At 43.1% G+C, this 71,918-nt stretch overlaps 1 protein-coding gene and 2 long non-coding RNA genes across 4 annotated transcripts; 2 read left to right on the top strand and 1 right to left on the bottom strand.

Annotated features, from left to right (window-relative positions):
• Positions 1 to 11,654: 11,654 nt before the first annotated feature.
• LOC111268692 (uncharacterized) lies at positions 11,655 to 35,667 on the bottom strand. The gene is made up of 4 exons (XR_002685349.1): positions 35,582 to 35,667; positions 19,675 to 19,835; positions 12,243 to 12,331; positions 11,655 to 11,741 (listed from the first exon to the last, which is right to left on the bottom strand). It is a non-coding gene; the product is annotated as an uncharacterized LOC111268692 (long non-coding RNA).
• LOC111268691 (uncharacterized) lies at positions 34,320 to 50,140 on the top strand. 2 transcript variants are annotated; one of them, XR_015314337.1, is made up of 3 exons: positions 34,320 to 36,831; positions 49,014 to 49,350; positions 49,921 to 50,140. It is a non-coding gene; the product is annotated as an uncharacterized LOC111268691 (long non-coding RNA). The 2 variants fall into 2 exon arrangements; XR_002685348.2 differs by having other exon boundaries at positions 36,575 to 36,831; positions 49,270 to 49,350.
• Positions 50,141 to 67,785: 17,645 nt separating this feature from the next.
• Positions 67,786 to 71,797, top strand: LOC111268694 (uncharacterized). The gene has a single exon (XM_022847836.2). It carries the CDS (start codon positions 68,965 to 68,967, stop codon positions 70,462 to 70,464), a length of 1,500 nt encoding a protein of 499 aa, XP_022703571.1. The 5' UTR covers positions 67,786 to 68,964; the 3' UTR covers positions 70,465 to 71,797.
• The last annotated feature ends 121 nt before the right edge of the window (positions 71,798 to 71,918 follow it).

Here is a 71,918-nt window from a genome sequence, read left to right as displayed (position 1 = left end):
TTAACGCGAATAATGCAGTTAATACAATATACATTTATAGTACATTAACTGGAAGCTGTGGAAATCTATGTTGGCGCGCTAAGCTTACACCGAGCTCTAATATGAAACCTTGTTTAGTGGATCGCCAGAGTAACTATACCAAAAACAGTAAAAGGGCCACGGAATTTTTCATGTTCGAATCCTACTCCACTCGGCGTTACTATTACCTTGGATCATTAGTGCCCTATTGATCGGACGCACGTATACAAAGCTCATAACAGAGCCACCTTTCTTACTGTTCACTAGGAGAATTTTGTCCTTGCTGTACATCTAATATGTTCTAGGCAAATTTAATATATCCTCCTTCTTCGCATATACGTGTATTATATTGTCGTTATGCCAGTATAGACAAAGGTAGGCATTGTGCACGTCCTAGAAACCGAATATAATCACCGTTATACCACTAACAGCCTAGAAATAGGGAAAGAATAAGTAAAAAAACAAAAAAGAAAGAAAAAAAAAACTAGATCTCAGTTCTAAGAACCTGCCGAGGACTGCATCCAACGTCACACCGATAGCCGAGGCAACAGTTTGTAAGACGTGAGCGGATTAACAATTATTCCCAATCCTTTACCTACTTCCATGTGCAGCCCCTTTTTCTCACGAATCCAATAGCCTGAACAGCTTTTACAGCAACAAATTCAAGCCACAACAAATCTAACGCCATCAGAATCGGAGACATCACCGTCTCCGTTGAAATCGGGAGAAACTTCGGAATGGAGCAATTTTATTGACATCTTGGCAACGCTTTGATGCAGCCGACTGAAAGCCACGACTTCTTCACTGCAGTTACCGACGAGTTCCCAAAGGGTAACAATGGCCCTCTGAGCGATCATCCGCGGGCGTGATAGGCTCCGAGGATTCCCGCCTATGCGCCCTTCACTCCATCCATTGTTACGGCATTAACTATGGCTGGCGCCTTTTCAACTCCCTGTCTCTCTTGCAATTCTAATTCTTTCCTCCCAGAACTCTGCTGCTGTGAATCTGCGGCGGTATTAGTAATAAATCGGAGAAAGGTAACATTAGCAAGCTGCTCAGCATCGCTATCCAATGTGTGCATAAACGCAAAAGGTTTGTCGTTTTTGCCATAGGGCCCTGCTCTGCCTAGGGGCCTTGGAATCTCCCTAAGCGCTCTATTACTTGATCTGAGCGATGGCAGTCGTCACATCCGTAGCACTCATAGCATCAGCACTAGCAGTAAGAGAGGCAGAATTAGTAGGAAATTTAATTTAGGCCACTGCCGACGACGGAAGAAAAGCTATTCTTTTCCATTTCCTGCGTTCTCAGTCTGACCGCAGGAGACGTTGATCATGGTCAGGCCGGCAGAAGGCTGAACAGCAGAATATCTTTTTGCTTTGAGATGCTGAAAAATGCGCGATTCGGTTAGCGCCGCTGGCGGATAGACTCGGAAAGGGACAAATGTTGGAGATCGCGACAGCAGCGTCTGACACAGGTGCGGTAGATACGATGGGATTTCATGGTACTATAGGATAAAGGAATGATTTGCATTATGCAGCTAATCGTGCCCAGTGGCCTCAGAAAGTTGCTTAGCGGGTTTCCGCCAACGAGGAAGTCCAGTTAAAAGGTGGGACGAAAGTAGATAATCATACGCGACAGCAGTGAAGCCGCATTCAGAGCCGTTAGCAGCGGCAGTAGCGACACTGAGACGACTAAGAAGCGGCAGTATCAGCAGTAATAGTACATGAGATCACCACAGCAGTGTGGTGGAACCTATGTGTCTACATTACCATATATCTACGTTCACCTATTATACAATGCACAGCGGTGTGAGAATAGATAGGGAAACGCGTCATATGATAGAATAGCTTATCTTAACGGTTAGGTTTCTGAATGATAGTCAGCTTACTTACAGAGTTGTCGACACGGAACATAAATTGGGTACTAAGCTATGTATATAATATTCTACTAACCTGTAGTCATTGAGCTGGGAATCGATTTTTCGTACTGCTTACCAAGGAGGACTAGAAACATGATTAGGTACCTGATAGTTAGCCTGTGACAACACGTACATAATGAGGGATGGGGAAATGCCGCACAAAAAAACTTAAAGAACACAGAACACACTGTAAATCTCAAAAATAGAGATAAAATTTACAAAAAAAATAAACATAGATGAATCTACGAAGGACGCCACAGGGTTACCGTGATGCCAGCAAAAATGTTTAACGGTGCCTGTATTATATTCGGGTGAAAAATACATTATTAAACATAACTTCAATCATTAAACATATAACTTCTAGCAAAGAAAGCATACAACGATGCGGTGTACGTGAAAAAATGAATAATGCTGTTACGCTCTTATCAGAAAATAGAGGACCCACAGTGGAAAGCCAGTTGTAGACGCCTGGCAGCTTCGTGTATGGCGGACAAATTTATCAGGGAACTGTTCCGGAGAGGCTTGGTTAGTCCCTTTAATCCCATCATGTAGATTACTATGCAGAATCGAATTATCATTGACCATATTGTTTTATTTAAGCTGGTCTTTACTCTTCATATTGAATTCGATGTTGCGAGTCAATCAATCTGGCGGAAAATGGCATGGCAAACACAAAGGTGCATATTGAATAATGAAGGGCGTCAAAGCTATCCTATACGTTCTACGGCGCTACGGATAGTTTTTTCTACCCAACTCGAAAGATCATCCTCATGGAATCACTCGATTCGCATCCTATAGATGCACTATAGAAACAGGTAAGTAAGCCTCCATGTTTCAAGTTTTTACACCTGGTATCGCCGTAGCACATCGTTCCATCAGACGGCTGGCTCGCAGCGTAAAACGAATGTGTCCCTACGATTGTAAGTAAGCCTGGTAAGCTTAAGAATAACGTTAAAGCTATATGGATCTGGATTTATGTTAGGCCTAGTATCTGCCTCAGGCTGTATTAAACAGGACATATATTAAAACAAATGCTCAAAAATTATTATTCTATATAAAAGCGATCAAGTATACATAGTGAGGCGAGTTCTTATGACAGTTTAAAGAAAGTCACTTAAGTTCTAACATCACTTAACTTTTTCCTTTCGCTTAACTTTATTCGATATTATTCTCCTGTTGCTTCAACGTATGCAAAATAAAAATTGAAAAAATAAATAAACAAATAAAACGTTATTATATCTATATATTAGCACTTGGTGCACGCTATTCAAGTGAATTTTATGGAAATTATTAATTTTAATAGGCAAAAAATTGAAATCAATTATCGTATGTACACATTATACTTTTTCTAGTTCGATTATCTTATATGAGATATACTTTTCGTACATTGATCAAGCATACCGTTTTTGTACTAGCCAATTTTTCCCGTAAGCGAACCCAAACTATCCAATGATTTCAGTTTTTTAATGATTCTAAACGGCGACTCACTTCTCACTCTCTTATGGATTGGAGTTAAGGGAAACGGAAAATATTAGGGATCATAATAGATCTACCAAACGGTGAAGTGGTAGGTGCAGACCGGCTCCGAAGTTACTTTGGCGAAAAATTTATAAAGCCGTACATTTGTACATTGATAAATTATTTTCAAATTAACCAGCGAATTAAGGGCAATCACAACGCTGCGTAAGATAGCAGAAGGGTTTAGCCCTGCAACTTTCCGCTACCCCGGTTAGACAAATCGCGCCGCCAGATACAAACAAAATGGCTCATGCCAACGAAGACACCTTCTTATTATCGTCAATGCCATCTGCACGTTGTAGGTAGAAGGCAACGCCATCCGTTGCACGCCTAGCGCATATCAGCCAAGACCAAAACTACACATGTCGCTATGAAGGTATATATATATATATACGAACTGTTGCAAGTACTGCCGCCACGTCGTCCCTCTCCCCACCTGTTTTAAAAAAATGCGAAGCAGAAGTAAAAAAACGAGAGAACCAGCGAGAGAAACAGCCGACACTGACGACTGCTATTGTGCGGGAAGAAATTGAAATTCTTCTGTAGTTGTTACTATATCCGGCACGCTATTGTATGGCCTCGGTAATGCCCCCTCCTGGTCTCGTTCTTTTCAAAAAGATACCGCCTGCCCCTACAGGAATACCGTTAGGGCAAGCGGAAACTCTGCGGAAGCCACGGCTACCGTTTCCGTCGCTGCCACTAAAACACAGATATGCATTATATATATATTTTTTTGTTTTTTTACACGTATGCACACACACTATACATTCGCATAGCGACACGCGTATCGTACTAGCTTAGCAAACCATTAAAGCCTCCGTAGCGAAACTGACTCGCCTCACGCCGTCGTGCTTACTTCTTTTTGTCACCAAGCGGGTACATAGTTCCATTGCTCTTCCTCCATTTGGTATCTACTGAAGACTGGGCTCCAGTGTGGGTCGAATTAGTTTGTGCCGCTCTGTGACTTTGTTGCTTTGTAAACTTCTGGAAGCAACCACCATCAGCAGGAGGACGATTAAAACTAACAATTGAACCGTTCTTCTTGTCTGTTTGGCCAATGTCTGATGCTAAAAATCACTTCAGTCGACTGTACAATGATATGTTTCTGAATATGCCGTACAGATGTATATCAGTCTGCTTCCCTGGGTGTGTGTTTGTTTGCGACGCTAACGACGACAAGGTATCGCCAGTGAAATAAGCCACCAGAAATCGTTGACTAGAAATACAAGCCCAGGTAGTAACTGCAGGCCCAATAGCGCTAATATCAGTGATTACTTTGCCGTTCTAGGTAGAAAAGTAGTTTCGCAGATACGTGCAAATGAGGTTGTAGCCTCGACTCGAAATGTCGTCGTAAAAGCAAAATGTTATTGACAGGAGGGGTCCATAGCGAAACCCAAGCGGTGCTGAAAAACATATTGATGATGATCAAGATGATTAATATTATTTATTATCGTTTGATAATAAACTGATTCAATGTTGGTCCCTTGTTAACCGATCTGTTGTTAGAAATGTCAATATTCACGATCACAGGAAAATTTGCCTTTACTTATGTGGTTTCTATACTACCGCTGCTATTACAGCCGCAAAGGCATCCTGCGTAACTAACTGGTCATCATTCTTACGCTTAATACATACGTGTATATTGCTGTTTTTTATAGCGTGTAAATATGTACCGTATATTATGTTGCAACTGTGTGTATTTTAAATAATCATTCATGTCAGAGGTAAATATACACATAAATAAAACGAACGACGTTCCACGGTGAAGAAGATAATCAGAACTTTCTATACAGTATCAGAGTTATTTGTATTCATGGCAGCCTAAGATGTGGCTGAACATTCATACAAGCCCAACTGATTTACCATATTTCAGTATATTGTCTGTTAAGTAGACATGTCGAAATTGAGAAGTGAGAGATGTCGAAATGATCATTGAGAGTTCCGTATGAAAAACATCATCGTTTAGCGAACTTACTTTTTTACGGTCTGAGAAATGAAAAAAAAACACAGATTAATAGTTTTTTTTTTTTAAAAACTTTGCTTGATACTGTGTTAAGGTACCAAAAATTGTATACGCTTGAATACAACTCCGATAATTGAGTTGACATCAAAAAACATCATGGAAAGCCCCATGGGGGGCCACAGTTTTAGGGAACAACAATGTCCTGCCGATACTGTGTCACTAGAGTTTGAATCTTCAGTGGAATTCTCAGCCCAAATGCCATATAATTATGGTTTAATTGAGAACGTCTATAAACCTACTACCCGATTTAGGCTAATAATTTAAGCTGATTAGTATAATTGTTTCCGTATGATAACTAATGTCAGGTTATAATATAGATAACAATGTAAAGGTTAGAATTTACCCGGCTCCACCCTTCCATCAAGCGCTTAACCGAATCGGTAAAAGCGACGTTTTTCATATAGCTAACTTACGTTCTTTGAGACCGTTTATCGATCGAACAACCAGCGAATCTTTGAAGCATTAGCATAAAAGGACCTTGGGTCATCTTTTATAGCCCTAGGAAACCTTATGTACATACTGCAGAAAAGCAAAGATTGCATAACGTACTGTTTCTATTATTTATATTGATTTCATGAGCTCATAGTTTGACGTCTCTAAGGAGAACCTTAAGACCCAATAGAAATTATTCTCCTCGCCGGTAGCTCAAGAGACATAAAAATCATATAGCATAGGATTAAGCGCACGCTCCCATGTGATTAACTGCGGTCACATCAAATACTGATTGTTCACTGTTAAAGAGCCTTCAAGGGCCTTGGGCCACATAGGAAGGTAAACATTAATTCTACCAATATATTCGCCTATACAAGCCCCTCTCTGATGGATAGGCCCCGACCAGAACCAGTTCAGGCCTGTTATTTAATTAGCCGACAACGAATCTCGACAAAGTTTTCGAAACGTCTTTTTGCCGTTAGGCATTCTATCAGACGGCTGGCTTTCAGCATGAAACAATCTATGTTTGCCCAGATTCGAGCCTAAATCACCACGGGTCCCTGAGATTAGCAAGCTATTGCGGAAAAGTCTTCAGCAGATCCTCGCACTTGATTTCGTTTTATTATTAGGGATGCGCAGTTAAACCAATCACGTGGGTAACGTCTATGAAAAATAATAAAGTATTTATCACTAATTTGGCGGTCATTTCCGGTCTACTTACCATGTAACCTCAGGAGCTCCTCCCTCAATAAAAGTCTCTATACGCTTTTAAGCAGCATCATTTAATTACCCCGACTGGACACAGGTGGCCTGTATTCGTCACCAAGAATTTTTTTACCGTATTTGAATAATAAATTCAGTGAATTATTAACGTTTTTGATTAACGTCTTTAATGAGTAGGTATATTCGCTTCGCTGAAACAGGTAGACGCCTACGTTCCTCGCTATCGACCACCCCTGCTACTATAACGTTCTTGACACCGCGTCACTTTGAAGAAGTTGCGCTTACTGACTGCGCATCAGTATGTATCTATCTATGGAAGAGCACTGCATGTTGGCCCTGTTCTATACTATTCATTAATAGCCATCTACAACAACTAAGTCGACATAGCTTTTACAATGCTTAGTGTTTGGATGGTTTCATAACGATTTTTGGAATCGAACTAGAGAACGTTTTTTTCGTGAGAGAGCCGTGTGGGCCTAAGTCCTAGCAAATACATGGCTACTAAATAAATTTTTTAAAGCACACAACACAACGTAAAGAACAACGATTTATAACAAATACACAGCTAAACTGTTTGGGTACATGACACTAGTTGACAATGCGCGGATAGTACTACGGTCAGATATGTTATTTTTACCCTTGTTGCTCTATCCCCTACAGCCGGACGTAACATATACAATGAATAGCTGCATATTCCTCTGCGTTTCTCTGTGTTTCTACATAGAGCAGCGGGCATCGTTCATAATATAGATTAAATTAAATTCATCCACATATATATATATATATATATATATATATATATATATAAGTTCTGACGGATATTGGTTCTCCCTTACCTATAAGCGACAAACAAATCAATGAAAAGGACAGTTCCTCATTTCGATCAGCGGCCACTGCGTAACCTGGTACACACTCAGGGATTCCCTTTCTACTGAGAGCACCGTTAGTAATTTACTCATTGGCGCTATGTCGATACATAGCGGCGTACTGAAACGTATGACTCTTCATAGAATATGCGAGGTCACAACAAGGCGTTCCCATAATGATGCAATGAATAGCGCGCATGCCAGCGAAATTTAAGGGACAGGTGGTGGGATGGGTTCGAACTGGCACAGAGTGCCCTTTGTGGTATGAAGAGCCAGTCAAATGATGGAATAATCAATGACAGTAACGGGCAAAAGATATGAAAGTTTTTCGTGCAGAACGAGCCGCTACATGCATATTTCACAGTGGTGTAAAAATGATCAATTTTTTATTACGCATATTAAAACAAATAGAACGCTAAAATAACGGAGAAATTTCTCTAGAATTAATTTCTCTCTATATTAGCTTTAATATCATTCCCGCTCGGTAAACGATACCCTTCAACAGGACGACGCTCGGACATATATCGCTATCGTACCCCGGAGCACCGTTGCACATGACCTTACTACCTGCATATTACCTTACCGTCACTACATTTACTTGATCTTGTACATGGAGCTTGAAAGAGTCTTTGACAGCCAAGTGTTTACCACAGAATAACTCAGTCAAGCAATGCGGAGCTTCACTTTTCGAGCGTCAGAATAAAAATACTTACCGGCATGAAATTTATGTTACGGCAGAGGTACGAAATGATCGAGAGTGACTATATTTGTTCAATAAGAATCAGTTTCGCACAATGCAAAACCACGAAAAGCTTCCTACTCCGTCCATTTAAATATTAATACTGTTAGCAAGCAACATTACTGCCGTTATTATACCTGCACTGTCGATTTTGAGGAAAAGGTCTTTAACCCCTGATAGAATTCGCCCAATTGGGTAATAGCTAATTTTTGCTCGAATTTCGAAAGTGACGCATTATTGTTCGCGTTAGCGGGACTGTTGTTTTGCTTCAAAAGGAACTGGTTTTTGTCTGCTAGCAGCGTTAACGGACGAACACATTCCCGCCAAACAGGCAGCTAAAGTTCCCCCCAATTTGGGTGCACCACCCTATATGCACCAGTTGTCTGCGTGTAGCAGTCAGCAATGGACCGGAAAGCAGCTATTGTTGGCTGGAACGAGACGGCAGTCAGCAGCGACACTAAACAATAGCAATGCGGTCGGTTGCTTACTGACGTAATTCTTCTATATGTACTTCTTTTATCTTCTTCTATATATGACGAACAAACAAACCAGTCGAATGGATGAATGTATAATACAATAACCTTGTCCAACCGTTAGCATTTGACTGTCAGTGGCTAGACGCTTATTCCCGCTTTTTTCCATAACATAATACCACATCACATAACCGTTACGCCAGTAGACATTTACGTAGACAAATATACAAATACAGCCACACGGACAGCCATACGTACAAGCAAATACTCATATACAGTTTGTATTTAAGAGACAGACTATGGTCTATCTTTGATTGAGCCAAATGCTTCTTCGCAGTCCGACGCTGAGGTAGGCGGCACAGTTCACGGACATTGCAGTCAATGGTCCGTTGCCGTCGTTGACGCAGTGGTCGCTGCAATCAACGTAGCTATCGTATCAACCGTCGACCGTTTTAACCAAAGGAAAATAGCTAGCAAACGACATCCAAGCCGGTCGCTCGAGCGACCGGCCGACCGACCAGAACTAAACGCTTGTGAACTTCGTTTCTTTCAGTATCAACTGACTGTTGTTGTCTTTGTCTTCGTCGAAGTGATGAAACTTTACTTCGTTGTACATGTATAAACCAATCCATGTATGCAAACTTCTATAATGGCACCAACAGTGCGACAGCATCCGCCCCTGTGTCGTGTGTCCACAATATGAACAGCTGCAACGCGAACGCCTGTTGCGACAACACCTCGAACAACACCAACATTAGCGTCAGTGACAACAGCAGCAAGCGAAATAGTAATAATAATCTCACTATTACATTACCATCAAGCAGCATCATACGCCGGACTGCGCAAGCGTTTCTGAACGCGAGGCAATAACGATAAACTCCCCGGTGTATCGACACGCTCTTTGCCATCCTGGCTGGCGCCACCCTCTTTCCCCCTGGCTTCGATGTCCCTCTCCTTCATTTCGGATTGTGACCGTTGCTGCCGCAATTACACCGGAAACCATCCAGGAAGCGGCCGCATTCATGGCCGCGTGAGAGGCGCCACGACGATTCGAAATAATGCCAACCACAGCGGCCGAGCCTTGTGCGGTTAATTGTCGAGAGGGGCATTGCTTCGTAGTATTGCATTACAGTTGCCTAGTGTCTCCGGGGCTTATCCTATGCTGGTGCAGCAGGCCTTTGCGCTTCCCGACCGACGCCGTCAGTGGCGGATGCCGTAGCTAGGAGAGCAACATACAGCAAACTGGGTCGATATGGGTCAACAACAGATAGAGCACTACGGTCAAATTGAGAGTTGGCAGCGTGAGTCGCTGGGTGTCAGGCGGTCAGAAATGGTCAAGCTGCCAAGCTGAACGATATTTACGGTAGTTATAATAATAAGTACAATATTAACAATGGTAACAACAACAACAGCAGCAATATATGCAGGCGACAAACGAAGCTAATAGTAACTGAAGTCACATGTTAATGTATATGAAGCACTTGAATGAAGGAGGTAGGGGCATCGGATCGAGCCTGATGGGTTGTGATTAGCACGTGTTCTATATAAGTCATATACACATTATCAACCGCATACAGCAGCATTTGTATTGAATGGACATTATGACTGGACGGCAGACAAAGCGGAAATGACGGAATAATGAACCGTGACGATGTGACGATGACGTCTTGACTTATACGTATAATCAAGCGTACAGCTAAATGTCTATAGAATTTAATGTAGCAGAATAAGATGCAATTATGGGTAAAAAAAATACCGCCTACAAGATGGCGTTGTAATTACAGAAGAGTTATAAAGCTAAGTAATCTGAGGTAATGCGATGCAATAACTGTAGTAATGAGATTGATGTTTCAGTTGGTTTCCAGTCGATTATGGTACTTGGTTATGTGAGTGTTTATGAGAGGCTAGGATATCGGGCCATATGCGGTAATTTATTACGAAGGGAAAAATGTAAAAAAAAACATTACATTTCCCCAATATTTTTACAAGAACAAACGAAACAAGTAGAAACATACATTTCCCCAGGGAGAATTATGCTTCGTCATTTGTTGCTATCTGAGTGGGGTCAATCAGATTTGTTGGGCGTCTTTCTGGGTTTTGTCTAAGACAACATTGATACTGATCCAATTTTTCCACAGATCCATCGTTCGTCCAACACTAAATCAATCTTAGTTTATTTCCTACTTAGAATCCTAATTTAACCATAAAGTAAATAAAACCTACTCAATCATTATTCAGCTCATAATAAACACATAATTGGAACTAGTAGCTGACGGAAGGTGCGAGCGAATAGAGCGGAGTCGCACCAGCCCATTTTGTATCACGCTACAGGTTGTACGAACCCTACTGACGATGTCATCGAGTATTGCGCAAACATCAGCCGTGTCCGGCGTGAGGGCAACCCTTATGAAGATTTTCTAGTCCATACGTCATGTATACAAATGCACGAGATGGCAGTTAGTTGATATAGAAAGATTTGAAATCATTTGACAACCGGCCCCTGCAATAAGTATCGCTGCCGTATCTGTCGTCGATCTAACTTCGTTGATTGGGTTGTAAAGAATCAATGCAATAAAGTTGCATGTTAGGCTTGAAACAGATTCTCAGTTAGAGGTATCGTGTAAACAACTATCATATGGTCATAATTACATTTCTAATCCAATAGTTCCGATTTGAAGATTGTAGATTCAAAAAACATACTATCTGATACGTCTATGTAAACTAGATGCCTGATGAAAAACGTACACGATCCACTCGTAGAATATATATCATTGCACATGGCGGGTCAACAATTGGCCGACTAGGGAAATCAACGAAAGTGTATAATTAGCAAAAAAAAGATTATCCTACTCAAGACTGAGACGAAGTTTACGACTAGGACCAATGGAATTTCAGATGTACACCTACCTTTTTGCCTAGACGCAGACAACAGTTCACTATAAGCCTAATTTTGCCTTACGCTGTTTTTCTATTCTCGCTCTAATTTTGAGTATGCGTAGTAAGCGTAACGAGGGTAGTGTATAGACACAAGCTGAAATTCAAAACTTCAAAAGTAAGCTAAAACACTATGAAGGATTGCTCTCTGTTGCGGCAATCAGGAGGGCAGTTTTAAATAAGGACGAACCTATTGTTACTACTTAATATATTACTGGGAAAGGAGTACCTTTTCACTAAGGGAATTATTATGAATCTTACGCGTCGATGTAATTACTAATTTAAATTTAGACACATTGGGGGAGAAAAAAATATTTATCCACAGGATAATATAAAAGTAAAAGGACAAAATAATTTCTGCGTATATGTTTGACTATATTGGATCAGCTGTAAAGGAAAATCATTACTACAGGTATTTCAATCAAGAAAAATTAGGATGACGGAAAACAAGCTACAACCTTTGTGCATACCCGGCTATAGTATGTACGTTATGTCGATAGGATCTGCATGTACTAAAGAGTAACGCTTTGGCCAGGTTTTGGCAGTGACCTGTATAATAATAATATTATATTATTCGTCAACTTTTATCGCGACTCACCACAAACTGGATCGTGTCGACAAAGTTCCAATTTGATTTCTCGTCGAATTTGCCCCTGTTTCGCACGCTACGAGATCAAAATAGTGCGTCTAGAAAAAAAAAAAAAGCCATATGCACCGTATTTGTTGAGTTGTTGCTAGCTAACAGAGATAGCCACGCTCAGGGAAGGCATCTGTCTACTGTGAGAGCATTCTATACGTGGTACGACAATAAAAATAGGTCGAAACTGAAAACGTATTGCATTCCGTTAGCGAGAGAGGGCCGACACATATATTCACAACGTCGAAGAACTACTACGACGACGACGACGACGACGACGACAACAACAACAACAACAGCATTAACAACTAAAAGAATCCCTGGGGAGTTTAGTCGACGCTGTTATATGGTTATTCCTTTAGATGGAGCGTTATCGGCCATGCCTCTTTGGTGGGCTGCATAAAGTCCAGATAAAGTTTACAAAACACGTAACAATAATTATTTTGTTTACGATTAATAATTACGAATTGACCGTTTATCATTTAAATTGACTATAATTACAGTTTTATCTCTATCTTTAAATGATAATTATCGCTATAACAACAAACAGACCCCAAGGTCACCGTAAAATTGGATTGGTTTGGTCCTGTATACTAGTTCCGCTCACGTATATTACAGCATCGGTATGTTGCTTTAATACACATTCTCATCAAAGCTATATTATTTTAGCGCAAACGAAGGCCTGAGAGCTGGTTAAGATACTATTCGTGCTTTATATTCTTTTATTATAAGCCAGCTAATCCTTATGCACGGGTTTGTATGTGCTCCGCAGTCCCACGAAAAAAACGAGCGTCTACTACAATACATTTTGTTTGCAAGGTCGAATCAGTATTGTGTTTTTGTCAGTGGATCTACTCACTCTGCAATCTGCCCTGGCTAGAAACCTGTCAGCTTATGCCAGATTGTACGAACTTTGATTGACAAGTTCTTGTAACTTGCTCGCGGTCGGTAGGGTGAACTGTAATTTTTGTTCTTATCCTTGTTTACATTATGCGACTTTTTTTTTTCTTACTAATAGCGTTGTGCATTTGTAATCGTCCGCTAGAGCATGCGTACGTTCGTCACTTGACGCAGTTGAAAGATGTATAAAACTTTGTGCCTTATTGATGGAGTATAATTCCATTGTTAATGTCCCACATTAAATATTACTAGAGTTTTCTTTAGCGAAATGAACTGCATGTGTATGTATATATATATATATATATATATATATATATATATATATGTACAGAGCATTGATCTTTGTACGAGAATATACGTGCGACGGATAGATATAGTGCAAAGAATCTTGTAAGCTCCACATATTTTACCTCTGGTACCTAAATCAAAAGGCATTACATTGGACGTTCGAGTTCTGCTAGACTATTTGGGTTTTTCCCCAACGGAGTTACGAAGCGGTCCGATGACAGTTTATCAACGCCGAACGCTTGCCACATGTTTCTTGCTACCGTAGCAATACACTGAAAGGAACACTCGTTAGCAACCCAAACTACGCCACCCTCTTGCTACATTCTGCCCTGAGGGCGACGAGATGTACGTCTAGTAAAACTCAGTGTTTCGTCTCGTCAAGCACTTCACCGTCTGTATACTCATTTGGCCTTCTTTCGCACCTTTAGTTATTTTTTTTCACCTGACTTTCTATTAGACATGCCCTAGAACAGGAGTAGACTTTTTTGGACTTACCAGGTGTCTCTTCAATAGACCTATGAAACGACATAGCAACCGTACAAAATGCTATCGCTCTCAATAACGATTCCTTATTTTTCTTAAATTCCTGATTTGTCCTTATTGACCTGGTCGTCAATTTCTGGTCATAAGATTTGCCAATGCTGAGGTTTAGATCATTACAGCGTCATGCTTGTTAGTTGTGTTAACTGTGGTAACGCATTTAAAGGAACGCGCATTAGCTACCCAGAGCAGGCTGCTTCATGTCGTTGCAGAGTAGAAAATCATAAGCGCAAAAATCGTTAATGATTGCGCTGGAAAAAGCTCCTGTAGTCAGTGCCTGTCATTGAATAGGCTATGACAGTCCTCGCATTTTAATATAGGGTTCAATGTTGAACTCATTTGGAGGATATTGCGTAATATTCCGCAAGGGGTGCGTTAGTGTTTCTTTGCTATTCATTGTAGACTAAAACGACCAACGATCGAAGTGCTTCCACCGCACTTTAGAATGGCCAATTTGCTAGAGTCACACGGAATGGCCTTTGTCACGAAAAGTAGTCGACATCGCACCAATCCTCTTGCAAGACTACGATTCGTTCTGCCTTCCGAAGATAAGTTCTTCTCGAAAACATTTTCGGCTCTAGTAACCAGAACCTTTTGTTATTGGACGTGGTCAAACATATAAGGCTTTTTATTCTTTAACATTTGTTAAAAACAGTGTGCACTAATACCTCTGCTGTTGGCTGAAAGAAGTATAGAAAATACACTGTTGCGCAGGATGTCAACAGGGAACATGGCAGCCCCATAGGCATTTGCTTTTCTTCTGTATCAAGACATCGAAATAAGTCTCGAAAGTTGTCTAGGCTGGCTAAGTTGTCTTAGAAGGCCTTGTTGTTTCAGTTTGACACTGCCGCTTTAATTAGAATGCCGCACAGAATTTCCACTGCTTGGCTGTAGCCTAAGTCTTAGAGATGCAAGATCTCTTAGCAAGTATATGCCGGTACCAAAAAAATCAAGCTGTCAACAATCCGCTATCAGAATTCATACTTAGGAAACTTGAGAAATCATAATAAGCTGACCTCCTGGGGACAGTCGTCTTTCCCAAAATGGTGTACTTTTTCTGGCTGAGAGATGAGAGCGGAAAGGGAGCTCCTTCGACTCTACTTCGGCATTGGCGACACCTACACAGGCAGTTAGGCTATTACGTGCTATGACACGCAATGCGAGTTTCGAAGTTTCAATAGACATAAAGACACACACAGCCAGTGTTTGTCGTACCTTTTTATCGAGAAAGAGAAGGCGTTGGAAAGAATGTCAGGCCTCGACGATGAGGCCTGGCAAATCATTGAACATTCTTTGCTCGATGCGTAGACGTGGATGCAGGTAAGCAACCCTTACGGTGAGCTTAAACGATGTAAGCACCCGCACGGCTTCTGATCCCATTCCTAGAATCTGTACACGGTTGTTTAAGTACCGTACGGAGCAACGTCAGGGGGATGTAAGCAAGTCACAGAATGATCCCTTAGAATAATAGACCTGTTTACCAAAAGATTAACACACCAAACAGAAGTAGCCAGATAGACCTTCTGTTGAACTGTTACTTCTCCTGACTGACGCGTGACGTGCAAGTAAACTTGTTAACTACTGGGGGGTTAGAAGCGAAATCTCTTTATCTAGAGATCTCTATGTAGAGGGATCTACGCCCTTGGATATCCTCGATTAAGGTTATGGACCAACGTGAGATGGGCAAAGGGTGACATCTGGTATAGGACCATACTTTCATACCCTTTGAAAATAAGTTATTTATCGTTTTGAAGTAAAGACACCTGTAAACTTAGTGCAGATCTACAAAAGAAGCTATTTAAGGCTGCGGAGCAGCCTTGCACTACGACCTTTTAGGAATGATCATTGTCATTTTAACTGCAGAGGAAAAATAGCGAACTAAGTATGAGAGTAGAGTTAAATCATCTTAGGCATATTCATAATAATATAATCGGCTCTGGATCATATAGAATCAATGAATCTATTCATAATACTAAGACAGTAATAAAGAATTGTTCTTATTACTACATATGGTTTGTCTACAGGAATTTTGTGTAGTTTAAAATCGACATCTGCATATAGGAACATTAGGCAACGATTTTGGCATAGTGCACGGTAAAAATAGCCACGTATGCGTCCTGTTCTAATTGAGCACCTAATATTCGACACGAATGTACCACACCGCGATACCTATACAGACATGTATGAACTTTTCCCGTATTCACGAATCCGAATAGGTGGAAGCTGAGTGTTTCACCCGCAACTGTCATAGGTTATCCATATCGGTTAGCCATGCACTATATACTGGCTGCGGCAGACAGACTATTACATAGCAGCAAGTAGCGACTGGTTACTATGGAGAGCGCGGTCATATGGCAGCAGACGCGTTTTTGTTATTGCAAATATTTCTAACTCTAATTATTATTATTATATAGTTAAGTAGTGCTAAAAATACAGTATTCACGTTTCTATTATGACCTGATCGATGTCTACACTTTGACGTCCAAAAGGCTTCTTTTAGGCTATTTGTACTTGAGTGGACATTTGCACAGAACACGTTTATAGACACGTGTTCATTATTGATATACGTAAATAGCTATGGTCGTCTAGGGCAGGATGGAACAACAAAAAGCAGAAACGAGTCTACAATTGAAATAAAAAATATCGGCTGTACAGACTGCACGTTTTGTGTTAACAGTTATTAAATATTTATAAAAAATTAGATAAAATATCATCACGCATCAAGCCTATCGTATCATGTGCTTAGTTGCATAGTGAGCTCGTCGCTATACGATAATCTTTTTTTGCAATAAAATATACAAACCTGTGTTATGTCCACTCCTTTATCAACGTAAAAGCTCATCGTGAACAGACCTTAGATTCATGGCAGAATTCCATGTTCATTCAAACGTATCCTTCAATCGACTTATTTCTACTCTGCCTGACCAAATGACTATGATCAAACGTTTCGGATTTTACGTCCTGTCGTCCCTAATCATTATTCGAACGACGGACGTTCAACGCCAAACTGAACATGTCTCTGACTAGGCCTGATCTGGGACTTAGGCCATCTCACCACGTGTCTTTAGATTGAGTAGGCAAACACGTTACCATTTTACCACCGCAATAGCCAGGACAGAACATATACTACTTAGTATTAGAAATAACTATTGTTGTTTGTAAAGTGTTAAGTATAGCACCGTATCCAAGATATACTATAATAGTAGTAATTGCGCTTCATTAAATACAACATATCCGCACATTGACCGTCTCTGATCTCTACTCGCGCACCAATTATTTATACTATCATCCAATAATGAGATCGAAAGATGACATACGTTCGTGTCAAGTCAATAGAGTCTTACTGCGCCCCACCCAATGTACGACCTCGCACCATCAGGCAGCAGGAACATCTAAGTTAATTGAAGAAATGAAGGAAGCAATTATTTGATGATTCTACGCATAAGTTTATTGGCAGGCGCATCGTGCAAACGCTCCTCTATGATTTTATTATTAAATGAATAAATAATAATCAATTGATTATTATTTATTCATTTATTCATAAAACAGCCGCTAAAGAGAGCCAACCGCGTTGGGCAAAATGCGTGTTTCGTTGATATTATAACGCGATGCCGTAATGCCACTCAGCGAACTCACAGTTAATATTGAAGTTAGTCCTTATCTTACTAATTCATGGCCCTGTCTGGCCTACGTGGTTTGACGCTGGCCTGGAAGACAAAGATACTCCCCTTCTAATGGTGTCGAGGTAACGTTGAAGTGTATATAAAGGTCAAATATCTGTCAAAGGATGTCTGGCCAAGAAAAAATAATAGGAAATGCCGTCGGGCATTCATAACTGAAGGAAATTACAAGATCGAACCCAAAGAACGAGTTGAACTAACAAAATACCGTCGGTTCCGGTATTCTATTAGTAAAACGGGCTCTTTATTATATCTATGTTCCCTAAGTTGAAATATTAATTTGTCTTTATTGGATATCGCCCCGCTTACCTAGCCATCCACACCTGAAACTATTTCTAAATGGTGTATTTGATAAGCGTCGACATCATAAATCTATTTTATACATACATTTAATCTAGCAAAAATGCTTAATCATATATCCGTCTTTAGGAAAGCCTACTGCTCTATCATAAGTTGGCCATATGCTTGCTATCGTATTATTTGCCCATCAATTAACTGGTACAGACTATGGCATTCTAATGACGTGGTTCTTCGATCAGCAACTGTTTTTTTGCCATAGAACATAAAGGATGGCCTCATCGGTTATCCGCGAAAGAACATCTCTTACAAGTTTCTTGTTATGGCCTTTGTCGTTTCCATGCTCGCCTGTGCCACTTTTTCCTTCTCGCGGTATTGGACATTCACTCTTTGCATTGTTGTATCGGAGCCTTGTTCCGATCTTATTCGGCCGTTCCGACCGCTTGATCAGACCAGCCCCGATCCAGTTCCGCCCTTCGACAAGTAAGCAGGCGGCGCCCCTTCCAGGGGCAAGCAGTGAACGACCTTCTCTAGCATTCGCTTGCGGCGAGGCCCTGGGGGCGGGCAAGGAGAGCTAGAAGAGAACGCTCGTCTGAATCGACCGCCTTTCCCCCCACCCCTTCACCTTGTATGTTCATTATGCTTGATTATTGATTAGTATTGTTGTCGTTGCCAGCGTAGCGGAAGACAATGCTGCGTATTGCAGTAGCATTACCTCAGTCCCTTATAGATTCGCATTGTCTGGAACCTATGAGTATCTCACGTGCCCCGTTTTCGCTGCCTTTGCCTGACCATGCACACGTGTGCAGTTGTAAAAGGAGTCTTTTGTGTTGTTTCACTTAACATAGTATATTGGTGAGATCTTCTTATCGGGGGTCTGGGATAGTACTATACTACTGTTGCTAATATCTTTTGGGTGCTTTCTATCTTTTTTTTTCGAATATTTTTATGTCTTGTTGCATTTTGTTGTTGTCGTCGTTATTTTTCATCGTTATTCTTGTGTGACATTGTACGTGAATTATTGAATTATATATAAAGTCTATCTAAATAAAATTGTGATTTATTATGAAACTTATTTGCGGATTTATTGCGGAGTTTTATCTTACTTTTACTGTTTTTTTTTCGGGCCAAGTATCAGCCTTGCCTGGCATTATCTAATCGAAGTGTAAATTAACGACAATTACATGGAAAAAAAATGCCAAGCCTTCTATTGGGGTTTTACTTACTTACGGTTGCCTTTTACTGTTAGCCCATATCGAAAGTTTCACCGTGTATCCACTTCGAGAATTGTTTCATGAATTGCTTCGTTTAACGCCTCTTGCTTCTAACTACTACTGAAATATGAATGTACAGAAACGATCAACTATATGGGAGTTTCTGTACTTCCACGTTCGTGGCCTTTATTAACTACTTGCTGTTGCTCATTTTTACATCGCGGTATGCCTTCACGCTCCAGTCCAACCTAAGTTCTCACAGCTTTTCTCACCGATTTTCCCTTTCGCTGCATCGCTTTCATGCTATTGGTCAAACGAAAAAGACAACTGCACGTTCCCCACTGCTAGCAGCGTCTATTGCCAAATGCATCGTGCGGAGTTAGACAGGCCACAAGATAGATTGCGTGGACACCATTCTCTAATCTGAAAAAAACCCTTGTCTCATTCCAACAGCTGTCCCTCCTTTGTACGTACCAATTTCCCTTCGAGTAAATCTTCGATGTCCTTCGAGGCCTTAAGATGTGCATCCTTAAATTTACCGGTGCATAGTGTCCTGTTGGTGTGCGCGATTCGACTCCCAAACCGGACGAAAAGACCCGAGGTCGCAGATTGAGCTCGCACCAGGATCTTGCAAACTGCGAGCAAAAAGAAAAAAAGCGAATCACTAAGGCACTAAAGATGCATCTTAGCATGAGCATCGGTCACGGTGACGGCAACGAGAACGTGCCCGCACAAGTCAGGCACGGAATTGAGAGAAGACGAAGCGTAACTAGGTCATTGAATGATTGCTGGGCATAGAGTAACTCGGTAGACCGGTCGGGAGGCAGACGGCATGCCAAGTATTGGTGCTGCCAGGAAGAGGAAATAGCCGAGCCGTCAGAAAAAAGCTGCCGACTGAGTACTGCTGTTTTGAATAATGGCGGCGCCAATAAAGCGCGCTGTGGCCTAGACGTTTTGGCCTTGGATGAACCGCAAATGGATCGAAATAGCCAGAAAGGACAAAGCCTAGGTTCTAGAAGGTGCTCCATCACGTGACATGATTCACAACGAGAACACAAGATGCTGAAAACAAAAATAGGAAAAAATAACATAAAACAGGATAGTTCAACAAATATAGCAAGTCCATTTTAGAATCAGGAAAACGGTTTTACGATTGTTCGACCAGAGTAGCGAGAATGCCATCACGTTTTTGGCCTGCTAAAAGCAATCTTCACTTCGACCATGACAATGACAAACGTTCGTTATTTCGTTGCATTCGTTATTGGTATAGCTATACTGTAATCTATACGTAGCTAGTATAATAAATAAACAGACCGATGTGAAGCCTGCAAGCTTAAGAAGCGACACATTGCTCCGTTCAGTTGGTTAGCTTAGAGTGCTATGTCGTCAACCAAAAAGGCGAAACAATGGTGCAATTTTGTAAGTACTCACAAACTAATTAGGATATATTAGGTGTACTTGAAAAGAAGTTATTCGACAAACTAGACATGGAAAATATGCTGTTAATGCACTATAATGGTTTTAGGTCCCACAGGTAACAGATAGTTGTGTTTGTTTGGCAATATATTGAAAAAAAAATAAGATTTATGTTATATTACGTATCGCACTGCGGCTCAGAAGATGTCCTTGAATTTTATCGTTGGTTAGGCTGATAGCCGCTATAATGATGCCCAATTAACAGTGCCAGGTCTAAGGTTTCTTCGAGCCTCTGGCCGTATATACCGATTCATATATTGTAGCCTTTGTCGATCTTCAACATAACTCGATACGGGCGCCTATCAAACAATGGTTTTGCGTGTTCAGATTCGACGCTGTACTGATACGGTCCGTGTGTTTTTATCCATTCAGTCGGTCGCTCGAACGGTGTATCTATGCACAAACGCACAGGATACCATGCTAGTGCACTTCCTGGTGGGGCAGCGGTTGACGGCCTTCAAGCGATCCTTCCGTTCTACTTCGTAGCGTCCCGAGGCGGGTCATTCTACACAGGGCCAGAAACGTCACTGCACGAAACAGCATCCGTCAAAAATGGCTCTTGAGACTCAGCAGGCTCAAAACATATATGGGAAATTTGCCACCATGCCGCTGATACAAGTTTCTATTGTGTGTTCCAGTCGCACCGAAGACCGTGCGCCAGCACAGTCCAATCTTTTCTTCACTGAATCACTTTTCCTGCTACAGATGCTTCCCAAAAGCCTCGAAGTCAATAGATCTACAATACTTCAGGTTACGGCGAGCAGCAGTGTATGACCTCCGTGTTCGCCAGTGCCATCGAATTGAACAGGACGGATTCAGAAAACATTGGCTCCATTATAATTGCGCTATGTATCCAACACAGTGTTATGCGCATGTCGTACAGGCATATACTGCATAGAATATCGTTCTAACATGAGACGATGTTAATGCCGCCACATCAATGTTACGTCAATGTGTACACGTCTATATGCATGTGATTCGGTCTATGCACAATGAGGCAACGGTGACACTGACTCAAAGCACTGTTACGACGTCCGCGAACGACGGTGGCAGTCAAGCGAACCGTCGATCCCAGAACCTCTAGAGCCGAAGGACGAAGAAAAAAAGTGTCACGCTACGTACCAGGCATAGTGTCTAACTAGAATCGGTGTTCGGCAACGATCCGAAAAGCCGGTGCTTTTACAGGCCACAGACTATTTCTAAGGGCTGTCCCACATCCGTTCCGAATTCGCTCTTATGTAGAACAGAAACGGAAGATCAGCAGCGAACGTAAGTCGGTAGCCAGCGTACGTACGAACACCAACGCACATGTGCATATACTGATGTGCTACCGGCGTCGTGAAGTCTCGTACAGAGCCAGGAAGACTTGTTTACATGGCTTTACGCTGTCTAGTGCTGGACCCTGCTTCGGGTCGTAGCGTCGCTTCTTAACGCCGAGTCGTGCTCCCAAGCGGAGTTGTGCACGCAACCGTTGTTAGCCAGACAGGCATGCTTCGGTGCGAATGTCGCACAGCAGATGCCTGCGCCAGACTCGCGGCCGAGTACATGCCCAGAACCGTAGCAATAGTCTAAACTAAAGACGGAACGTCATCTGCTTTCACTAAAAAAGAGTCCCTGTGTTCAACAGCGCTATCAGTCATGTTGGAATAAAACACTAAGAGGACAAACATTTTGTCGGAAGTGTTCTACATGTTCAATTTGAGGCTAACTTCGAAATATTTTCACATCGCACACAAACCTAATGCTTCACCAAAGATCTATCTATTTAAATCAGTAGTTGACACGGGCTATATGCAACTGAATGACTATGATGTTTTGAACTGGGCGAACGTGTCGGCTAGGGCTTCTTTACCGCAAGTGATAATGCTGGAGGCAGCCCGCTTCTATATTAAAAAGCTATGGAGGTTTCAGGACAACGTTTCAAATTCTACTTGTAGACTCGTAAAGGTTCGTCTCGTCGTATAGTATCATTTTTTTGAGAACGAATGAAATGAATTTCGTTCGTACAAAATTATATCTCTTAGAAATTAATATCACATCTCGGACTAGATTAACTTGGCATACATGCGTCTTGTCTACTCAATCAACTATGGAGGTGGAATATTAATTCGGGGGCCTAGACAGCCTTTATTAGCAAATGGTTGGGGTCCCCCGCTGGCACGACAGTATGCGTTGACTGCAATCGCTTTTCGCCAATCGCTTCGGACTCTTCGGCAGTTGTGAGCGTTTCTACAACCGGGATCGACTTCAGAGTAATGCACAGATTTTCGATGATCAGTAGATAGTAGAGGTGTTGTTGTTACCGTTCTAGCTGATGTAACTATATCTAAACTTCGAATAAAGTTCTGCTTATGTTTATGTAAATGCAGCAACAAGCGCAACTGAACATTTCCTGTTATTAACGCGTGCTGTGTTTATCTATTTTGAAGATTACGTACTCTACACTCTACTATTAATAAATACAAACAAAACATCAACTAAGTAATTTCGATTATCTGCCTTAGGGCGTTGGTTCCAGTATATTTCTGCTCGTTTATGTAAAATATCGACACTAGCCGTTTCGTATCTATTAAGTTGAATCACAAAGGCGATAACATAAGATAGAGAAGTTAGGAAAAACTTGTTTCTACTTGCACTACTCCGGACTCGAGTATATCTTACATGACTATTTCTCCTTCGAATAAATCTGGACAGACATGTCTTATCTACTCAGTTAACTATGAAAATGGTAACCTTTTTACGAGGTGCTTCCAACGGCGGATGTTTAACGGCGTATCGTACTCGTGTTGAAACTGATTGAGAACAACTTCGTCTACGGTGCAATAATTCCTCTCGACTGAATAACTTCCTTCTTGCACTAAACACGGGTCTACGTCCTGTCACTGCAGAGTCTTACCAAATACTGTACCTCGACTATTCCGTTCATGGCAGAATCAGTTTTCCTCCAAAAAACTGGAGAGACCCTTTCCGTCCACGTGCCGATTGCAGGATGACTTCCACTCATCTAATTATTGTGGGCGTCTTTTGTTTTTGAAAAAGATAGCCTAAGGGCGACAAAGATCAGCGCTAGGAAGCGAGCCGTTGTATATTAGGCTCTGTCAATGATCGGCGTCAGTTGAGCTCTCAACTATGATACATCACGATGGCGCTCACCGAAGTTAATAGCCAGTCAATCACATGACTGGACTTGGGAACGTCGCCACACAATTTATAGGCAAACGGGAGCTGTAGACTAATAGGGATTGCTGATGGCCTCCTCTTCCTTCTCCTGTAGATTGTTGATGGACTCTATGCGTGGTGAGTATATATGATATCTCGTTTCGCATGAACGAGATAATCGTAAAGACTCGAAATCAATTCTTTAAATAGCCACAGGCCGATTAAAGCTGTTCCTACAAGACCGACCGACGGACATGATATATCCTATATGAGATATCAGAACGTAGTCGTGGCCGCTGAGTGACCAAAAGAATAATGAAACAAAGAAAAAAGCTAATAGTAAACCGCGTATCACGATAACCCTATTTATTGCCTTAACGATAAAAAACCCAAAGAAAAAGATATCCATAGGAAATATGTTTTAGAGGATCTTTGGCGCGCCGAATGATTTTGACTGGATGGCAAGCATGTTAAATAAATAAGCTTGATAAATAAACATTAAATACATGCATGTTGTCTGTTGTTTACGGATTCGAGCCTGTACGGCAAACTTCTGACCTTTCATTGGTAAGTCGGTCATTTGGGCATAACGAAAATCACAGACGAGCGCCTTGTATCAATGTTGTCTTCAAACAACCAGCAGTCGAAACAAAAGACAGCAACTTTGGCCTATTGAAAGGTTTCTTTGTTTGGGCTTACCTGAATTTACGTAGCCAAGCTCTGCGGACGTGTTTGATAATTAACCACCTAAACAACATAAAACAGTCAAACTGGTCTCCGTTATTTTCGTTAGACGTCAGGCACATTTTTAATAGATCTATTTGAAAAATATTTGCCCGAGTAAGGAGTGCCCCGCCATCTTCACTTGCCCAAGCAGAGCTTTTATTATATATTATTTATCATACCTGATGCAGGCGTCCTTATAAGAATACCTGAAGAATCGAGGGTCATCTTTGCCAAGTCGTAAATGCGTATTGCACTCTTCAACATATCCTATTTGGACGAGTATTATATGCAACAACTGATCAAACGCCGGAAATAGCCACGTCAACCTAATCACATGATGTACGAATTTTGCTTTGCTATGTCTGACTCGCCAGTATGAGGGACAATTCCTTTTTGAACTTACTGAGGACGGCCGAAACTCAAATCCGTCAACTACATTTGTCTTCATGATGACTTCACGGAAAGGCTCCTTTGTTCAAGGTATGGCTGGCCGCAATAAGCGTCAGACACGTTGTCTGTCACAATCAATAAATTGCCTTTGGACTCTGATATTTGAGTCCGACTGGGAACTGCTCTGTTCTACCATTGTAGTTTAGAACGGGTGATCACTGAAGTGCGCCGGTTTGTATGTACCAATAGAGTTCAGTCTCGATTTCAAGATTTGGTCTGTCTCCGATCTCGGAACACCGTCGCCTTGCTGTCTTTCTTATCAAAGGGCGGCGAAAGGCGTGATAGCTGGTTCTGAATCGTCCCTCACTTCTGGCGGCAGCGGCGGTGTTCATTAGAAATTCTCCCCGGTCGTTTCCCAGGCGGAGGTATATTTCCTTCTAACTCGTCGGCGTGCCTATTCGGCCTCGGTTTTCAGACTTACGGTTCCACCCACTGTTGGTTAGGTCGTAGTATTAGCAACGGAGGGAGAATCTTGCCGATGCTCGTTTTAGTGCTGAGTTTCGACGATTGTTGGCTTTACTGATGGTCTGTACAGCACCGAGGTCCTCCTGTGGGATCGGGTATGGTACCATTGTACGTAATTCTTTTTGTTCCTAAGGGAAAGTAGCTCCTTCAGCCGATCGCTAGCCTTTCTGGGACGTTAGGAGTGTGAATTCCATCTCCCCTGTTCCTCGACAAAGCCCAAACTCGTCGATAGTTTCAATAGGGTATTCATGTTCCAGTCAACCTGCCGGTCGAGGAAACCACCCCACACTCTTGGCTGGACGCAACCAGTCTAGTCTAATCGATTGAAAGTGTCAGAGGCTATTGGAGGTTCCTTTCGTTCGCGTACTTGCTCATACCTCACAGGGATTCACTTTGGGCCTTTAATCCATACACCCGTCTTTTTAAAGCTGGTGTATATATAATTTTAATATAATAATTGTTTTTCGTAAATTTGTAAACGTATTAAAGTTACAGATTCATCTTCCTAAATAGACTTTGCGACAATATTGTCACAAACGTTTAGAATCGTAAGGACCTAATACTAGGCCTTACGCAGTCCACACATAGCAGCAGTTGTAACGCTGTGCTCGGCTAAAGTTCCGCTTCATTGATGTGTTAGAAGCCGCCATCTGCAAGATTCTAGTAGAATATCAACGGAAGTCCCAAAGGTAGAATGAGTTACAAGAAGCAGCGGCAGCTTTGGCTGCCCGCTGATCGGTGTTCAGCTACAGCGTGAAAATTCGCTATGTTTTGCCTGAATGACGCCCACAAATATGAGCAGTATATCGAGTGATGATACGCTATTACTTTGAACGCCATTTTGGAACGATCTAACACGAACAAAGAGACAAACAGACTTATTTGTCAACACAAAATGGAATGCAGTGCGTCCAAATAGCGCATCACGCGAACTTTCGAGCAGATTTCGATTTCGCCCAGAAGATCGCAGTTGAAGTCGTATGTCCTGTTGGTCCCATCAACCATCTACCTTAATACAAAGGTTGGTATTGTCATGGTTCACGCACAGAACCACTGACAGGCACCTATTCTATATATACATGTATATATACAACGCATTTATATGCATTCGAGGTGACGGGCACAACTGATCAGTCATAAGTGATGCGTCGACGTCCACGCACCACTAGAGATGTGCGTGTTGGCTAGTTGTTCGGTTGCTTTGGAAGGGGGTTGCCTTGAGATGCCACCAGCCTGATAAGACTGTTGGCTATCTATCTGGGCTATTTTCTCGACACAAAGGTGCACAGACTGTGTGCTAAGGGCAAGCAAAAGGAAAATGAGGTATCGGCCCGAAAGAGCGAGGGCGTAGGGCGGTTTTGAGATGGGTCATTGGGATGAGTGGGTCATGCAACTGGGCAACCTGCTGGCCAAAAAGCCAACTTTGTCTTCCAATCGGACATAGAGATGCGTTTACAGCGTCCTTTAGGTGGTAGATGGAGAATGTGCCGTTAGCTGTTGGACCGTCGTCTACTACGAATGCAACCATCGACTGTCTCTGAACACTTTGATGGATCAGCGCGCCTCTATCACTAGCACGGATAGAGGGGCTTTCCTAACGGAACAATCTCTACAGTCCGCCGATCCAACTACCAGTTTGCTATGGTAGCACTCCCGCCACGCCGGTATCACTTACTATAATGATATTCGCTTAATGAACGAGATCCGAGCATATACACAGAGAAGCACGCTGAGGGTGCTATCTGCTGCTGTCTTACTTCTATGCGTCTAGCGCTGACATGGTCACAGTGACCGGTGGTCGCACATGTAATACGTAGCTACTGACTTGCTGCTTTAGTCGTGGACATCACTGGAGCTCTCTCCGGGATCCAGGATTTGTGCTGACTATGTTGACATGGATACGAGGATGCCTTAGTGCAGCAGCTTTTTTGACACTCGGCAAGAACGGGAGCGAAAAGAGATGGCGAGGGGTGCACGAGAGGTCAGTAAGGGACTTCCGCAGGACTCGACTGAAAGGAAAAGCCAACCTGACGCCACTGTAAAAGGGCCTCTTCTGCCTTACGCTGTTTAGGTGAGTGCAGCCGATCCACGTAGTGAACGAGCCCTGAATGGTGGCTACCTTATCCTCTAGCAACTCACTGATCTTCTTATGAAACCTAGCCTTCCGTATCTGGCTATGGGCTACATTTGAGATGTTTGTAATAGATGTGGCTAGGCAAGATGTACCTCGCGTGCCACCAATGTGCTTACGCCATTAAATACGCCTTGTTCATCAGTTGTAGTAAGGTGAAGCTGTTACGAGAAAGGTTTGTCAATGAGGAAACCGTTTTATATTGTTTGATGCGTCATAGCAAAGACCGCATTCGATGCATGGCACACGAGTACAGTTGTACAACCATCATATTACTATACCGTATTAATAGATAGTATCGTTTCATTAATACACACGAACGTGGTCCTAGATGCATATTATTACATTGGTGCTGTGTCAGCCTTTAGAGTCTATCGAACGAATACTTCGAAATAGGGCTTCACATGATATCATCATTGCAAAATACGTAAGCTTTAGAATTCCACTGGGTAACAACAATAAAGTTCTAATGAGAGCTCGCTATTAAGCGACCTCGACTAGGAATAGGCTTTCAGTTTGTTTGTTAACTAACATTTTAACCTACCGGCAATGGCGTTACCTGAATGAAACTGCTTCCCGCGAACAGCGACTGTGACTTGGAAGCTTCGCCATAGCTATATTCGGTTTCCGGACCTTCCGGAACGCGCCAACGGCCGGCAGTAGATTATCCATCGGACGGTCGGAAGGCTGTTTTTGCGCCTTTGACTATGTTGTTGTCTCTATTATGTTGATGGGCGTTGAACGCGAGTGGTTTCAACTAGTAACTACCTACATCGTTACAGTTATCCGCCTCTGTCCGTTGGCGCCCACAGCGCAGGCCACAGACGACTACACTAACTGTTGAACACCGGACAAGATCGGGACTGCTATATCAGACCTGGGCACTGTTGTTCTCGCATGAATAGCTAGATGATGCGATAGACAAAGCACGCCAAGAACTTCGCATGAAGATAAGTATGGATAGAATGATGAGCTAATGGACTGACGAATGAACGTGCTACTTCGAGCCACGTAGTGCTCGCCCACGGTGGCATTTGATGATTAACCAGGTTGGCGTCGTTCATTAGTGATTAGTTAGCCTAAGACAGTAAAGAACAACAGCTTAACTTTTTGAAGCACCAATGAGCCGCTGTTGACGGCGACGCTTTGACGCCGCCAGCGGTGCCAGCTAACGTCAGCCCACCGGTGGCGATCATTGGTCACAGCAACCAGCGAGAGTGAATAGGGTGACGTTAATAATAGTAAAGTCGTATGTTGCAGCCTAGCGGCTATAAAGCGTCAGCATCACGGGATGCATCGCGGTGTGGCGGCGCTTGAACTACTCAGTCAACCAGCCACCCATCTAATTTTTAGCAGGTGGCAGCAGTAGGAAAGTCAGGCAAACGACCGACCAACGGTGCTGGTGTCTCAAATAACTACCTCAGGAAGGTTACGAATTACCACAGTAGAAGCAGTAAAAAAAGTGTATGAAGGTAATAAGGGGGTGGGCAGGGGGTTAAAGGAGAAGGAACAAATGGATGATAGTTGAGGCTTTATTCTTCTACGGCCACAATGATGGTGCTGGTGCTGATTGTAATGATGACAATGGTCCGACAAGCCCATGAACTATAGGAGCCTTTTCGTTGCTACGACCCTTCGTTGCCGCAGAAGACCTCGGTCTTCCGGACAATGCCTTCTGCTGTTTCTTGCTAGGACAATGTCCATGCTAATGAAAAGGGTCGATGCAACGTTTCATCTTTTATCTTCGCTGCTTTTCCTATGGGGCTTTAATCGTCCCGGCTGGTATCGCTGATCGTTCGTTACCGCTAGAAAACATACCATATATATATATATATATATATATATATGTACTATGTGTAGACGAGTTTTATAGAACGTGGCGGTGCTGGCGCAGCCGGATGACTCTGTTTCGTTGCAGACGTAGATGAAACGAAAACAAGGACGATGAAAATCGCCGACTTTCGGTGACTAATTGACAGGTTCGACAGCATCCGCCATTACTGCAGTGGATAGCATTGGATTCTAGGGGTGCGGCAAGTGAACAGGAACTCTTGATCATTGCTCACTGGTTGCCCTCACATAGCGTTATCGTGTATGTGTTGTTAGCATTGTTCCTGCCCAAAAACGGAAGGGAAATAGTGGCTACCTATATTTTCAAGCCACGTGGTAAAAGCGAACTAACGTGAAAAGAGAAGCTAGCCTTTTAACCAAGGTAGTGCTGCGATCTGCAGGAGTCGTTCGTTCACCGGGATGGGTGACAATGATTATGCGCGTTATGGAAGCTGCAGGTGCTTATCACGTCTCACTGTGTGCAGATCGACCGTGCGTGAGCGCCCTTGCTTTCGCTGTCGGCTGCCGGTTTCCACATGAGCGTTTGATTTTGATGGACCATCAACAAGTGAATTATTGTTGCAGCTACTGTATGGAAACGATTAAAATAACTGAGTAACTAGATCCTGTGTAGAGTCTATGTGGTAGCGACAACAGCTGGCGAACGATGTGGCATAAGTCCCGCTTGGCTTTGATACTTTCGCAGTTCCCTTGCCTTTGTGCCGCAAGCCCCGGTAATCATAACCCAGCAGAAGTGTTATTGGCCAAATTAGCGGACAGTGTTGTTGCTGCTGCTACTTGTCCTATTTCCAGTAATCGTTTGGTGTTGGTAATAATACGCAAGATAAATTAATGCTTAATAGAGGTTCTGTACGAAAAGTTCGAATCAATTAAGTTTAGTGGCTGTGATCGAACTATAGTGCGATGGTGCGCTATTTTTATTGTGTTGCTTTTCGTAAAGAACAACCTGACCGGTATGGTCGAACCCCGCAAAACGTAAAAAGCAGGATTTTATTATTTCTTAATAGGCACATCACACCGGCCTTCCGGAAACCGTAGTTCTCCTCTTTCCTTTCTTTTCAACAGAAATAGATACAAAACTTCACCGGTGAAAAATGAACTTCACACTGATGTTGTCACACACAAAAGGGAAGTCGGCTTAATGATTCGATGATAGCGCATCTGCCCAAAAGCCTTAGGCAACACACGTGTGGGAAAGTAGAAAAAAGACGATTCTAAAGACAGACATAATATCCTCATCACGCTGGGCCCAGTCATCTAAGATAATGCCTAACGCTGGTTTCGAACGTAGAACTCAAAGTATTTTTCGTTAGAAATGGAAGTAATGCAGACCTCAATGGCTGATCGTTCACTGTTCTCGTTGTAGTTGCAGTGGTTACCTATGAAGAGCGGATGGATTTAGGGTCGTTCATCTTTCAATGTGTAGCTTTCACTTCGGTGTTGCTGACCTCTCATTTAGTGAAGGTTATTTTGCACACTGTAGCTGTTCACAGTTTGAGCAGAGCTTTGAAGCGTGCAAAGAAAACTATCCGGGATCCAACGCCGCCACGGTTTCTTCCGTCGGGGCCGACATCGGATGCATCCGGTGGTGCTTACCTTTGTCTCCACGTTCCGACGACAATGCAGGGACGTTGGGTGCGGAATGGCCATCGCAAAGATGGCAGTCGTCACTGTGCGCGCTGAGTCGGAAAACGCGCCCAACGCAGCGCTCCCTGTGGTCACACCACGATAAAGGCTTCGGCATCAATTGCACACCAGAAGCAATCGAAAGGCAGAGGCCTGACCTGACCGGGTTCCGTAGCAATCGTAATCGCTTCTACAAAAACTAGCCACCTGCACAACTCAGCGCTAACCCTGGCTGTAGGCAGAAGCAGAAAATCCTGTGGACTGAAGTGTCTGACATAGGGCAAAACGGTACGTTTTTCAACTGATTTACGTCGAAGAGACTGTTTGCTGTGCGGCCAACACGCCCCTTCCGACGTTTCGCACGAAACGTCGCTTCCGAGCGTTACCTAGCAAGCATAAACAGGTACCTTTCTAAACCGTCACTCACAATAAGCTGTAAGCAGAAGACCAAGCGACGCCAGCTAGACGGTCCCGGACATATGTGTTAGCTGGACGTCGCACCTTGCAGCCCTGCTGTGCATTTCCTTTGGCTGTTAGCGTATTGTGTACGCAACAGCCAAAGGAAACTGTGTGGCTCAGACATTCTCACACAATCTCCCTTTGTTTGTAGATTGTACCTTGTTACCTTTGTCTCATCAAACGCATGCGGGTTGGCACCTGCTCTCAGCTTCGACGCGACCTTAACCCAGAGACGACAAAGAGCAACGGCAAAGCTATCGTGCTATATACGCGTTTTTTTTTTTGTTTTTGTCTGCCTCCATTTAACGGTGATCCACCGTTGCCGTTACGACACTGTCACAATGATTGCGCCTGTCATATTCATCTCTGCTTCGTTCTCGGTAAATAGTTGCCCTATGTTAATCAAACGATGTTTGCAGATCAAACAAAGAAAAAGCGGTCGTTAGTTAAGCCTGAGCAACGTCATTAACCATAGGTGCCTTTGCAATACATACCGTGCTCTACATAGCGATGATAATCGTTCGCGTGACGATAGGCTAAAAACAACTGTAGAATTAGTAGGAGCTATCCACTTTTTCTCCTTCTTAGTTATCAGGTCTTCTCGTAGGATCGTTTACCTGGTTGAAATTTGGCTTTCTTCCTCTACTAAGTTCGACGTTCAGCTAGAGCAAAAGGGCGTGTTTATGTTAAATCGGCTCATCGGTGGCGCACAGCTTAGTGATCATGGCTATCCGTTACTTTGTTGACATCTTATAGTTTACGTTACGACTGCCGCTTGCTTCGCGTGTTATGGTACAGATACAACTAGAATAGATCCTGCTCCAGACGAACCCGCTACGGATTTCCTTGCCCTTTTTGTTACCAAGCAAGTGGGTCATCGTAATTGCATGTCGATGCAGTTGTTGCCGCAGCAACAGTAGAAATCTAATGTATATGTATGCGTATTACCGTTTCGTGATGTCCACTCGTAGGTTTTTGACGTGACTTCATTTGGCGTTGGCCGAAGGCCGACCCGATCCGCGCACGTCAGCTATTAGACGCTAGTTGACGGCTGGCCGATTTGAACTTCAAATATCGCCGAGGCGTTGGCCAAAACATGGCTGAATCTACGTTCATCTCGGAAACCCAGCCCATACGTCGATTGACGGCCCACTCCATTCACGTACGTCTACTCGACGTCATTCAATGGATAGGCTAGGAGACAAGTCTATGTGTACTTGTTGTAATGACTGTCGATATTGGCCTTGTTTTTACGCATCCACACAATCCTGTATCTGTGTAGGATACACAACGACGTGTCGCTATATCTTAGTCGACCTGGCTGGTAAACAAATGACAACACAGTAAGGAGTCATAATCCTAGGTTAGTTGTGTTCAGTCACAGCTCGTGTCATCGGAGCCGTTTGTATCGTCAGCACGAGTTAAATCACAATAAACCCCAATAGCAGCATAAATTTATTTGTTGTCCTGACGGCCTTTGACGCTACTGCACTGTCATCGTCCGCTCGATGCGGTAACTGCATCTTTGATGCTGTTTTCGCGTATACCACAGCCAGGAGTTGATCCACATCGAGCGATTATTGTGTGGCAGACGACTTCAACACAATTGTCCCGTTCAATATAAAGCGACGCCAGACGACGAACCTAGAGGGCCATCGAACCCACTGCCTAAAAGCTAAGCCAAGGTCCACCGTCGAATACGGTGACAATAACGTTCCAGCACTGATATTTATGCAAGGATCCGTTGGGCTGTATCTGTCACATTTGTTCTAGCAGTGGTAATCTTGTTTCCTAGGCATTCGAGAATTTTTTCATGTGATTCAGTGCGTTTCCTCGTTACGTATGAAATGTGCATGTATGCAGAATAGGTATCGTTTGAATACCATGAAGCCGAAAACAATCTTTCTTTCCAATGCGCTATTATTCTACCCGTAAATACGCAGAAGCAAACTTCTATCTATAAATTAATTGTTTAGATCAGTTGTTCTATGATGTAATACTAAGCTTGTATCGTGCGGAAATCGTGCAGTTTCTTGGCTGCAGGCACGATATCTCGTGTATCTGGCATTTAGGCAGTATAGGCATCAACTTTAAACCAATTTACGACGATACATCCATGGATCCATGAGTCTACGTTCGCAAGACGGAAGTCTTTAGTATATGCTCTTCACTGACCACCCATAAATCTTGTTAAATCTATCTAACCGACTGTTAACATCCAGAATTAGCTAGGCTTGTTTGGTCTGAGATCATTGTTCCTCCGACTGGCGTAAGCAACTGACTTTACCTCCAATAAAAATTAATCTATAGAAGTTTTTATGTTTTTAAAGTGAAATAAAGTTGTTGCTTGTGTCTTTTCAGCCAGATGGCCAATGAGTGGCAATCTTGACAGGGATATTTTAGCTCGGTGCAAGTTAGATTCTCCGTGATCTTAGACAAGGATCAAGCAAGTTATAAGCGAGAACTTTAGTAATTACTTTTCGATTCAGGCCCTGCCGTCGCAAAAGAGCGCTCAGATATTAAAGTAGAATGCTTCAAGCAATGCGACTCCCAGCTAGGCAAAAAAAAGCCTTCCTGAGTATTATTGTTTTGCTCCAAATTATATTACGTCTCTTCAAAGGCTCGCACTAGAAGCCTGTAAGTTATAGAATAACACTGCTGCCGTCTTGTGAGAAGGCGTTGCTTTAAGGACCATTTGAGACGTGCATGGAAAATAATACATATATCTGAAATCATGAAGGGCCATGCATTGGCTGGCAACGACTATCATCGACGTTCAAAGTACGAAGATACCTTTACGAGCAGCTTATTCCTTACCTATTTCTAGTTTTCACAAAGATCAGCGATTTCGTTATTGACAAATGCCAGAACTACGATGCCTTAACAAACAGAACAATTGTATCTAATGATGATAAGGGCAACGCGTTCATCCTAGCTATGCCCTCCTTTAAGGAAGTGGCATCCGTGCAGTTAGTAATTGCTTTTATTCATCCAACAACGGCCCTACCCTGGCTGGAGACCTGTATACAGTGTAGTATATTTATGCCATTCTCATAGAGTCAGTGGCAGAACGATTCCATACGTACTCCCCTGTATGATTGTGATGTACGTTAAGTTACCGTTGCCAGTCATCTATCTGTAAGTCTATGAAAGCTATTATAGCTATCCTTACATTACCTTTAAGACCAAACGTTCTAAATGCTACATATGGTTCGCTTACATATATTCGTGCATAGGTATGATACTTCTATCGATGAATTTACAATGTAAACGAACAGCGTCTATGAAGCAACATCTAGACGCGTATATTGGGCCTACTAGCTAGCATCTTATTCTACCCTGACTAAAATAAATTTAGTATAATGGCATAACGATGATGCTGGTATTATTTTTTGCGTCAACGTTTCCAGTCGAGGCGTCCGCGTCATGATCCTTCTATATAGCCATGTGTTTTCCGAACTTGGTACGAACACAATACGGCTTACTCACAAGACGGACTATTGCCCTTGTATGTGTTAATGTAGATAAGGAGAACAATGTCTGAGCATAGGACGAGCGATCGGAAAGCTTCCCAGTACACGACAACAATGTATATAATTTGACTGACATCAAGCGATTGTTATAGCCAAGTTTGATAGACGAATAGTCAGGAATATAACAGTTGTGTTAGGCAATAAACTTCATATAGGAAACACGTGACAAATCATTGACTTTTGCGAATCACTTAATCCCAAGACGTTTCGCTCTGCAGCAATCTTCTGTTCTGACAAATATTCATTATTAGCTCAAAAACTATTGAAATGTGCATTTCCATATATTCCTTATTTGAATTGAATGAAAAAAAAAACAATTAAATGGCCTATTGCGGCTTGAAACAAGCTGAGTCAGCTCGTTTTCAGCGATGCAGATTTTCAATAACATTCTATTCGTTGACTTCTCTACAGCACACAGTGTTCATGACAAGCTTAATGGACAAAAGTCAATTCGTAAACTAAACACTAGCGAGCCAGAAAGCGACCCCGCCAACAGCTGATGTACCTTGTCGTCTGCATCGAAATCCACGACTTTCAATCGGCCAGTTTTACATTACGTTATCGGGAAGTTAGCTTTCACTGCACACAAGCACATTTTTACAAGTTATAGTATTTCTCGTCAATCGATCACGTATCAGATTTTTGGCCCTTTTTCCAGTTCGCGGCACTTCCGAAAATCGAACGCGGCTCGCTGCTGCAACTTTTGTTCCCGACAGGTTCCAGTTATCGACGCCATGAAATACGCCCAAACTTCTTTAAACAAAAAAAAAAAGCGAGCTTATTCCGTTCCTCGGTTAACCAGTTTGCTGGTGCACAGCTTACAGTGCTATAAGCCTTGCCCCTTCCAGATCGTGCTGATATTTTTTTTTGGTCCCACGGTTGCCAGTTGTCGTCAGATACATCTAGGTGTTCCCGAGTCACCGTAAATCCCTCTCGGCCACTGATCTGGCGAGGTGATAATGTTTGCTTGTTATTTGTTTTCAGCCTCGTCGTTGTCATTGTTAACGTCGAAGTTGCTATTTGCAGCAGCAACAGCATCATCAGTGGCAATGAATATTGATAACAGCAATAGTTCTATTCGGCCATCAAGAAGAATGGGAAAAAGCCCCAACAAAAAGGGCAAAAAGAACGTTTTGCAAGTGGCAACTGTCGAAATAGCGACGCCAAGCGGACCATAGTCACAAAAGCACAGACCCGAAACAGCTGATTCGACAGTAATACCGGCACCTTCACATTACTGCAACTACTTCCATTTGGCCACCATTGCCATGAGTCGCGTTGAGCGTTGACCGCCGACCAAATGCTCCCGCCCACAACTCAACTCAGTTACTTTGCTTGATCTTGCCTGTATTACGTGCGGACGTCTGTTGCAGACAACAACTATGGGTACGACCGCAAACAACTTCGATTTGATTCAGTGCAGCGTCAGTTGTAGAACCGTCAAACTGTAGCGAGCCCAAGCGCGCCATCGGCGGAAGCAGACGAAATTGTCGAAACAAAAACAAGATGATCTCTGCCGTCGTCGTTGGTCCGGTATCGCCATGATAGCGATGAATTGCACGCTCACGCAAACACACCAGACATTGCGTACCGTTCACCACGGCAACGACACCAGCAGCAGTGGCGGCGGCGGCGGCGGTAAAGTCAGAGTCGTCCTGAAGCCATCACGAGGTGTTCGGCATCGATCGCAGTAGCCTTTTGACTTCTCGCGCGATTCATACGAAGTATCTGCGACTCTGACAATTAACGTGAATGGTAGGACAAGATGTAATGTTTCTGATATAAAATGACCATTGAGTCACACCGTGATAGTATTAAACTCTATAGAACGCAATCGGACTTGATTCTACCCAACGCAGGGTTCTTTTTTTCTATGATAGAATTTTGTTGTATAGTTTTTAGCAGTTCGAGAGGACGATAGCACGAAGGAAAGCTCTTTGTGTTTATAGATATAAATCTAAATTAGCTAGATATAAATCAAAATTGGCATTCATATCACACTGTCTATAGTAATATCGATATGATAACACGACATACGTCTGGCCGGGCGTGTTTGTTTCTGCTGTCAGGATCTCCGACTTTACGGCCAGTCAGTAATAACTTCTAAGATAAGGGTATTTATTTACAAGATATTTACAGGAATCGCATTCAACAGCAGACGTTCATTGAAAATTTGCCATTCGTATCACACAATGGATTACCGACAGGGTATTAGTGGAAACCGTAAAAATTCGAGAAAATCCTTAATCTGATTGTAGGCTAGTACGGTTATCGGATGGGGCCTCTGGCGACTACTTTCAGCGCGCGCAAATAAAGACTGCAAGAGTCAAATCTGGAGAGAGAGGCAAATTCTGTTTTTTAGGATTCTCGCCTATGGCTTCCGACTAGAAGCGTATTCGATTATAGACTATGTTTCGATCTGATTAATTATTCACTAAGATTCTTAATACTGCGACGTACAATGAAATAGAGCGCAACAGGTACATTATGCTACATCTAGCATTCAGTTTTAGCCAGGCGGCGTCTGTGATTGCCAAACTCTCATTATGAAAGGCCTCTGAATCGATGTGAGGCGCGATCTTTAAATGCACCACATCTGAATCTAGCTTCTGTTTAAGCTAACTGCGCCATGTTCAGAAGAGATGCCCTTTCAAACGCGAACGTTGGTGCTAGGACGAATCAGACGCCTCATATCGACGCGCATAAAACAACGAAACTCGTATTTATTACACAGTTATTTTTACACCCACTAACATCTAGTTTAATATAACATACATAGTGTGTGTGTTCCGGTATGGCCGTTAGGAATAATTTCGTCAGACAGTTGGCTTCCAGCAGAAGATACGCCGCGTGCCTAAGGGTTCGAACCTAGATTATAACGTGTCCCTAAGGTTAACAGACAAATCAACACACATAATCTAACAGCGAATAGACTGCGAATGTGGTAATGAAGAATGAGCCACGTGCGAAGGCTTGCACGGGCTGTTCCGTAAAGTTTGACATTCTGAAAAACACATTCGAATGCCGTAATGGAGATACGTCAAATAGGCCCATATATGAGAAAGGAAGCACGATCCTTATTTTTCCTTAAGTTGGACAAAGTAAGCAAAAAATAGATGATTTCTCACTGTTCAATCATCAGCTTTAATATTTAGAGATTACGGTTTGCTACAAGTGTGACAGTCCTAAAGTTAAAATTTCTGTAGTATTTTCTCGAAATTATTTGATGGCGTAGTTTCACTGAGTGGAAAATGAAACTTCTGGAACTGAAGTTAGCGGCGGAGTAACAACGAAGATACAATAGTGTGTACGATGTTGTACTCATGCGTCACTTGTTCTTCCCACAAGGAACTAACCACTCTTTAATATTGCTGTAGCCGTATCTATGTTCATTGCCGCGACGAAGTGAAATTAAGCACGCAACTTATCATCCGCGTACCTTCAAGGTTCTTGGATTGCCATTCACCATCTTTCTGGCCGGATTTTACCGGCGGTGCACGATATACGGACGGACGCTGGCCAGTACGGTAGTTTGAAGAGTCGCCAAGCAACAACCTGCAATCGCGCCGGAACATCGACAATGCACGACTTAACGACGGTTAGCCGTCTTCCATGGCTCCCATTTCGAAGTTGGTCTTTTTTGTTTGGGGCGATGCTTCGCGTTTTAGCGGCGGATCAGCAACAATGTTGCAGAACAACTTAGAATACAACGAATGAAATAAGCTATCAGGAAAAGCAAAACAAAAGTTACAGTAGAAAAAGTAACAATTTTTGCAGGTGGCACTAGCACCAACAGCATGACCTCTACCTCCGCCAGATCCGCCCGCTAGTGTAGAATCAAACTCTAATCAGTTCCTCGGTTAGCAGCTTTCGAAGTGTCCTTCCTCAGCTGACGCCGATCATTGAGTTGTGTCGTTACCAACAGTAACGTTCGGTGCCTTGTGCGATTCTATTTTCTTGTAGGGTCATCCGCTGTTGTTGCTATCCGTCTATTGCCTTAATTGAAGTTCAACATCGTCGGCAGTGACGTTATTTCCATAAAACCCAACTGCCACTAGTAGTTTTCTTTACTGACATTTACGTCATTCCCCCCCCCCCCCCCCTACTGCGTTCCCGTTGATACGTTCGATCACGGGCTAATATTGACGCTGTCTAGGTCTGGATTACGCTGGAGTCGAGACGCCGGCCTAAAAGGCTACTGACCGCAATCCCGGTAATGTGTTCTGGGTGCGCGGACTGACGGATCTACTGTTCAGCGATGCCTCTATGATGCTGATAGTGACTCGTGATCAGGGTGCAGTAACGGACGCCGCAGCGTTTGTAGTATCCGGCCGAAGACACACAGTAACGAGCGGACGTTATGTGAACTCTGTGCGTGGTTTTGTATCGGTTTTAGCTAATCGTTGCCGGCGTTTCTACTTGCGATGCTGCAGATACTGATTGTCAGCAGACGTTTCGTTGTCGTGTTGTGCCTTGACAGATCTGAAGCTTTCAACTTGGCACTTGCTTCTAGCTCAAATATCCGAATGCGAAAACGTACTAGTATTTCTACTTATGCAACTGGTCCAGTTGTATCTGTATTTATTCTCTCGCAGTGATTGCGTATCTTCATTCGACAAACACTACATTACAATAGCACAAGTACGACTGCTTCTAGAACTACTCCTATTCCATCAAACAGGGCTATAGCAATAACAAAAAGTTGGTGGCCTGTTTGTTTTTCCATAGTTTTTCACCATTGTGGTTCTAGGCCGTTTGCAAGCACTGTCTTGCTGTGGCAGTCAAACCCCATGGTATGGTGTGATATTGTTGTCGTTGTCGTCGTCGTCGTCGTCGTGGGTAGCTTTTCGCATTGTATTTTCTTCTGCTTTTGTAAAAGTCATTGACTGTCTCGTGGTTCCCGGCGGTACGCCTTGACGGCTTTTATTATTATCACTGTTGTTGTTATCTGAAGTACTGCGTAACTGGAACTAGAAGCCTCGGACTGGCCGTTGCCACCACAAGCCTTGCAAAAGTCCAAAAAAACTCGAGATAGAAACAGTTAGCATAGTTGACAGCCGATGGCTATTGATTGATGGTATTGTGAATACGTCTGGGTGCCTATTTGTGTGTGTTGCGATGCCGTCAATGCACGCACATCTGCTGCTGGTCTACTGGTGTTATGTTTTTTTGGTTCCCATTTCACTGGTCGAAAATACTTTGCGCCAGTCGAACAAAACGAGACGCACCATTTGTAGCTGCTCTGAGAACCGCAACTGGCCATGCATTTGGATAAGGACCAGTGGTCTGGGTTAGTCAAGTTTTCTGACCAGATGGTGCTACTTAGCATAGACCAATCGGTCTGCCGGAGCAGAGAACAACGGCATAAAAAAGTATACGTCCTACAATCATAAGGAACAATGTTGAGTTTTGTGTAATGTCTTGTTTTTCAAGTTTAACTAAACCTCTAAGCTTCTTATAACTTCTAAAGAGAATTCGTTAGTTTTAAAGAAGCTAGACATCTCGTTTCACTGCACAAGAAAGTTAGGCGTTAGTAAATGTTGGCAGGCGTGCCCAACCTGCCGTTGCGAGATCACCGGAAGCCAATGTATTTAGTCTGAAGCTTTTCTTCCCAAAAATTCCGAATTCTATCTGATGTGATATTTTTGCATCGAGAAACCCTTTACCATAAAGGCTAGCCTCGTCAACTAGTCCCATCGCATAGGCATTATGCGAGCTCGAATGAAGTCTCGCAATGAATGAGTGAAGAATCATCCACGGTAGTAGATAATCGTATCTCCGTCTTAGGTATTGAGAGACTTCTGCTCATCATACACAGCTGTGCCCTATGAAATCTCGTTAAATAAGCGATATGTCTTCCAGCGCTGGGAACCTTTTCATGGCAATTCCCAACAGCCCAAGCGAGCAGTAAAACAGTGAACTCATATCGATGATTTGTGAAATGATTCATTTGCAGCCCATTGCACAGTCAATGAGTCGTTCACGCATTATACCTTTGATTATCCTGGCCTGTTCCCTATACCACAATGGCAGCGACAGTGATTTGTGTGGATCTAGTAATATAGCCTTGATTTGAATTGTGGAGACGCTTTACCTGTTCCCGCTTAGCGGAGGCCCTAGCGGATTCCGGCAAGCGAGATTTACGATTGACTTTCAAAATACCTACATTACATTGGATGAGCTTGCTAGCCTTTTTCTTTTTTTTTTTTTTTTTATTAATTATGTGATACGTAAGAAACAGTCCTTTCAATTCGTACGTTCCCGCTGAGGAGTATACCCCAACTATTGTCCTAACCTCCCCAAAGAACAACAAAACAAATAATACGTCCGTCCACACCAGTTGATGTCCTTTGTCCTTCTTGCTCACGCACCACTTACCAAAAAACGTATTGCCGTAAAAATAACCCCAACTGGCTTCAAAATGCCTTCACTCTTCCTGCTAGGAGCGACGGATCAAGTAGCTGTTATGACTGTTACTGCCGGATTAAATAAGTTGATCAGGCACCAGGATGCCACAACGGTGCAAGCGGTGACGCGCTTGCGTGGAGGGAACATTTGTACTGGATTGCTTTCCTGTGACTGACAGTGCTAGATGATTTGTATATGTTCACCGCCAGCCGTTCACCGTTGAGCTGCTAAACCCCTCTTCCCGCCCCCGGAGGCCATTTCCATTCCTAACGTCATCCCTTCATTTATTTAATCTTCCGTAACACGTCCGTAACGACGTCGTCATTAGCAAATACAACAAACGCTCGTGCAACGAGCTGCTGCGACATTTCAGCAATTGTAACAGCTGTTTTTAGTTGTTAACTCCCGCTTTCCTAGAGCTACTCGCGCAACCGGTACCGACATCAAAACCCATCACTACAATCAACAGCATCATAAATAGCAGCGATGGTTTCACCACTCGCAGAATGACTAGGGCCGGGGGGCAGCGGCGCGGGGGCTGACCGACCGACCGACCGGCCGTCCGTCCATCCATCCCGCGATCACCAGCTGCTAGCCAGCCAGCGACAATCGTACGATTATTGTAAGAATGTAAGGACACCGTTTGACTTACCCTGGTAACAACCGGTAATACTAACGAAATTGACAGCGGGCTCTGGTCTATATGTTGTAACCAGTTTGATCGTAAGAAACCAATCGACCGATAAAGCAACCAATCAACTAAAACTACTAACCAATACATGAATTAAGCGACTAAGAAATTGAAAAGTTATTTTCGAGACGCTGTTGATTTACGCTGTGTTGATTGCCCCGTCTGGTTAACCCCGATGGGCTGGTTATTACTATCGGCTGGTCATTTTAGCAGTTGCGGACTTCGGCTTCGAACGGCAACAGCAGCGAGAGAAAAGGACACAAGAACACTCGTAGTGATACGAATATAATAAAACTAGAACCAGTTGAAATAATAATGTTTGTGTTATAACAGGATAAGGGCAGAAACAGTGTTGCTACAATTATGCTTTCGTTCGTATTGTTCCTACGGCAGCAGACACCGAAATCACGTTGACAATGATCGGCATGGGGCAACGTGAACGAATATACGAGACTAAACCGTCTCGATGGCTGATGCTTGTGGTGTGTACTGACTCTTTATAGAAATAATGGTAGATGGAACGCGTGCTTCTTGAGCCAGTGTACGGTGTTAATACGCACACATGTGACGCTATTCGATGCTCCAGATTACTGTGGTGGGGTGCGATGGGGATCGGTGTTGTTGTTCTCGTTGCGGATGACTTGTTGTATTACGATACAGGTGATTGCCGCTCATTATTGTCGAGAATATGCTGATGCTAGCGGTATTGTGGATTTCTATTGGTTCTCATCGTCGTGGCTGTTACGGTCCGACTTCTCTGTGTGATTGATACACGGTCGCAGCAGCGGTACCAGCGGGCCCTTCATAATCTACATTGGAAAATTTGTAAACACTTCTTGTTATCCATTCTAGATATATCATGTTAGTGTAATGCGGTTTTTTCTTAAGCGTCCTACGGCTTGCCGTGTTTTATTTCCATGTGTGCTTGCGCATTCACTTGTGCGTCCTGGTCACGTAACCTATTGTATGAAACGCGCATCTTAGAGAGACTGTTTCGAGTCGTAGATTAGCCTACTTAGAAAGATTCAGACTTCTCAGGCATAGTCTATTAATCATCGAGAAGACTCCCGAGAAGAAGACCCTGTCAGCGTAAGTGGAGTCAAGACTCCCGAATGTTCCGTATCATGCGAAGCCTTTATAACTTCATAAATGGCTTTAAAAGGTTACGAGACAAGTAAATACGTATTGTCTAATCTAATATACTTTGTTTAATCACTTCATCAGTCCACTTCCTTTGCGACCTTAATCGTAGGTTGTTGTTTTTCTAGATCGTAGTTGGAAGCATTCTAGCTTAGCGTTCAGCCTACAGCGCACGGAACGAAACTAGTCACTACCTTTGAGCATGTAAAAACTAACCGAGCAGGACACTTTGATCGATACAAGAATCGTACGAGTTTTTTAGGTCGCTGTTCTTAAAAATCGGCATCCAATCAAAAGAAAAGCCCCCTAGATCAGGCGTCTTACTTTGTGCATCGTACCATATAACGGGAAAGTAACCTACAAGTGCATCATAAGATGAAACTAATATCTATCACAATTTTCGTGGCGGAGATTTTTTCGTTTTTGTTTTTTACGGTGCTCGATTCGATTCGAAAAAGCATCGATTCGATGAGCAAGGTACAATAGAGTCGACGGTAAACATCCCCCGTTCCCCCGCGAAGCGCCTGGGTCTTCTAGCCGCGCAGTGCTAGTAGTGAAAGCCCGTAAGAATGACATGGCGCCTAGTGCACTTGGCATATGGTAAGCCGTCGACACATACTAGAAGACAAACAAACAGAGAGTTAAGACGTAGCTACTTAGAGGGGGAACAAACGTCAAATAGATATCTAAATATATTGTAAATGTGTTATAATTGCGAGCTTCATGGCATTGTGCGCGCAACGAATCGAGCTTTGGCACCGTAAGCTGTAATTTGTCGGGTGGCATGACAGCGCCAAAATGAGTTGCACCACAATGATTGCTAGGAAATCACTTTAAAATTGATTTCTTGCCTCTGCGGCGGAACAAATGTATCTCTGTTGATTCTGTGGCGCAATGCCTGCCTTTTAGAGGCATTCAGTGGACTATTGACATGTATGGTCGTCAGTCTTGCTTGATGCATATTGTACATTTTCAGAAAATAGCAGTGGTCCCATATGATCCAAAGACGCGGCAAAAACGCGCGTCTGGAAATTTAAACGTTTTATTTTTACAAGCCCCCTTTGGCTAGCCATGAAAGCAGTTTCCCTCAGTTCAATAGACACTCTTGTGGCATTTTTGGCAGTGCTCGCTATTCGCTCGGAACTTCATTACAACGTAAAATTAAACTCAGCGGAACGACGGGAAGGAGTGTAAAAACGTTTTGCTTTCTACAGGTACAGTATTACTTAGCTCTTTGAATCACTTCTTCAGGAAACAAACATTAAGAGTGGGGCTGCTACGGAACCCCTTAGTCCGTGACATAAGCTTTCGTTTAAGGAAATGTTAGTGCTTAAAGTAAAATTAGTCGCCCTCGAATCTGTATTAATTGTAATAAATCTATGTGCACATCTATATGGTTCTCAACCAATTATTGACAACGTATTTATGCCAGACAGCTGATTTTTAGAAACGTATGGATCTATGGACTTTGGAAACGCATGCCTTATCATCTCCTCTCCTCTATACGTTAGAGTATATACTAACGAGTTGTACAAGAATGAATGGGAGTTCGAAACTGTCTACGAGCCAGTATAACGGCCCTACAAGTTTGTCTAGTATAAGATCGCGTAAAAATCTTTTTCTTTTTTTTTTCCGTTTAATTTCTGAGCGAAAACTTGTTAAGTATGTATGTGTTAGATCCGACATGGCTCTATCGTGCGTTGCGGTATTCATTTTGTACTGTCAGTGTTCAATCGATGAAAAAAGTACCTTTTAACTGGTAAATCTGTGTGGTTTTACGCCCTCTTCTATGCAGGGTTTACCAGCATTGGCGAAGCAGGACCCGCATAGCAGCAGTTCAGCTGCGGTTGTGACCGCGCGTATTATCCATACAGACGCAAGGTCGCGGATTAAATGAGATACGATATACTGTACAAATAGAACGCTGTATAATACTGACTTTTGCTTCTTCGAGTTATTTCTTTTTTGTCTAGACCGCGTCGCAATAGAAGGCCCTCCTGCTATCATATAATGCTCTACAGAAGGGTGCCTCTTAACACCGAATGACACTCTAACACAGTTTTCCACACGCAAGCTAGATGTAGTACATCATAGGCGTAGGGCACTTAGGAACCTTATTATAGATAGACGACACGACAAAGCTAACAATGAAAAAAGTAGAAGCTTCTGCCGGCACCACAATACGATATCTGTGTGAAATTCAACTTCCTAAGCAGGCTGTTCATTTGGCTATAGCAAACTACTGGCGTAGTTTCTGATCACTTTCACTACTGATCATTGTTATCGCTTCTCTGACAGTTCACAGTTTCGTACTAGTGCAATTATGCGGATCCGCTTTGTTGCTTTCATGGCCGGCGACGGCTCTCTGCGACTACGCTGTCCAGCGCGCATATGTCGCCAATGAAACTAGGCGCGGGTAGCATATGGCACGGCGAAGTGCCGCTGAAAGTAAACCGATGCGGTGATACCATCGAGAAAAAATCCATTCTTTAACGACCTAACAACAACAGTTAACACAGTGAGCTCAACCTAGTTCAGTCTAGTTTGGCCAGTTGTATGTTGGCCTGACCGTAGCGTCATACTACGTAACGCTGCGGCTGGTTAACCGAACCTCAAATCAAAGTCATGTAAATCCTAACTCATGTCGATGGAATATAGCAGGTACCCCGTAGTCCAAAACTGTTGTTCTTCATGATGTCGACGGCCGTCAGGGAGACGTTTTTTGGGGAAAGGGAGGGGTGTCGACATTTACCAACAATCTGTGCGTGTCCACGTGCGACTTGCTCCGCGTCTTGCGTTAGCTAGAAGAAGCACAGAAGGGGCAAAACGACAAGCAGGTTTGTTGGCCGACGAATGTTATCCGCGTGTCCGCGAGTGTGGTAACCAAAAATACACATAGATGAACGCACATTATGTATGTATGTATGCATGTATATATTTATATATCAGCCGGCTAAACCAATGACCGAATGGTGCCGGTGCTAGCGAACCCGCCTGTCAAAATTTATCGGCTTCGTCGCCCGCCGAGAAAAGTAACGGGAACGCGGCCGTGACTATCGTTGTCCATCCGCGCACTATCAACCCCACGTGTAGATCATCGTATTCGAACGAGTCAAGCGCCCCAATGCCATCGTCGTCGTCGTCGTCGTCGTCGTCGTCGTTACAAAGCCAACGCAGAATGTGCTTTTACAATCTATAATAATAACAACAACAACAATGATGATAATAATAGTTATAATGATGTAATAAAATCTCGATAACAATCGTGTGCCGGCTGCGCCACGAAATAGATTTATGAATAATAAATGCTACTTCATTGAATTGTACTGCTTGTTGTACCAGTACATGAACTTTTAACGGCATTTTATTAATGGCAGGGAATCTTTGTTACGGCTAGCCAAGGAAAAGCAATTGTAATTGCTTGTTCATCCATCCAACTGTGTCAACGTCGACAAAAGCGACAACAGGCAGCAGCAACAACAACAGCAAAAGCGCCGCAATTGTCATAGTTTCGTGCTGGTTCATGGGCGTTTCGTCATCCTGAAAGGTAGTATTAGATAATTAGATGTGCTTTCTCCCCTGATCCACCTGCAGCCTTACGTCCGACCACTCACCGATCTGGCAAATATTTCCTTGATGGCTGAATGAAATAAGAGGTTCTGATGACCGATTTTTCTCGACAACAGCTTTAAGAAAGGACAGCAAACAATTGCGTGATGGCGGCTGCTAGTAGCCAAGCCAACTAGTTGGCCGGCCGGCCGGCCCGCTGACCAGCTTACGGTCTACGACGTTGTCGTAATTCGCGTTGGAACTTCCTCTCGCCCGTTACTCAACGGATGAATGTGATGACGGAAGGTGAACGGAGCAAAGATGGACAAGCATTGCTGACGCAGATGACTTTAGCCTCAAAGCTGCTCTTCTGCGTGGAGGGGCAGAAAGAGCATATCGCTATGTCTTGTGGCAAACGATTTTCAGCGGTCTTCAATAGCGCGGTCATCCCTGTTAAGGCTTTCCTACTCTTCGAATAGGTCGCAGTCAGCTGAAGGTTGTGACGACGGCCAACACAGATATTATAATACGAGCGCATGTAGCGTTCGATTCATATCTTTTCGAGACGAATTCTTTTCGCGACCATAACCAATGATGCCACCGTGGCAGAAAACGAAAGAGAGAGATTCTATGCACTTTGGTAAACCGGTAAAGCATTGCCATTGTGTGGATCTAATGTCACTAGTAAGCTAAGCCAATAGCAGTTAACAACTTGATTCTCTGTGTGTGAAGATCATCAGAGATTTTTTACAAGTTGTCCCTGTGTATATGATGACAGAACATGGTTTCTGTACAGCATGTATGCTAATTTCTGTCCATCATCAACTATTAGATGTTAGAAGATCAAAAGGCTTTATTCCAGTATGATATGGTTTGCAGATTCTGAGTCCAAACAATGTTTTTTGTTTGTTTGTTTGTTTAGTATCTCTGCATACGTTATGGTTAATCGGAGAACTGGCCTAAATCTAAGCTGATGCATATGCGATACGTAGCTTTCGTTAGCCTGTGACCGCCACAAGCGATATTGCCAAACAGAACTGCCAGTTGGGGCAGTAAAACAATTTTAAATACTTTCCTATTTGTTTTATCTGGAAAGAGTGAATTACTACGATGCTATCCGTAACGTAAAGCTACGAAACGAAACCCTTCAATAGGTTATGTTATTGAGATACACTTGTAAGCAGCAACCGCATATATATATATATATACATATATATATATCCAGAAGTATTGAACAGTTAATGTATACCTAGAGGAAGCGGGAAATGGAGTGTATTTTCATATACAGTTCTACCTTTTTTCGAAAACAAACAAGATATACTCGGAAATCAATTCTGATCAATTTCTAAATATGTACACGAGAAGTGCGAAGTTCGCCGAAGGCCTATTATATGCATATCATGTAAAGCAAGTGGCGACAATGTTGCCTGCAGTTCCTGCGCTCGTTTGCCTGATGTATATATATTGTCTCGCTAGAAAAATAGGCCAGCTTTACTTTCGCAGCAAGAGATGTTTCTAAAGCACAAACGATTTTCCCTCTCTGATCTCGATTTGTCATTCAAGGCGGAACGTTCACTAACACATAATAAAGTCATAATTCCTCATTTATTTCTAAACAGTTAATAATAACTAACAAACGAATTAGTTGCAAAAAGATCTCCAAATTAACTAGTGGGTAGAGATACTTAGTGGTGAATATTCATGCTCCTGCTTAAGCCAACCAGTGTACGCGCCATCTCGCTGATAAAACAATGTCCTGCCAAAAAATGAGCGCTCATTCCGGTCCCGATGGATTGTCACCAACTCTTGCGAATCACTTTTGCCCAAACTACCTGGGTCAGATCGTCCATCCGATCAGAACCCCTTCGTTATCGGCACTTTCAACTGCAGCAGTTAATATTACTACAATTACTTGAACATTGCCACATTTTTCTTTCTTGTGTTTAATCGTTATTGAAGCCGCTGCTGTAGCTACTGCTTTTCGGCGACGGGAATAATAGCGTTACCGAAGTCCGCGTAAAGCAAAGGTTTTCAATCAATTTGTTAGCGTCTCTGTCACTTTCCCACTGCCAACTAGCAACGAGCAATCATTCGTCCAACTATATGAGCAATTATACGAGATACGATGACGGTAATGATGATACGTTAGGCAATCTTGAACGGCGGTCCTGTTTCGTAGCAGAAGATGCAGCAGACGTTGCACTGACAACAGCGACAGGGGTAACTGGCAGCTTCCGCTGCCGCCAGCGTACCTTTCAGCCTCCATCACCTGCTCCCCCCATTCTCCCGGCTAATGATTGTCGGGGCAAGTATATATATATATATATATATATGCAGCTTCTTCGCAATGCTCGACATGAGCATCATCACCTAGCTGATCGTACTATTTGCTGCGGGGTTTTCAGTTTTGGATTTCATGGCTGTCCTACCGTAGCCCGAGTCGCATCAGTAGTTATGCTTGCACAGAGACACAGTCTAACAAAATGGTAAGCGGTGCAATTAAACATGGCCCTAGCTCATTTTACGAATCGACCTCGTATATATGTGCTGATATCTAGATAATTAACGTCTGTTCTCAGAGAATCTCATGCCTTGCAATTTACTGTTGATTTGTTGGTTAGTTCTACTATTTAGTTACGCAGTCAAAGCGAAATAAGCATTAATGAACATTTCACTGTTCAAGTCAAACCTACTAACAATAATAATGCGTTCGGTGAGCGTTTTGCGTCATGATCCCTACTTTTCCCTATTTTTTTAACTGGATAGGTTTGAGTTCAAGCTTGAATCGTTTTATGAGTGTAACAATGGTTTGTTTTTAACCTACTCAAGACGATTTTGACCTTTTAGCGGAGATCCAGCAAAAAATCTATATTTGCTTGTTTATATAATAAAAAGCGTATCTTGGAAACTAACTCGATACTTGCCTATTCCTGAGAGCGGAACTAATGCACAAGTGAAAGAAGAAAAAAATATGGCAATCCTTTTAATTTATTCCAAAAATAATAATATATAGCAATAACTGCAATCTAACCTCTGTCGTGGTATTCTATCTACAGATATTAGCCCTCAGCCAGCTGTGTCAATATGCGGGCCGAGCGTCGATGCTATCGGGTTGACGCTATTGAAAAACGTCACGCCATGAGGAGGTATTGCCGATCGTAACTTCTGCGTATTGCCAAATATCATAGCACCATCATTGCGAGTGACCCGAATAGCTCATGGAGATATGTTACTGTCTATTATTCAGTGCGAAATAAAGCTTGTAAGCTCCTTTAAGTTAATTTTGTTTATTACTATTACTAGTTAGTCGTTGCAAATGAGACATTTACTACACAGAGTCCTTAAAGCTATGGACGACACATGGGTTCAGCTTCCTTTTGAATCGGCCGGATGCCCTTAGTCTTAGAACGGTGTGGTTTGATGAAGAATACGATGAAAAAATTAGGCGGTTTCAAAGAATGTATTTCTTTGGTTTTTTGAAGAAGAGGTCTGCCGATGTCAACAATGCTTCCAGCAGAACCGTCATTTAACCAGAAGGACGCTGCCACGTGTCTATGCGTTGTTTTTAAGACTATACCTATATAGGGAGTGACCCTTCTTTGCATCTGCTAGAAGGGTCACTCCTGGCGGCTATTTTTATTCGTATTTGGCACGCTTACACCTTTAATAAGAAGTCTAAACTACTAGCCATATTGAGAACAGTTCTTCCTTAATCTGCAAGTAACACGTTAATATCGTGTATCAGGCAGCATTGGCACTCGTTAAAGCGTCGCCTGAATACGCCATGTGCAGCGGCATCAAATTTTGGGCTGGTCACAGGCCAAAGGTCCTAAAAATGCAAAACGTCTTGATCAAACTAATCGTTGAAACTTATTTGAATAGTCGATATCTCTCCCAGGCTCCGGTCATTAGCTTCTGAATAAAAGGTCCAGGTTATCAAAAATGGCTTTTTAAGCTATTTTGATGAATTTTGGAGCCCTTTAAACCTAAAATCTATCGAGTCTCGTTCAGGATAGCATTTGATCTTGAAGGAGTTTATCCGGCGCGAAGAGGTCGGATAACAGCTTGTTTGTGTTCAAGTTTTGAGCATTACCCGTTGCTTTTCAGCATGTCAGATCCTTTTTTAGAAAAAATAGGCCTCTTTCTGATATTAAGAACAGTGGACTCATACCCGTTACGACAAATAACACGTTAAAATTCCTCCCAGTCTAGACGCCGTATCCTGTTTATGTGTTACGGCTGGGAAAATCTGTCTCCCTGTGCATGTAACAGTCAGTGGGTCCATCGCTGAATTACCTTGATGTCTATTCGATGTTACCAAGCTGCAAAAAATCTTCACTATATGAACCTTTCCCAAATTCAAATATATTCCCTTAAACAAAAATTCCACTATGAGAAAAACGCAGCCTTTATTAAGTCGTCCGTGTTCAAAAATCGTATGATAGAGTACAGGTTAATTAAAAAAAGAACTATTGTGACTGAGCTGCAGGCAAGGAATGCTAAGATCATGTGACACCGGAAAAAGAAAAAAGCCAGGTCGCAATGTCAATCACAAGCATACACCTATTATGCATTTCTATTTAATTAGGACTTTTAGGTCGTGTTCCATGTTTGTCCGTAGGCAGTGGGTAAAGTCCTGGGACCACGCAATAGGGATGTATCTTCCTACTCATCTCAGTAAAAAAAGACACCTGATTGATTTTAGAGCTGAAGTCACATGCATAATATACTTGTTTTTATGCAATTATTATGTAATATTTATTTATGACTATTCGCGCTTTTTTCTATTGATCGCTTCTTACATAGAGAAAAATAGATCAGCTGACAAAAACGTTGTGCTGGTAAAAAAAAATGCCCTAATTCAGACTTTCCCTTTTTTTTTCACTGTTTTAAACAATGCTGAGCTCAAGCAGAGCCATCAAAAACGAAGTAATTTCGCTTGGTCCGATCTTTCGTTCGACCCGACGCTGTTTCCTAGACGGACGCGATTGCTAAACCGTTAACATGATATACATCACAAAAGCCTGCCATAAAAGGCTTATTTAAGCGTATTAGCATCGGACAATCAACGATCAGATAATGTGATGAAAAGATAGAATGAGCATGGTATATAATACGATATAGTGGAAGGTGTTTATCGGCCTTAGTCAGTAAAACGAAGTAGCGCCAGTGACATCCTGCGATCTTGTTACCTTGTTAACACTTTCTGCATGTTTCATGCGATCATCGGCGTCGCTTCCAATCCTACGCCCTTTATTTTTGCGGCTCGATACTGTGGTCGATTGTAGCTAGCTGTCGATTCCTCTGTCCTGCGCATCTTTTGTGGCCGTGTGCTGTTTGCTATCTGCCTGGGAATCAGCCGTCGAACTGCGAAAGTGCCTCACCGCCATAATAACTCAATGGTCGATCTTTGGTTTCCGTTCGTGGCCGCTGACTTTAATGGTCCATGATTTGCCTCTTGGGGTTGGCGTCTTAGAAGGACCGACAGAGCCGTGCTTTGCCGTAGAGACTGTCTCTGCCATTAATAAATCAGAAGTGATAGACGGGAGTTATAGAACAAGAGAGAGAGAGAAAAGAAGAAGCATCGACAATAGTTCGAGTGGTCGTTCTTATTGTTGTCTCTACCACCACCACAGTGGAAGCGTAGAAAAAATATAGGAGAAAAACGGTGGAAAGCCTGATCTGTCCTATCTTCAGCTCAAATGGCTGTCGTTGGTCTTTGAAATAGGTGATATCTATGCACTAGCGAAAGATACGGAGCCATGATAGGCTCTGCGCACTAAAGCCGTTGGCGATAAATGGCGTCAGTACAAATAAATAAAATTGCAAAACATGACGTTACCTATAGTGACGAAGCTGTAAGAAGACAAGGAACGTGTACTGATTGAAGACGATAATTAGCGACACAAACGGCGCAGCATGTCCATGACTAGAAGGGTAAACATGCTCGAATTACGTGTACTCTTTATTAGTATCATGAATCAGTTAATTTATTCAGTCTGTTAGTTACGTAATGACGATGAGTGTAGACATTTGGCACGGAGCAAACCGGATAGGAAACTGTTAACCCTTCACATATTTTGTTCACAGACGATATGTTCTTTAGTTGTTATGATCACAAAAGATAGAAAATATTCAAGCGAAAAAATCAAGTATTGTCTACGCCGTCATATCTATATATAGTGAAGGTCCACGAGGGCGGGGTCTGAATAACTGGACAATAGGTAGCATACAGGATGTAGCCGCTTCTTGTTTTTTCCTGCGTTCGGCGCGTCCCTGAGAAAAACCAGCAGGTCCTTCGATTTCGGCTTTCGCTTATTCCAAAGTTAAACAGGCACAATTGTCTGCGGGCCTCTGGTAAACTTGGTGGACCTGAACGACCCTATGTTTCGATGGGAGGCACTAAATAAATTTGTGGCCAGCGCATTTAGCGCACGCCAATAAACGCATGTTTTTCTAGCTATTTATTTGTGACTCTGCGTGAATCCATGTTGTTGTCTGTAAGTACAGCTATGTACATATCAACATGTCAGCGGACGCCGGGACACAATGCTATGTACCATAGCCATACAGGCACAGATGGTACTCGGTAGACGAATCGTCAGTTGAGTGTTGAGCGCTGCGTGCTAGAACACGTTGTCTATGACCACAATAGCGACGATCGAGGCGGCTCGCACTAGAGCTACGTAGGCCAGGACGCGCAATCTACACTATGGCTCACTTATTCACCGTTTAGCTTACCGTTGGCTATGATAGTCGCCATTCTCGTACGTGGAGTAGTCGAATCTAAATATACCCGAGCAGCCAGCAAAGATGGAAGTCGACTAGTTCCGCTTTGGCGGAACGGCCAGATATTGGCCTTAAACACATGCGCAGAGTGCCGATAACTCAAATGAGTCGATCGAGCACACAAATCGCACTCGTACAAGTGGACTCAGTCTGCACTTTTCCTGTAATCCTCCCTAAACATCATTTGGTTGGCTGGCTGTGTCGCGTGTGGGTGGATACATATCCGCAATCTTCGCCATACCATTGCTTACTGGTGCTTGTCCTTCAACGAATGCTTACCCCGCCAGAGTTCCTCTTCGCGGTTAAATCGTTGATTCAGGGTTTAAGACTGTATCCTCTTAGATCCCTCCAGTACCGCAACATCATCTGGTGTAACAACGGATGCTAGCAAAGACGACCCCAGACAATTTTCGCTTATCTTTGTGGTCGAATACAGACAAAAAAGGGGGGCGTCGAAAGGAAGGGGCCGGATAGACGTACCCTTCCATTTGAGATGGATACATTGGTGACGTTGTTGGCTTAGCAGTGTCAGGCGGCTGAATGTGAGTCGCGGGACTATGCGATTTACTGTAATCCACAGACTCTTCCGACTTTCTCTACCTCTCGGACCCCATTTAACGAAAACTGAATAGTGGTCCAGTGGCGACTCAGGAAGTTCTGGGACCGCGACGAACAGAAAGTAGTCACAGTTGCGCTTGATCGGGCTCTTCGTTAGTCGGCGCCTATATAGTCGTACGCGGCATATATGACCGAGCGGTTCCACATGCTTTACTTTGTTGTCTGAGTAGTAGAAATAAGATCAGTTTCTTGGAGTTTGCTATTCTCCTAAACATTCGGATAGTACCTCTGTACGTGGGGAACGATGTAGCCAGAGGCTATGGGGTGCACGCATCGAATAATGTCAGTACAGACGTACCAGCTCTGCTGGTGGCGGCCATAGGCTAAGTTTGTGTTACGTAACAGGAAACAAAGTACCGAGTCGCTAGGATTGCTGGCTCGTTACACGATTGTTTAGAATTGAGGCTACAACGAACACGCTATATAGTTTGTGCATATGTTAGCATTACTTTATTTTTACAAAACACCTAATTTGTCGCCCAACAGTAATAGTTTAGACAGAAAAAAAAAGAGAAAATCGCCCGGGGGGGGGCTGGACTATTATTAATCGAGTGAATGGACAGCTATTAGTTTCATATGTTTCAATATACGCCCTAGTACAATCTAAACCATTGATGGGGACGGTCCAAGTATTAGTTTTCATTGATTTGGGTTGTACTGACCGCGTTATCGTGCCGCTTGAACCCAATAATGCTGAGTCATAATCAAAAATTATCATCTGGAACCGACAATGGGCGACAGCTTTTATGGCGCAGCTAAAATATTCTGTGAGTGATATGATTGGACGTATCGGCCAATATGGGGCGCCTTTAAAGATTAGAGAGAAACGTTAGTTTGAATGATAAATGGCATTAACTTGAGCTGACTCTTGTATTCATCGGCCGGACGACAATGTTAAAGACTTTAAAGTAAACTCAGCCATCAGCATAGAAAATAAGCTTTGAAATGAATAGCGCTAATAGCGATATTTGTTTGAATTTCCCGCCATGCATTCCATTTTATTTCACTTTATTCAGAAATCGTGTGGTAAATGTTTATCATAAACGTACGTTGAGCGTACGAACCTTATACGCCAGACTTGTATTCGTATTTCCATGGCAAATACTATGATATAAATCCCCGGTAATTTAAGTGGACCTATATGTACCTAAAGAGGCGTTAGGCTACGACGTAGGAGGGCGACATATAGGAATACTTTCTATTAATTTACAGTTACATTCCTCAAACAATACGGAAGGTATTGATTGAACTAGCGATAATAATAACATATTGTTGCCTACGACGTCTGTTTCACGTAACGCAAAATGGGCTTTCTGTTGGGCCTATTACATAATCGTCCGGCGATGATAAGACTGCTCACATCCACTATCTAAGGAGCTTTGCATAGCACGTTTCGCAATTAGAATGTCGTCTCCTTTCATGCTCTATGCGTAAGATCTTTGCAAAATTCAATGATCTGCTTCAGTTCAAAATTACATTGCTCTGAAAAACAGAGCCTTATATCAATTTTTTTTTCTGACGAAACACATGCGTTCCGTAAGGAAAGATAAGCAGATAATTGGATCAGGTAAACTTCTCTACGTAAGATAACCTCAAGGCATCATAGATCTCCGTCACGAGCACGAACAAAGAACACCTTAATAATTTCTACCAAATTCCCATCGCCTTTAACGCCGACAATGGGACAAAAGGTCCACTGAGTTTGAAAAGGTGGTTCTACTCTAAGCATACCTAGAACGTCTACGAATTCGGAACATCTACGATACTCCATTCCCAACAGCAAAGATGCGCTTGATCGTTCCTCTACCTCTGATTCTTCTTCTGTAAGCGCAATGTAGTGTTTTCAATTTAATTCTTTTAGTTTAGCTCAAACGAATACTATTCAACTATACAACTCCGAGTGACGTCGGTCAGTCATTTAAATAAAAATCTAAAAAAAAATTTAAGAAAACATAATTAAAATATGGCAAGCACAAAAGATCAGCATCGACACCAAGTCACTGCGAGCGAATTTTAGTGATCCAGAACGGAATACTTTGTGTTTTCCTATACAACAGATGAAGCATGGGGTAAGTTGTGCCCCCTGTATGAAGAAGGTAGCAAAAAGCACAGTAACCCAGCCGATGTGGCAGCGAAAAAAAAAAAAAAAATAAGCGGGTAATGGTTTTAAAAAGGGACCTATCGCTGTGAATAGTACCGCGTAGAGGAGATCTAATGCGTATGAAAGGTTGAAATTGTTCGATGCTCCTCATTGAATTCTATTAGACTTAACGTCTTTTTTGTTCAGGTTATGGCGGGAACTTGCACTGCGCACAATTGGCTTGAATGAAGCCAGTTATACTCTAGGCTGATGAAATCTTTGCTGGGATATCCCTTATGTTTCGTGATACTGATGTGGGACTTCTTAACAAGGAAGTTGTATCAGGAGGGCCCCGTCATTATAATACAAAAAAGTCGTACGTTCCTTGCTAAACTAGTGATATCTACGAAAGTGCTGTTTGATATTAGAGGCGTACTAGTCGACCATTCGTACGAAGAAGTTCGTTCGTCGGTGCAGTATTTGTGACAAATTTGTAGGCCATGCAACGTTATGGCAGCAAACTCGATAACAGTATATCAATGCTTTAATGGCTGATAAAACGAATATTCCGGAGATATAAGGTTGTCATGAGTGGTAGAATCCAGTCCAGAAATAACTGTACTTTTATTGACTTCCTCATTGTTAGCGTCATTTTACATCTATATAGATATCAGCGTAGTTATCCGCGAAGCCTTCGATCTATGTACTCCTGGATGTCCGCATGATGCGGCCGAGCACGAGTTTTAGCTAAAGGTAAGCAGGCGCCACAGTGGTGTAATGTTGCGTGAGCCTGCTTGTCCGTCAGATAGAGCGAGCTTTTTCCATCTTATAGCACGATTACATAGGTAGAGTCGCTGTTTGTTTTCTATTTATTTGTCGATTATTGCCCAGCTTGTCGGGATCAGGAATCTAGACAGAAACAGACAAGACGAACGCGATCCTACGATTTACTTCGAAAAAGACAACTCTACATGCGTCTGTGCTGTATCATACTGTGTCGCTATTCATTTATATTCGCACGGTCACACGTTCAGCCGTTCTGTTGCATCTCCACCGCCGACGTCTTTTCTTTTCGCCGTATGGTCGTGAAACATAGTGATACGAAATAGTAGGCTCCCTAGCGGAATCAGTAGACAGCAGAGTAGATCTACTAGAAACATGGCAGCAAACTTTATCCATCCTTTGTATGGTCGAGTGCCGGTTGACTCTACCACAGTGAAAGTTCGAGTGACCGCTAGCACTTTACATGTATGAGAAGAAGATGGAAATCGAGCCGGCGGCGGAACGGGTGTCTATTTAGAAAGGGCTCAAGCGAAAAAAGGAGGGTAGAGATCACTGGGGTCATCGGTGTGCGGGTGGCAGTCGTTTCTACTTGGGAGACGCGTCAGCCATTCGCGGGCCGTCCAGAATCGTCGCCCGGACGACAGATAACAGTGCTCGGTTTAGAAATAGCTACGACGTTGAAAATAACAGTTGTAATAATCATAGGAAAAGTAGTTAGAGGCTGGCAACCATGAGTCAACGGGTCAAGCTTGATGTAGATCTCGCTAGCGGTACAAATAGTTGGAGAAAAGTACATGAGATGTTGATCATGCTAATCATGATGGTGGTGGAAGTATCAATGAGGGGAGCGCACAGAGCGGCCACGTGGTCTGCTCTGACATGAAATTTGTCACAAATGCTAATGTATCATTTTAGAAAAATGTATGCATTACGGAGGAAATGCCCACGGTTTCGAAAATGGGGCATTGGTTATCGGCTTATCATGGTTCACCACAGCCACAGTCAGTCGTGCCCAATGACTGTATCGGCGAGGAACGATCGCTGTTAAGGCTTGAAGTTGTATGTTTTATTATACTGTTCCAGAATCATATGAATTTCTATTAATCTATTTATAACGATAGCCCACTATGACTGCTAGTGCCGCCATTACGGAACGAGACGTATAGACGGTGCAGGAAACAGTAAGCTGTCCTCATAACTTGTGGCTATAGTAACGGGTCCTCTGTCCACTGCTCTTGAATGAATATTCATTCGATCATTCTCCCGTGAGCCATTTGGTGCCTCGCGTGTTTGTTTCTTGACGGTTTTGCTTCATTGTACGCTAGACCAGCTTTTCGGCTAAAAAGGTAGCTAAATCTGACAGACAGAGAATGTACGAATACAACTGGGTACAACCATACGTAGCGGTGGGTGACCAGTTTCGATGTACAAATGCTACAGGAAAAACCGCACCACTATCTATTCCATCATAAATTGATATCTCCAGAGTCAATATAAAATGAGTGCTACTGACTGATGTACGTATATCGTGCACCGTAAAGCAAGACCACCTCACCACTATGTATTAGTCCGTCCTAATTGCTTGATAATGCTTACTGACCCGTGACGAGTTTCTGTCGATTTTGGCGTCATTGGAGTTTGGTGCCGTCGTCTCTCGTCGCCTGTTTATAGGCTAGGGGTGAGACGAGACGCTTCGAATGGCCCTATTTTATGACACTACGAAAGTAACTACTTATCAAGAGAAATTCGCGCGTCTGTGCCGTGAGGCTAAACTATTAGCTGTTGCTGAGAACCGTTATAGCTTTAGTCGTAAAATTGCGCTAAAGCATATAACAAACATGATCCCATAGAGGCGACACGCGATAAATCTAAAAGGATGAAAATCAGTTACGATGAAAAGGAACGTTCTGAGAACGATCTGTAATCAGTAGTAAGAATCGAACGAAACAGCACAACGCTTCGCTCTATCGCACTATTACATTGCAAGAATCAGAAACTACTCAACCGCGTATGGTTGCACGAGTACAGCCGCGATACGTTTAACTGTCGTTTCCCGCCCAGTTTACATCTATTCTGAAACTGTATTTCGTAGCGTTCCATTCCAGATGAAGATCCTACAGGTCAATAGATGCACGTGTTTTGCACAGGGCTCTGAAACCACCAATAGCACTTGGAAAAATTTTCTGTTGGTTCAAGTTGAACGCATAAGTTTTCATTTCAGCCTAGCAAAACATTGAACGTCTTCAGTCCGTTGCGTGCAAGCTATTAGCTAGAGTTCGATATCCAATAGACGGCTCGACGGCGTCATTACTCAACGGCTCCTGCCGAGGTTCCGGGAAGAGGCACCGTACGAAATCGGGTCGGAAAACGACAAGCAGTCCTCACGTGCCTGGACTAAACTCGCCCGCGATTCTCCAGGCACTGTCTTTCGTACGCGCCGAATGCATGTAATCCAACGGGGAGATCACACGCACAAGGCGTGATGTTTCTGACTAGACTCATCAAAAGTGTGTAGCAGCAATAAAGCAATATGTAACAAGTTCCGGCAAGAGAACCCCAGCGATTCGAAGGTGTAAGGTTTGTTTAGCATCGTATAGGGAAAGTAGTAGCGTGAGCAGTGTTCGTAAAGTTAAGGAGTGTAGAACTTATAGATAGAAACGACGCTGAGAGCAAGATTTGAGTCCGATTCTGAGGAATATCTGGCCCCGTACAAGACTAAAAAATAAAAAATATCTAACGGCAGTGATACGCTATGCATGGCTGCACCTGCATCTGCAGATATGTTTAGTATCCCTTAATTTTTTAGGTTTACTTGATTTACTTTTATTTTAGCATATAGCTTGCGTCGGGGCGTGGCCGACACTAAGCTGTTTAGGACCGAAAAGACTAATTCACGCTAACTCACGCTTGATCAGGACCGTCCTCGTCGCCGCCAAACGGGCGGCGCCACCCTTTCCCACCTGATCCTTCTAGCTATGATTAGTACACTCGAACATATTTATGGCAGTCTTTAAAGTTAACGTCATGCTTTAGGGCAGTGCATGAATTAGACAACATCCGCCTGCCTTCGTCTGCTTAACACGGACATATATATACACGCTACTTCGTTCGTCAATTCAATCGTGAATGTACCCGAGTTAGCCAGATGAACCGTATCGACGCATATTGCTGTACCGCGTATGGTACGGCGCAAACTACCTAGATAACGTATTGCATAAGAACATTATCGACTTCTCTACGGTGTGTCATAATTAACCTTAACTGAGGACTCAGCATCGTGACGATGACGTATTTATGGACAGGAAAATTTTACATTGAAACCATGATAAAATTAGCAGCTCGGACCTGTGTTCTAAATGTCGGCCCGGTGCTCTAATCCGATTTTCTAAAACAAAACAAAATAAAGCAATAGCCCGAGTCTGTTACTGCTACAACGACTATTAAAAATGGAAGTTCATAGTCGACGTGTTGTCAGTGCACAACCAACGCACACGATTATGGCCATCACCAATAAAATGGCCACGGCGGCAGCACCGCTAACAACGGCCCCTGTGAGCGGTTCTACTGAAAATACCTCTACCCTTTCCTTTGCCCCTTCGTAAACGCTGGTTACATAATGGGTATTCTAACATAAGAATAGTTTTTGTGTCGAGATTGCGTCAACGCTAGATAGATCCTTGGTGAACTTTTCGAACATAACCCTGTAATAAATTTAACTGCTAGTTCCTTGTTACCTAGACCGCTACGCCGTAGGAAAATAGCAGGGCCCAGTTAAACATTCTACTAAAATCGATGTACATTACCTTCAATAAGGATATAACTACAAGCAAAGCACGAAGGAATGACAAGAGCAACGAAAGCAGTAATATGACAAAAGTAATCTCTTTTTCTCGAAAAATACTTCTCGGACAGATACTGCATACGCTAGTTGCTAATAAACAGGCTGAATGATAAATATATTTACCTATGTAATTTTGTCTTGTAATTGTGTCGCCAACAAAAGTGTCTAGACATAAAAATCACTTTCTAAGTAAAGACAGAGAACTCGAAGTAGATATTCAGAAACTATCCATCGTCGTTGTTTGCCGCAAAATGATACCGAGTATGAAGTAACTTATAAACAGGAGAAAATCGTAAGTATTCTACAATGATAAATTAAATATGTTATATTCGTGTCTGCTAATCTCAAATAATAGACGGATTTATTGGGGGTGTCCAGGTGACCTCATTGAGATAATCACTTATGTCAGGTTCCCAGCCGAAGTGATGACCGTTGTTATGATACCAGTCAACAAAGGAAACATCGCCTGAAATGAAAATCCCCCGGTTAAGATACTCAACTGTGTAAACGAATTAGTTCCGCTTTTAGCAATAGCCGACTAGAATCTGTTGCGAATTGTTTCTGTCGTTGGTATACGTTCAATATGTTACCATTGTCAGAAGGGCAAGAGACAAACATTGGCAAGTTTTTGTATAGGAATTTTAGCGCTTGTTAATTCCCGTTCACCTTTAACTTGGACTGATTAGGTTCTTTTAGCAAGTTTTTTTTTTTTTTTTTTTTACCGAAAAAAGCCGACCCTTTAGGTTAAAAAAAAAAAAAAAAAAAAAAAAAAAGATAGGAAAGTAATTCTCGGACATGTTTCGTTGTTTTTCTTCACGATACTTTTATTATGGTCAATGTTTCCACAACGAGTGTCCCGTACCGGTCCCAAAAAATTTAGTCGTTTATTTTGGAAAAAGCATTTATTCATAGCAAAGAGCTATGGTTTATTTACTTCATAGGCTACATATAATGTATTTTATATGGCAGTAAACGTCCCATACATCATCGAAGGGACGCTCTTTCTAGCTTTCGATATTCGAATAATGAAGATTTTGTACTGTGCTGTATGACGAAATTCAGATGCTAGCTATTCTAAAATTTGTTTCACAGCATCGTTACTAAATAAATAAAGCTGAACACGTTTCAATATATTGCAGTCTACACTTGCTATTATTACCCGTGGTCGTCGGTAGCTTCTGCGGGCAAGGTGCTACTGGCGAAACGAATACAAACAGTTATAAATTATGCTTCGTACAGATGTATCTCGAAAATTCAAATTACAGTCTACGCTGACTGGCAGTAGAGAAAATTCCGATAACTGCACGCTTCTGATTGAAGCCTTTTATATATGTAATATGCCATATTCTCGTAAATCCGGATCTGTATATCTGTGATGGGTCTTTTCACTGTGAAATAGTCAAAAGAAAAAAACTTGGCCAACGACTACAGTGTAATGAAAAAATTATGCAGCTGTGTGGGTGACCAATTAGGCTTCAACCGTTTCAAAGGTAACCATTTATACAGTTGACTTTATTGTTTGTTCTATAAGCACATATAAAGGTTCACTTCTGAGATAAAAAAAAAACAACAAGTAGTAGCAACCCAGAAAAATATTCGACACTAGTTAATGCTATGAATTAAGAATAGACCCTTAGCCAAGCGTTAACTTATTCGTAGATCAACTTTTCTATCCTAATTATCTCGCTTGTTTGTTTTTCTTTATTTTCTTTCGAAAAAATTCGTTCACTTCTAAGCCATAAGTCGTTACCGTCATCTCTCCGCCGGCACGTTACAGATGTCACGAGTCGTGCAACTATATGCTCGTGCATATATATATATATATATATATACATGCATAAGAACATATTGCTGGATTCAGCTAACGCTAGGACAATGCTTAACGAATGCATGATCACACGTTAAGCTGAAAACGTTTCGTGTGTTTTAATTACGTATACTTACGTGGTCAGCTTTGGACCTTCCCAAACTCTAAAAGTTCCTTTAGGAACGTTCTCCTAATCCAGTTCAGTAATCCTATCTCATACCTCATCACTGATTAAGGCTGAGGCTGCGAACGTTTACCGTACGCACTATTTTATAGATGTTCTCTTAGATTAACAAAATAGGTGCGTTAAAGAGTGACAATAAAAACATACCTCTACCTTTATCGTACATTGTAAGTTACTTGGAAGGAACTTATGGCTCAGCTACTACTTCACTACTTCAAAAATATAACTTAATCACTCAGCTGATGCATTGTTTTTATCAAGATGAAAAAAATTCATAATCCACACCGTTCTTGACGTATGAGTTTCGCTGCAACACTATGGGACTCATACCCATTATGAATCAAGTACTATCAGAGGATTTGCGCTGGTGGAATTTCATTACCATTACGGCAACAGACCAGGTGCTGGATGGGGGGAAGCTTCTGACTGTGTCACGCGTTTCTCTTGGTTGGCTACCTCCATTCTTGTCAAAATAGTTCCGTAAGCACTAGAGCTTTAAAGGCAGGAAGCAAGATCATTGAGGAGGTCTTGGGCCCTATAAAAAAGTTTTTCGCTATTTTTATGTATGCCTTGCACTTAACGTCAGCCGTAACAGGCTAACTGGCCTTCCAGTCTTGGTAAATTTCGTATGTCAAAAAACTGCTATGTAACTTGTAGAAAAAAACGACACGCCCGTGAAGTTTCACGCCCACACAGTCACACTTGTTGTAATTAGATAGAACTTTTGCTACTTCAATTTTTATGAGAAACACAGTAAGTAGCTGCTGTCTTCTTTCGTCTTGATATGTTCGTTCTACAAGTTTCAATGATCAGTTACCCTTCTGGTCACAATAGGGAAGGCAGAAGGCCAAAGTAAAATGAAAGCTTTCCTACCCCTGCGTATAGCCTCTCTTGACAATCTAAAGCCTGCGCATCGTTTACATTCAGCATTGCATACAATTGCGAATTACTATCAACTAGCTAAGGTGAACTGGTGATTTTTTTCATTTATAAACCGGCCAACTTTTCCGTAAAGTAAATAATCACGAGCAATTGCGACAACTAGGCCGAAAGGCTTGGGCGCTGCGCGTCAAGCGTACCGGCCACTTGTCGGTGCTCTAGTTGCTGGCTTTCTCGATCTGACCGACGCCGATGACGACAAGGGCGGTAAAAGGACGCTATTAAAAAGTAAAAAAAAAAAAAAAATAATAATAGTTAAGACATCACAAAGAAAGGCAGCAGCAAATCGACCGAAGACCGACCATACAAGAAGCCGCGACCTCTAAGCAAAAACGACAGCAGCGATAAACCGTCTCCAAAGCGACTAATACGAGTCTAGACAAGGAGCGAAGGTTGATTTGAAAAGGTGGCAGTTCTATTTACTGCTAATAGTGTTACTTTCTCCCACTCTGCTTTGACAAAAACATAACTTTTGTGTGCGACGGTATTCAACGACACGAAAAACGTAAAAAAGCTTATTTTTCATGACAAAAACAAAAAGGTTCCGCCCAGATTGGGACAGTGGCATCGCCGAAGCCCACATGGCCGGCGGATCGGGTCAATCCTGAATCGACAGCTATCACCATTTGTGTGCCCTGCTGTTGTCGATCGACCAATCGGTTGATGGTGTAGATCGCTGCACTCCTGCACTTCTCACCTACGTTTAGCAGCGACATTCGTCACAACAAAAGCAGTGAAGGCAGTAAAAGTTGTGTGTTGTTTTTCACGTAACTTGTCGCTACCCCCATGCGTTTGTCGTTAATTTGGTATAGATTTTGCGATGGTTCACTATGCGATACGCCGGTCCGAGCGACTGTCGCTTGTCTGTCAGTCCAACAAAATATGTTGATGAAACATGTCCGTGTAGCCATTGCAAGCTGCTGCCTTTGCGCGCTGTCCTACCTTCATCATAAACAACTGTGCACAAGCAAACATAAACATAAGGACCAATGCCAAGCAATGGGGTTATCAAACGGCGCAAACCAAACATGTGATTCCCACTGCCCAACGCAGAGGTCCACACGAGGCTAATGACGTTGTTGGCACGACTTTAAAACTATATCGTCAGGTAGCATTGCCATGAAAAGTTACCATCTCGGCCAGCCCACTAAAAGCAAAATCTCTAATGAATGGTTGAGTATCAGTATCATTACCGGATATAAAATTAGATGATTTTTTCTTCCTAACATAACAGATTCCGAACGGTTGCCGCCGCCATGTTCCATAAAGACGCGCCATCATAGCAGGTGCCACGCCACCGCTCGTGGTTACAATCGGCCGTGTTTTGCCATTTGTCATGCGTCAAGCCTCGCGAAGGTTAACTTTTATTCATCAAGCGTTGCAACATATCGCTGCGGCTTGCTGCTTGGCGTCGTTAACTTTTCGTCGTCTGTAGCTAAAACTTTTGCATGTGCAATAGCGTTAACTGTCGTTGTGAAAGCTTTTTTGTTTTTTTTTTTTTTCTTTTTTTTGTTTTTTTTTGACATTAAAAACCGTGGGGGGCCAGGACAAGAAGTCGAAAACGAGAAAATCAGCAAAAAAGTTGAAAAACGGTTGCGAGCGGTCGCTGCGGCATGACATATGGCATCGTTGTTGCCGTAACGCGTCACCACACGTCGAAACATGACCCAGTAGTCTAGTCCGGCAACTTTTTAGAAACTGTAACAGTGACTACTGTTGAGGTTGTTATTGTTTTGTTTTTGTTATTATTCGTATGTTTTTTTGAGAATAAATTCCTACCTCAGACGAACTATCGGTAGTGCTGGCACTGCTGTCGCTCCTGAGGCAGTAGTTTCTAGGCCTAGTGATAGTATACTGCTCCAGATCAGCACGAACGAACACTTCGGCAGTAGTAACTAGTGCTGCAAATATAGACGACTGTTATTCGAAACTACTATTAGACTAACTTACTATATTAAACTGCTATTAGCAGTACACGCTAGCCTCTGCTGCTACCTAAAATGCTACAATTTTTCTCCATACTTGTGCGAAATTCGTAGTAATAATAATGACAATAACGACAGGGGCACCGATAGTTACAATATAAGCCACGTCATTTTAAGCCAAGTAATTCTAGTAAACAATTATTAGCTATTGTCAGCTATATAGATTCACATGTACAGTATCTTACAAGCTAATGTATCCTATGGCCAACCCTTGACATGAGAGGGCGCCACCAGTGCTGATGACTATTATTGCACACAATGATACCATAAACTATTAGAAGGAGCAAACATTACCTAGCAAGTAACCATTTATTATATTTATACAGTTGACCGTACGATTATTAATACGCACGCAATTACATGCATGCACAGATAGATATTTACGCTATTTTATTTACACGGCTATTTTGACTTTTCTATCAGTGCGCAGTCGGCCACCGTAAGTACGGTATCGGGCGGTAACTACTGCAACTGGGACAGGCCACGTAGTCCGCATTGGTCTATCGGCTGCCAGTCCTCGGCCTATCGATTTGCCGCGACCCTAACCAGATTACAGGTGACAATTTCACTGATTCGCTGTTGTTCACTACTCATTTGCCAATAAACGCGTTGCCTCAACGAACCAAAATTATCAGCAATCCCGTAGTGCTTCAGTTGTACTATACTACAATCTACGAGACACATAAATGAATATAGTTGTTTGTAGCGGGCCGCCCCGGTCCCCACCGCACCCCCTTCTTTTGGTCTCGCAGTCCTGCCGAGTATAATAATACTATCTTTTATAATAACTATTGTAGAATTGCATGGCGGCTCTAACGCTTCGGTGAGTGTCTTTCGACGCTATGGCCGCAGCGGTGGCTTCCCGAAACGAACCGTTACACAGCTACTGTGACGCCAACAGACGTTGAACCTGTTTGCCGTCGTCGTCGTCGTCGTTGCTGCCGTAGCTTTCGCTCCTGGGTAGATTATGGGGTTCGAAAGCAGCTATTGTAGAACAGCTGCCAACGAAACTCAGCCAGTGAACGATCGACTAATAGACACAAATATACGAATAGACAAACGATACAAACAATGTTATTATACCAGTAATATAACACATATCATAAAAATGATAATAATGGTGCAGAGTGCTGGCGAGCGCCATTGACTACTGACTTCACATGGCTGGTCTGCCTGTTACTATTTAGTGAACAGCGCATACTGGCGTTGCCGGCGCATGGCTCAAGGCGCAGTAATATTAAAAGCGATGTAGCAGGAGTGATGGTGATGACGATGCTGATGATGCCAGCGATAACAACAAGCGACAGCGTCCGTTTTAGCAATGGCGTCAGTAACGGCTACCATGCCATAGTAATCAGCGAATTGTACCACTACTCCAGCTACCGTTGCTGGTAGCTGCAGATGGCAAGCGATGGGGAGCTGCGAGCGGTACGAGGTAAACGCCACCAGTCGCTACCAACGAACCACCAGGAGAAGTCGCAGCAATGAGCAACTATACTACATGCAGCATAACTGTTGCTGCTTCTGCTGTTGCCTCAGCCAGCGCGGCCAGTGGCATTACTGCAACCCCCCTTTGGGATAAGGATAAAAAAGCGGCGACTACGGCTGCTTCTAGTCGAAGATGTGAATCGGCCCTTGCGAATACGGCCGATTCGATGCGATAGCAACTGATTAACTACGCCAGCGGATTGAGTGAACGAACGAAAAAACGACGTAAGGGAGAGATGTCCGTCGCGCACTGCTGCTGGCTGGCTGGCTGGCTGGCTGATCTGACGCGGGGTGGCAGCAGCGCTTTCCCGAAAAGATTCGCCGTTTGGCCGCAGATGGCGCTGGTAGGCAACGGCGCGGGCAGACGCTCACCGTGTTCGTGGCACTGAGGGGGCGCTCCGGGCCGCGTTTCACTTTCCCATGGGCAGGGAGTGCACGTGCTTTTACTTGGCCGTTTGCCGTTGCTCCCTTGTCTTTCTCTGCTAGCCGCCTGACGGGCCGAACCGCATCGCGTCGAGCTCCCAGTGTTCCGTGCTAGCACAAACGCACGACATAGATAGCTCTAGCAGTGTGCCCAGTCACTAAGGATTACACGAGTTTTAGCAAAGTTGTGTGACGGCGCTCGTCGTAGGCGGCGGCAATGGTGGTTAATGCCAGGAGCATCGTTTGAGTCGAATATTTATTTTAAACGACTACTGCTGGTACTTTTACTCAGTTTGCGATAGAATAGAGCTGAAACTGCGTTAAAATTTAAGCAGACTACTATAATAACTGGCAAGAGAGTACTGTTACTAACTCTTCGTGTGTTTGTCTCTGTTTTTGCGCTTATGCAAGCAGTTGTCTTTCTCGTTGGATTCGTACTATATTACTATACAAACTGATATTGATACGAATAGCCATAGACAACAGAAGAAAACGACAAACACTAATCAGAACAGCAACACGAGCTGGTGATCTGAGTTATCGAGCTAGTCAGACGGCTTCAGAGTGTGCTTCTTTACGTGACAACAGTTCATCAGGAGACGATTCAAACGTCGAATACCATTTACAACAGTGTGTCGATAACAGGTTGTTTCTCAGGAGTACATCGATTGAATACGGTGCTGATTCGACGGGTATAGAACACTATTTCTCGACTATCCCGAGGATATATATGAATGACGGGCTATTTTGACGGCTTCATTGGTGAGGGCCTGCTTGTTCGTTACGGTTTACGTGCTTGATCTATGTGCGACTTTGAAGTGTGTCAATGCCTCAGGACTAACAACATCTAGGACTAGTCAACGAAACACTTTTGTTCGTTCGTTCGTTCGTTCGTTTGTAGTGATCGCTTACGCTGTCGCCAGCTAGCATATTCATTCGCTATTTTTCTCGTGTCGGTTTCGAAGTAGCTTGTCGGTAGTTGTTTTTGGAAAACGCCAAGAAGGATACGCGTGCGCTACACCAACTGAGTACGACCAATACGACACTGGTTTGTTATCTCTGTGTGTGAGAGTGAAAATAAAAGTGGCGTAACTATTCGCCTCGGTATATCATCGACACTACTAACGGCTTTAGGAGCGAAGTAGAGTTTGTGCGGCAAGACAATGACTGTGCAGCGATATCTGCAGATCCAGAGCGCTGGCCACCAGCAGCAGACCCAGCCGTCACATCATCAGCACCCACAGCAACAGCAGCAGCAGCAGCAGCAGCAAAACTCCAATAACTCGAGTAGTCCAGGTTCCGGTAACGGCGGGACGCAACAAAGCACAGGTACTAGCAATGGAGGTCAAATGACTCATCATCGAAAGCTTGACCGTTCATTATCTGAGCCGAAAAATCAGAAAGGCGGCCAGAACGGACAAAACAGCAATTCGTCCCGATACAAAACTGAACTCTGTCGATCATTTGAGGAGAGCGGTGTATGTAAATATGGCGACAAGTGCCAGTTCGCGCACGGTTATCAGGAGCTTCGTACACTAACGCGCCATCCGAAGTACAAGACCGAACTATGCTGTACCTTTCACACGAAGGGTCTCTGCCCATACGGCTCTCGATGCCATTACATTCATAATCCGGACGAGAATCGCGCCAAGATTATGCCACAAATGTCAACACTTGGCCAGCAACAGCAGCAGCAGAGCACGGCTACGTCTATTTCCGGTTACGGGCTTCAGCAGCAACAGCAGACGCATCCTCATCAGCAGACGCCTGTGGGTCTGGGACTCCAACCACAGTCGCAGCAGCAGCACCATCGTGCCACCGTACAGATGACTAGTGTCAACGTGAATGGTCCGTCGCTGAACGGACATGCAGTTCACGGTTGTAAGCCTCTGCACGCCAGTCTGTCGTCGCCAGCGATTGGTATGGCGCCCAGTCACAATGGCTCGGCATCCATCTCTAATCACCATCAGGTGTCGCACCAACCGGCTTCACTGCGGTCGCTTTCCTTGGGCAGCAGCGTTGGTTCGGGCTCGTCTGGAGAACTTTCGCCATCATCGTCGCCAGGCATGTTCGAAGATCCGTTTTCGCCTAGCATCTATGGAGCTCCGTCAGTCGCGTCCCGATCGCTGTCGAACAACCCTCTGTTTTCGGCGTTCGGTGGGGACCTCGAAATGTCGACGCTCGCAGCCGCCTTCAGCGCTGCCGAGGGCCATGCTAGCTCTCATAGCCTCCTGAAAAATGCGGGGTCGGCGCCAGTCACGCCGCCGTTCGGATCTCAGCTGAGCCTGCTCAGCTCGTCGGGTCCATGGAGTTCGCCCAGCTCGGACATGTTCCCCTTCCCAAGCGCTGGTGTTAGCCTCCAGCATTCTCAAAGTCTTTCGTCTACAGCGATGCAGCAAAACTCCGCTGCTGGACTCGGGCTTGGCTGTGGCCAGCTATTCGGCGACTCGGATGTGACCCAGCAAAGCCAGTCTAGTCCCGTGAATTCGCTTACGTTTGATTTCGACGCCGTCTCCCTTGGCTCGGCATCGTCTGCCGGTTCAGTCAGCTCTGGGAGTCTTTCCCCAGGTTCGCCCATTCTCCAGGGCCGACCCGCCAGTCGCACCAATCATTCGCCGCTAACTCGTCTGCCTATCTTCAACAAACTTGCTCACTCTGACTAAAATTGCCGTAGATGTAATTTTATGCGTACTCAGTGTGTCGTACCAAGGCGGGCCTCTGCCGATCCCTGTCCTCTGTCAGTTGTGTCGTACTTACAGTAAGAAGATCCGTTTATAGCGTCGTCTGACGTTGTTAACGAGGATGCTTCTTGTACGGTATTGTCGCCTCACCTCTTGTCGTTCATGAAAGAGATGATAGAACTGACACAGTGGTGACATAGGACGTGAAACGGCGGGGGTCTTGGCTGAGCCCCCTTGACCGAAAGCCAATATATGAGTAGAGTTGAGAATATCCAGTTAACTAATGTTGACTCATCTAAGAGTTCTTCCCACAAGAGTGACGGTCGGCAACCGCTTCGGCTAATTTAATATTCCAGAAAAAAAAACAAATGCAGATAGAGACGTTTATAAAAAAGAAAAAAAAACTTGGGGGAACTGGTGTCTCACAACGAAGCTCAATTCCCATATGGCCGCGCTCCTGGCATTGAGTCCGCCTTGATACTACACCTACCATTTTCGTACACGATCAATCATCAATCGATTCAAGTCGAATCCATTTTTCAAGTTTAGTTACTTTCTCAATCAATTTAGCTATCACCTCCCCCCGTCCCCCCAATAAGCCTTATTTACGTTTACGCTTCATCGACGTCATCACCTACACAAATTGTTTATTATAAGTACAGTTATTGATTTAGCTAGACATATGCATATACTCCATAACTTTACCCCCTAGTATTTTCTGTGCTTTCGATTTAGCAAGCGTCAAGAATAAAATGGGAGAAAATCAAATATATATATATATATATATAGACATACATATCTTTCTATACTTTGACCGTGCGAGCGAAAAAGGAAACAGCTTGTAGAATGAACCAGGTAGATTTTTCTTGCAGCATAAAGCGATTGTCCCTATAAACTGTTCATTACAAATATAATCATTGACCTAGCTATTAAATACATACCTATACCTCATAGATTTATCCCCTAGTAAATTCTGCGCTTTCAAGTTAGCAACGGTAGGGCAAAAAATGAGAAACAATCAATATTTTCAATAGAATATATATATATATACTGGACTGCGTGAGCGGGCGAAATAACGAAGCATGGGTAATGATACAATAACATGATTGCCTCACCCATTCATTTATTTAAGATATGATAAAAAAACAAAAAATTTTAGAAAATTAAAAAAATTGAGAGGACGAGTTTTTAAAAAGGTTTAAGACCAGCAGTGGATTAAGCAGCAGTAGATGGCAATGGTTGCATTTGTGTTACGAGTGGTCTGTGACAGCACGCGGTAGTAAGCGAGCATACAATTCCAAACAAAAAAAGAAAACGACTGGAAAATGCTACGCAATGGTGTCGGACCCCTCTGGAGGTTCGGGCGTAGGCAAGGGGCGCTGTAGTTGCAGAAGTGCAGAAGAAGTTGCGGGCAGGTGCTTACGTGGCAAGAACCT

This window comes from Varroa jacobsoni, unplaced genomic scaffold (genome assembly GCF_002532875.2).
Source record: "Varroa jacobsoni isolate VJ856 unplaced genomic scaffold, vjacob_1.0 scaffold_1309, whole genome shotgun sequence".
NCBI classification, from domain to species: domain Eukaryota; kingdom Metazoa; phylum Arthropoda; class Arachnida; order Mesostigmata; family Varroidae; genus Varroa; species Varroa jacobsoni.
The sequence above is the reverse complement of the archived record's forward strand: the minus strand, read 5'-3'. Positions and strand labels throughout refer to the sequence as shown.

Excerpts from the sequence above, each read along its gene's own strand:
- LOC111268694 (XM_022847836.2), top strand. The coding sequence starts at position 68,965 with ATGACTGTGCAGCGATATCTGCAGATCCAGAGCGCTGGCCACCAGCAG.